The sequence below is a fragment of the Amblyomma maculatum genome, chromosome 1 (genome assembly GCF_055883805.1).
Source record: "Amblyomma maculatum isolate TAMU_Amacu chromosome 1, ASM5588380v1, whole genome shotgun sequence".
Taxonomy (NCBI): domain Eukaryota; kingdom Metazoa; phylum Arthropoda; class Arachnida; order Ixodida; family Ixodidae; genus Amblyomma; species Amblyomma maculatum.
Genome location: NC_139344.1, coordinates 454822717 through 454894805, shown reverse-complemented (window position 1 = coordinate 454894805; position 72089 = coordinate 454822717). Strand labels below are relative to the sequence as shown.

At 48.5% G+C, this 72089-nt stretch overlaps 1 protein-coding gene, 1 non-coding gene and 1 pseudogene across 2 annotated transcripts; all 3 read right to left on the bottom strand.

Annotated features, from left to right (window-relative positions):
• Positions 1-37375: 37375 nt before the first annotated feature.
• On the bottom strand, positions 37376-38503 carry LOC146209696 (uncharacterized; annotated as a pseudogene).
• Positions 38504-44952: 6449 nt separating this feature from the next.
• On the bottom strand, positions 44953-45023 carry TRNAG-GCC (transfer RNA glycine (anticodon GCC)). The gene has a single exon. It is a non-coding gene; the product is annotated as a tRNA-Gly (tRNA).
• A 3581-nt stretch (positions 45024-48604) lies between these two features.
• On the bottom strand, positions 48605-49794 carry LOC146209694 (uncharacterized). The gene has a single exon (XM_084603032.1). It carries the CDS (start codon positions 49700-49702, stop codon positions 48635-48637), a length of 1068 nt encoding a protein of 355 aa, XP_084459158.1. The 5' UTR covers positions 49703-49794; the 3' UTR covers positions 48605-48634.
• Positions 49795-72089: the final 22295 nt, after the last annotated feature.

Below are 72089 nucleotides of genomic sequence, written 5' to 3'. Positions count from 1 at the left end.
ACATGACCACTGTGCCCCGGACCCATAGTGTTTTCTAGAAAATAAAAATGCGTCGGCCGGAATCGAACCCGGGCCACCCGCGTGGCAGGCGAGTATTCTACCACTGAACCACCGACGCGCATTAAGCAGCGGAATAGCCGGTTAACAATGGAACCAAAAGGAGACTTGAGGATTGCTGGAAAAAATCCAAGGGAGTAGTGTTGACTGTGCAGAGAAAATAATTAATGTAAAACAAATATTGAGCACTCGATGCCTGGGGAGCTAGGTGACACTTCTCACCAACTCATTTAAAATGGAAAACTAATAATTATATATTCCTATAGTTTATTTTACTACATGACCACTGTGCCCCGGACCCATAGTGTTTTCTAGAAAATAAAAATGCGTCGGCCGGAATCGAACCCGGGCCACCCGCGTGGCAGGGGAGTATTCTACCACTGAACCACCGACGCGAATTAAGCAGCGGAATAGCCGGTTAACGATGGAAGCAAGAGGAGACTTGAGGATTGCTGGAAAAAATCCAAGGGAGTAGTGTTGACTGTGCAGAGAAAATAATTATTGTAAAACAAATATTGAGCACTCGATGCATGGGGAGCTAGGTGACACTTCTCACCAACTCATTTAAAATGGGAAACTAATGATTATATATTCTGTAGTAATCCCGATCGCCATCAGCTCGCGCGCCAACCCGAAGAGGCAGACGAAGTGGAGCCGGAGCCTTGTTGGCACTGCCCTGTTGATTAGAACGCTACCCCCGTCGCTTTGGTTTGCGGACGTTGCTTGCGGTCTTGGTGCTCCAATAAACCCCTTACACTTGGTGGAGGTTTGGTCGTCGTCGCAGTCCTCCTCGCAAATTTCACCCTGGAACTTCGTAACCGCACGCTACCGCCTTCGGTCACTACCATGCAGGACGCTCCCAGCCAACCATCGACGCCCATTCCTGCCACTCCTGCCACCATCTTCTGTCCCGGGGCACAACGCCCCCGTGACCCACCTTTCTTCAGTGGTACCGACGACCACGACGTTGACGACTGGCTGGCCTCTTTCGAGCGCGTCAGCACTTACAACCGCTGGAACGATTCCATCAAACTGAGCAACGTCCTCTTCTACCTCACGGACGTGGCGAATCTGTGGTTTCGAAACCACGAAGCCGATCTTCCGACGTGGTCTGTCTTCAAGAAGAACTTCGCGGATGTCTTCGGCCGTCCTGCGGTACGTAAACTCCGCGCCGAACAACGCCTCCATGCACGGCTTCAACGTCCCGAAGAAACGTTTACTAGCTACATTGAGGACGTGGTTGACCTCTGCAAGCGGGTCAATCCGTCCATGCCCGAGCCCGAAAGAGTCACACATGTTCTAAAAGGCCTCACTGATGATGCGTACTATATGATGTCGGTTAGAGACCCTACTTCCGTATCCGACATTATAACACTGTGCCAGAGGTTTGACGAGCTACGAAAGCAACGCGCTTCTACGCGGCGGGCTGCCACACCTGCCGGCATTGCTGGCTTGGCACTGGCTACGCCGTCTGCGGAACAGTCTCAATTTATTCAGAATATCAAAGACTTCATCCGCGAAGAAGTTGCACGCCAGCTGTCCCTCCTCCACCCAGTTCAGCCGACCGTCTGCACTTCGCAATTAGCGCCGGCCAACGCGCCATCCATCTCGCCGGCTATCCGCCAAGTTATCGAGGAGAAAGTCGCCGAAGCGCTGCCTTCTAGTGTTCCCATCGCTCCTGTGCAAGCACCACTCACTTACGCTCAAGTAACCGCTAGAACGCGCGGTCCGCTACCAACATCGTCGTACCAGAACGGCCCTACATTTTATGCTCCACATCGTTTCATGGCCCCTCAGTCTCAGATCCCTCGACCGCGACGCCGCATTACGAACCCATGGCGAACCGCCGACAATCGCCCAATTTGCTATGCTTGCGGGCTCCCGGGTCACGTCGCTCGCCTTTGCCGTCAGCGCCCGCTTCATCCTGAGAACACAGTCCGTCAGTACCACTACGATCCCGAGCCGCCCTTGAGCAACGTCTCTTCTGGATCGTCTCCACCTCGGGCTCAGTACTCGACACGCCGTTCGCCTTCGCCTCGCCGACGTTCCATTTCGCCAATGGTCCGGCGACAGGGCCCTACGCAAGGAGAAAACTGAATGCCGCAGTTCCGGAGGCAAGAACTGCGCGTTTGACGAACTCGTTAAGTCCTCCGCCTTCTCCCGCCAACGTCATTGAAGTGTTCGTAGAAGGTTTTCCCGTTCTTGCGCTGGTGGATACAGGTGCTGCCGTTACCGTAATAAGTGATGCCCTTCGCCGCAAAATTCGCAAGGTCACGACGCCGCTTTCTGCCTTTTCGCTTCGTACGGCCAGTTCAGAGCGCATCACCCCTGTGGCAGCGTGCACGGTACGAGTTTGCATCAAAGACATTACGTATCTCGTCGAGATGGTGGTGCTTTACGACTGCTCCCACGACATCATCCTCGGCTACGACTTTCTGTCAACTCACAGTGCTGTGATTAATTGTGCCCGTTCTGAAGTTGAGCTTTCCCCTGTGTGTAATGTTTCCCTGTGTGACCCGCCTGTGCGCCCTGCTAAACTCCTTGTAGCTGCAGACACCGACATTCCTCCCTTTTCTTCTGTTCTCGTTCCCCTTATTTCGACATCTGCCCTCCCTAGTCCTGTTCTCTTTACGCCCAAACTCGCCTCCGCCCACCATAACCGCCTCCTTCTTCCTTTCGCCGTTCTAACAATTTCTGATGGCAGCTGTGTCATCTATGCTTCCAACCCTTTTCCCTGCCCGACGGCTGTTCTTCGCGGGGAGTGCCTCGGCTACATTGAAGAGCTGGACCCTGATCGCACTTACATGTTCTCCGAACCTGAAGTTTTTCCTCAAGTCGCTGCCCTGACGTCTTGTGCTGCTACGAGTGATGAGCTTCCTGTCGACGCCCTTCATCTTATAGGACTTATAGGACGGCAAGACGCTACAGACTGAAGCTTAACTGGGTCATCTGTTCTCGGGATTAGTACAACATGTGACATTCGAAAAGACGGAGGAGGTACGTTCTTTTGGTAGCATTCACTGATAACTCTTTCCAGTAAAACAGCCATTTCAGTTGGAAAGGCCTTGTATATGGCAGCACCAAGACCACCTGGTCCGGGTGACTTATTGGAATTCAATTCCCCGATAACGGCCTCAATTTCCTCGGAAGTAATACTTGCTTCAAGTGTCTGCGCCACTTCGTCTTCTACTCTTGGCATCTGCGACAGAAAGTCTTTTCTGAAGCGTTCAATGTCCGGTGTTTTCAGGCTATACAATTCCCTGTAAAATTCTACAAACGCCCGTTCAATCGTTTTTTTTTTCCGAGGTAACTACGAGCTGTTAGCAGATTTTTTTTATCTCTTTTGACACTGCGTACCTTTTTTCGTCACTAAGTGCCCTTTTCGTGGGCGTCTCTCCGAGCCACAATTTTTCGCTTCGTGCCCTTATCACCGCACCGCGATACTTCTCTTCGTCTATCACCTCAAGTTTGGTCTTTATCTCTTTTATATCTTGGGCTAACAAGCCACGCTTAACGCTCTCCATACTAAGCATGCATTGAAGTGTGCTACGAAACTCTTTTTCTTGTTCTCTTTCTTTACGTCGAAGAGTGCATGCTCGGTCAATAGCAGCTATCTTTACATCGCACTTAAACGGCTCCCATGCTTGTATAAAATTAGAGTCATTTTGTAACATATGCGTAATATATTCTTTCACTTTAGTGATAAACTCTTCATCCAGCAGCAGTTTTTCATTAAATATTCCATAGCTCCCAACTGAACTTTGTTGCCTTACATTTCATGCCTAGAGTAATCATTACAAGGGAGGGGTCACTAAAGCTCATGGGAAGTGTTTGATATTCCGAGCACAAGGGCACACAATATATGGGAACATATATTCGGTCCAACCTTGCATGACAGCTACCTTGAAAGTGCGTGAACATTGCTTGGCCTTCATGCGTCAGTATACAGACATCTCTGCCTCATTAACAATGTCATTAAGTAACTCTGCACTCTTGTTACGAAGGACCCGGTTTGTTGTTCTATCTTCCGGTCTACAGACACAGTTGAAGTCGCCAAGCAGGAGAACACGCCTCTCATTTATTAGGAAGTATTTCATATATTGAAAAAACTCTTCGCGCTCAAACGTTCTAGTCGGCGCATAAACGCAGATCACTCTCCAGTGCAATCCAGAAAAACTGAAATCACATATCAATAGCCGTCCACATTCACACAAGAACACAGACTGTACACACTCTATGCAATTTCGGATTAAAATGACACATCCCCCCGATCTTCCAACCGCATGACACACGCAAACACTATATCTAGAACGATATATTTCAGCCATTTTCTCTGTTTCTTGTTCGCTTTCCATTTTGCTCTCTTGAACTGCTAGCACATCAATTTCATTTTCCAGCAGAAGGCGGTTCAGCTGTGTTGTATCCGACGCGTTGACAGCCCTCTCACATTTACCGCGGCTATGCGCAAGCTACTGGATAAATTGGTCGCCATCTCAAGAAATTATAAATAGCGAAACATTTCACTCACATCTCTTCTGCAGTAAGACAGCATCGCGGTTGATCTGTTGCACGGGATGACCATTCTTCCGTTTTGGCGGGTCCGTCCGTCGTTCCAAGCGCTGCTCCCGATCACGGACCGGGCTTGTAACGTCTCGACCGAAAAGGGTACCCCCGCTATGGCGGAGGCACAGGTGATACAGTTCTGCGGTCTGAAGGCACGTTTGGCCTTGGCTTGAAGGCCGACCGGCGAAGGGGGGCCGCCTTCAGTGGAGGCTGACCGTTTCCCGCTCCTCCTTGCGTTGATCCTTCGTTGAAACTGTCTTCGTGCACACGCTTCACAGGCAAGGTAGAAGCAGCTGGCATCTCAGCTTCAGTGTCTCTCTGTTCCTCACAGTGTTGTGTAGTCGAAGCTAGGCTTGCAGCACTGGCATTGCTGTCTTCTTTCGTTGGTGTCTCGGTCTCAGTAACATTTGACAACGGAACTATCAAATCCAATTCACATAGTTCTTTCAGATAAGGGGTCTTCTCAAAGGATTGTTCTTTCTGTTCTGCATCCTCAGTGATTCCACTACTAGCTTCCTCGGCGTCCACTGCGTCCATCAAGTGCTCGCCTGCCACCTCCCTCGGCACGGGGCCTGCAACGTTGGCATACGTGCGCACACACTGGGACTCGTTATGGCCGCAGCGACGACACAGCCCGCAGCGCGGCACACGACACGCACGACGTATATGACCATTCCCGTGGCACCGGAGGCAAAGCGGGGCTCTGCTTGGGACGTGGACGAGTGCGACGTCCTCGGTGACCCGAAGCTGATGCGGCAGGTCCTCAATGGACCTGAAGTGCCATTGCCAGCCAATGGCAGCCAGAAGTGTCAGTGTAGGCTGGACGTGAATCGCAGTCTTTGAGGATTTGCACGTTCCCCTTTGCACGCACTGCTCAGAGTATGGTCATGGGCTGAGCCGCTGCCCGCATGCGGACGACCTCTCAAAAGCTGTCTGCACACGCTGTACTGGACCTCACCGTGTCACATCTTGCAGTGTCTTGCAGCCCGCCAAATTTCGAACCATCCTGCTGGCCACGGAACGTGCTCAGTTTTAAAGGATAAGGTAGCCCGTGTTCGCGCCCGAACTAATTATGGCGGGACACCTTAAGCACAAACGACAGCCAAAAGTGCACCGCCGGCTTCTACAATGGTTGCATGGCAGTTGAATTCCAGAGGCTTTCGTCAGAAAAAGGAAGGTCTGCAGAAACTCGTAGAGTCTTGCGGACGCAAACCAGATGTTATCGCCCTCCAAGAAACGAACTGCACACCAACACTCACAGCATATTCAACATTCACGCTACAAATATTGGATCCCTACTAAACACCACGCGTAGCCATTTTGGTTAACAATGATATGACCGCAATTGATTGCTCTATGACACAACACTCACACATTTCACACGTTTTGCTCGAGCTCCTGCCTAGAGAAAGAGGCCATGGCAGTGTATTTGTGTTGAATGTTTACAGTCCTCCCAAAAAGGGCAAGAGGGACGTATTTGAAGAGCTCTTTCATGATGCCCTCAAGATTGTGAAGCCACGTGAGAACTCTTTACTAATTATGGGTGATTTCAACACGTCCCATCCTTCGTGGGGCTACAAAACCGAAACTACCAAGGGCCGTAAGTTGGCCCTAGCTATTGCCCGCACCCAACTGACTCTTTTGACTGAAACCGACCATCCCAACCGTATGGGCAACAGCGTGAACCGGGACACTAGCCCGGACCTGACACTAGTTCGCACGCAACATCCGTGCACGTGGACCAACCTAGAAGATCTCTGGGCAGTGACCATTTTATCCTTGAGACGGCGATGCAAGTGCGAGTGGGCAGGGTGTCTGGTCGTCAGCTGCGCCTCACGGGCTGGGACGCCTTCCGAAAACAAAGACTTGCTTTGAAAAAAGGCGAGCGACTCTCTTTGGCTGAATGGGTGAGACAGCTTCAGATGGATTTAAAGAACGCCACCTCCGTAGTGAAGGCCACAGAAAAGGCACCTGAGATCAACCCGCACCTCCTCCATCTGTAGGAAGCTCGAAGAGGACTTGTCCGAAGATGGCGGAAGCAGCGACACAATCACAAGCTACGGAAACGTATAGTGGAACTTACAATTTCGGCAGAGCGCAAGAGCTCACGAGTTCCAACTGGCACAGGCTCTGCACAAGGCTGCAGGGAACACTCGGAACGGCCAAAACGTGGTCACTCCTCCGAGGCCTTCTCGACCCATCCAAGACCAGAGAGGAAACCTCTAAAGCGGTTTCCAAACTCCTCCATAAGGGTGCGAAAGATAGCACTGCACTGCTGCATGCCCTGGAGGCGCGCTATATACTGACGGGTCCCAGACCGCAATATAGAGACTATCCCCATAAAAATGAGTATTCTCCCCTGGATGAGGACATCACGGAATCAGAGGTTCGAGCAGTACTCGCGAGCCTGACAAGGAGCACTGCCCCTGGAACGGACGATATATCATAAGGTGCTCCAGAACTTTGACGACGAATCAATAACTGCCTTGACCAGTTATTATAATGACGTATAGAAGACCGGTACACTCCCGCAAAAATGGCGTCATGCTGACATAAATTTAATTCCGAAACCAGGCAAGCAGCTCGCCCTCCAGAATCTGCGGCCCATATCCTTGACGTCGTGTGTTGGGAAACTGATGGAGCATGTAGTGCTCCGGCGGCTGCACCCACACTTGGAAACCAACATCTTCTTCCCTGGCACCATGTTCGGGTTCCGACCGCATCTCTCTACTCAGGATGTTCACCTTCAGCTTAAAGAGGAAGTGATAAATCATCCCAGCAGGACCCAGGCCCGTGCTGTCCTGGCCTTAGACCTGAAGGGGGCCTTTGACAACGTGTCGCACGATGCCATCTTGGAGGGCCTAGCGAGTTCACATTGTGGTCAACGAACTTATGATTACGTTAGGACTTTCCTCATGGATCGAACTGCTACCCTGGGTATCGGAGACGTATGCTCTGAACCAATACATCTCACTGGTCGAGGCACCCCACAGGGTTCGTGTTGTCGCCCACATTGTTCAACGTGGCGATGGCAGGACTTCCTCCGCTGCTGTCAAGAATTCCTGATCTGCATCATGCGCCTATGCTGACAACATCACGTTATGGACCACCAATAGCTCTGACGGCCACATCCAAGATAGCCTTCAAGAAGCAATTGAGATGACACAGCAGTACGCAACTGAGCGTGGGCTTACATGCGCGCCTGAGAAATCAGCACTGCTTGTAATTCGTGCACGAGCGAGGACCCAAGTAGTCGACCGGGAAATCGACTTGCATCTCGAAGGAATTCCAATCCCTAGAGTTGATCGACTAAGGGTACTGGCCTGTATCTGCAGAGCAACGGCAGAGCGACCTACACTATACAGCTGCTGAAGCAGCAGTTCGCGCAGGTGGCGCACTTGATCCGCTGTATTTCCAACAAACGTGGGGGGCTCAAGGAAAGGGATACCATGCGAATCGTGCAGGCGCTATTAATCAGCCGTATGGCGTTTCACGCCCCTTATCACAAGTTCAATCGAACTGAACTCAATCATCTGAACATCTTTCTACGATCGGCAGTAAAGACAGCCCTCGGACTTCACCCGTGCACCTCGACGCATCTCCTGCTTCAGCTTGGCCTCCACAACACCGCAGAAGAGCTGATAGAAGCCCAAAGGAATGGCCAACTGACGCGCCTTTGAGACACTAGAGTGGGCCGGACTGTTCTCCGTAGACTAGGCTACCCGGAGCCGACAACACCGCGGCAACAGAGGTACCATGCCATCTCGCCCAAACTGGCAGCTAAGATCAAAGTCGCGCCAGTCCCAAAGAATATGGACCCCGCACTCCACACTGGTCGTAGGACCGCTAGAGTCAAGGCACTCCTGCGCCAGTACAGAGGTGTCCAAACTGTTTTATATGTCGACGCGGCGAGATATCCATCGGGCACAGACGCTATGGCACTAGCTGTTACGGACGCCAACGGCTCAATTAAGATTACGGGCTCCGTTCGTGGTAGGAACTCGAGCACGACGGCTGAGGAGACTGCCATAGCGGTAGCACTCGCCTTCATACACCACATGGACACATGTTACAAACATCCCACCAGTCCGACATACACAATAATCACAGATTCACAAGCTGCGTGTCGCGCCTTCGCGAAGAATACATTATCTTTCGAGGCTTTACGCGTGCTCTCACCTATAAACTATGATACCTTTCCGATTGTTAAAATTGTTTGGACTCCTGGTCACTCCTCGCTTCCTGGCAACGAGAGTGCGCACGCTCTCGCCCGAGCAGCAACCTTCCGGGCGCTGTCGACGGAAGTGGAGGGGGAAGTAGACACAGAGGACGCCAGCACAGTTCTACAGTCTTACAACCACATTATAATATATTACCGTACACAAAGAAGAACTCTGCCACCGCCGCACCCAACACTCACCAAGGCCGAAGCTGTGGCATGGCGACAACTGCAGACTCACACATATACAAATTTGTACCACAAACATTTGTTCTTCCCCACCCGCTACCGAGATAAATGCCCCACCTGCCAACAACACCGACCTACACTATATCATTCTGTTTGGGCCTGCCCAAAGCCACCCGGCGGCATTCCACCTGTACCTCACCCCACCCTCTCATATTGGGAAGATGCCTTGTCCCGCACGGAGCTGACCGAACAACGCCAGCTAATCGAGCGGGCCGAGAGAATTGCCGTGGCCCATGGGCTTATGGACTGATTTGTATTTATTCTTTGAGACCGTTTTATTCGCAACAACCCGCAAGACCAGCGACAACTGTTCTGGCGGGCCTGCAGGACTGAGGCGGCACATGGAGCCCTGGACTGAGGGCTCCACTCAGGAAGAAAAGGAAGTTTATATAATAAATGTTTTTCCTCCTCCTCCTCCTCAACGGTAACGCCCACTTTGAGCTTCAGCGTGACCGTTGAAGCCGAGTCGTTGAAGCCTTGTCGACACACCCTTGCACTCTCCACTCGCCTCTTGATATTTCAGTCACTTTTCCAAAAGCCACCAACGCCGCTCGCACATCATCGTCGTGCACACCGTGAAGCAGCCAGAAAAGTTTTAACCTGGTGCCTTGGTTACAGGGGTCAATGACCACGCATCGGTGCTCCTTCACTTCAAAAGCTTCGGCTTGCCGAATCTTCGCTTTCGCCTCTTCACCTTTAAACCTTACCGCCCACACGTGATTCATTTTATATGCTCCGAGGGTAACCACTTCCGGCAGCAGTGAAAGACGAGCGAGGGAGTCTCGAAAGTGCTCCACCCGGTACAGCCTGGCTTGTATGTCGCCATGCAAAAAAAACAGTATGCAAAACACTCGAACCTGTAGGCAGATGCGGTAGAACCAGTCCATAATCCTTGCCAGGCCTTTCCGTAAGCCTGATGCGACGGCCCAGCTGGGCCACTGAATCCGCTCCTTGGGAGCCCATGATTAACACTTCCGCCACGCTCGGTGGCCGGAAGTGGAGACTCACTCAACCACCGACGCGCTTATGACTATGTGATGTGAAAGAAGGCCAGGTCGAGATGCCAAAGTCGTCACGGCAATGCAAGGTACGCCGTGTCAGCGTTTTAATCTGATGGAGAACCCAGGCGCGTGCTGGAGCCGGCGCCGCGGGACGATGACGATGGTATGTACAAAATAAAGAAGACGATTATGGTATGTACAAATGAAAGAAAATCCGTGGAAGGCTCACACAATCATCCCGGGGGGTCGGAAGCGGCCAGCCTGGCCGCTCCTAACTGACCGATGCACCGCTGCGCACAAACGGCTTCAAGCGGGAGACATGAACAATTTCAGTTCCACGGTGGCGTCGATCGGCTGGGGGATCAACAGGTGTGACTTGGTAGTTCACGGGGGAAGTTTGGTTTATGATCTTGTAGGGACCAAGATGGCGACGCTGAAATTTATCACTAAGGCCCGGGGCGCGCAGTGGTGTGTAAAGCAGGACTTCGTCACCGGGACGAAAAGAGACCGCACGATGCGTAGAATCGTAGCGACTCTTGCGGTCTTCCTGGCGCGCTTCTGTGTTGAGGCGGGCAATATGACGGCATCTGGCCACACGGGATAAGAACTGGGCTGGTACTGATGAGGAATAGTCGGGCGTAGAGAAGAAGAAAGTGTCGAGCATTGTAGTGCAAGGACGGCCAAAAACGAGGAAAAACGGAGAGTAACCGGTAGTCCGCTGTACTGCTGTATTGTAGGCGAATGTGACGAATGGTAGAATAGTGTCCCAATTTCGGTGATCCGGTGTGATGTACATGGATATCATATCGGATAGAGTGCGATGAAATCGCTCAGTAAGACCGTTAGTCTGGGGATGGTAGCTTGAGGTTGTCTTATGAAGAGTGGATGACGCATGAAGAACTTCGGCAACGACTGTCGATAAGAAGGCCGTCCCGCGGTCACTTAGAAGCACCCGAGGAGCGCCATGACGCAGGACAATTGATCGCAAAAAAAAATTAGCTACCTCTTCGGCAGAACCAGTCGGTACAGGGGCTGTTTCAGCGCAGCGTGTAAGATGGTCAACGGCTGTTATAATCCAATGGTTACCCCCATCGGAGAGAGGTAGGGGACCATATAAGTCGATGCCGACTACGTCGAATGGCGTGGCGGGACATGGAAGAGGCTGTAAGAGGCCAGCGGGCGAAGAAGTAGGGCGCTTGCGGCGTTGGCACAGATGGCAGGAAGCGACTTATTTAGCTACGGTAGAAGATAGGCCAGGCCAAAAGAATCCTCTTTTCACGCGGTCATATGTTTTGTCAAAACCAAGGTGACCTGCAGTAGCGTCATCGTGAAAAGCCGCCAGTATACGTGGGCGAAGCGCACGCGGCACGACAGGGAGCCAACGAGTTCCATCAGGGCAATACACGTAGCGGCGTAGTATGCCATCTTCGAGTTTGAAATTGCGAAGCAGTCGGCGAAGCCTAGCATTGGGCGGGTTCGAAGCGCCGTTAAGGCGGTCGATGATGGGCCGACAGTAGGCATCAGCTAATTGCTGCGAGCGGAGTGCGTGTTTGTGCTCAGAATCGTCAAAAGAAACTGTTGTGATATGCGTCGGGGGAAGAGATGGTCGGCTGTGGTCAGAGGTTGAAATTCGTTGCGAAGAAAAACAGCAGGCTGATTCCGTAAGTGGGCAGCGAGAAAGAGCGTCGGCGTCTTGGTGTTGGCGACCCGATTTGTAAACGACGTCGAAATTATATTCTTCCAGGCGTAGAATCCAGCGGCCAAGTCGGCCTGTTAAATTTTTCAGTGAAGACAACCAGCAAAGAGCAAGGTGATCGGTCACAACTGTGAAGTGCCGACCATAGAGGTAGGGGCGAAACTTTTGAACAGCCCAGACGACGGCAAGACATACCTGCTCAATAATGGTGTAGTTTTTCTCAGCTGGAGTCAAGGTCCGACTGGCAAAGGCAATCACTTTCTCACGCGATGTTGCATCACGCTGCAGAAGGACAGCGCCAAGACCGTGACCACTGGCATCAGTGTGCAGGATGGTAGGAGCGCTGTCGCTGAAGTGGCCAAGGACGGGATCTGATGTGAGGGCGTGCTTTAGGTCGGTAAAAGCAGTGTTGCACTGTTCAGTCTACACGAAAGAACTGCGCGCTTTAAGTAGTTCATGAAGTGGCGCAGCAATAGTTGCAAAATGCCTTATGAAATGCCGGAAATATGACGCCACGCCGAGGAAACTGCGCAAATCTGCAGTCCGTTGCGGACGAGGAAAGTTCAAGACCACGCTGATTTTATCTGGGTCTGGACGAATGCCTTCACTGCTAACCAGATGTCCCAATATTTTAATTTCCTTTTGTGCAAAGTGGCACTTCTTGGTGTTGAGCTGAAGGCCCGCTGACGAAAGGCACGTCAGGACTTCATTCAGGCGCTTGAGATGGTCGTTAAAAGTTGCCGAAAAGATAACAATGTCGTCCAAGTACCATAAACAGGTTCTCCATTTTAGGCCACGAAGTACCGTATCAATCATTCTTTCAAATGTCGCTGGTGCTTTACACAGGCCAAAGGGCATAACATTAAACTCGTAATATCCATCGGTAGTTGCGAAAGCGGTTTTCTCTTTGTCGCCTTCATGCATTGGTATTTGCCAATAACCTGAGCGGAGATCCAAGGTCGAGAAATATTCGGCGCCTTGGAGAGAGTCAAGGGCGTCATCTATTCGCGGCATCGGGTAGACATCTTTACGGGTAATTTTGTTTAGTGCGCGATAATCAACACAAAATCGTACCGATCCGTCCTTTTTTTTAACTAACACTACTGGGGAAGACCATGGGCTTGTTGATGGACGAATAATATCGCGACGGAGCATGTCATTCACATTTTCTTCGATTACTTTTCGTTCCGAGAGAGAAACCCGATAAGGTCGTCGGCGTACAATCGAGTTACCTTCAGTAATGATGCGGTGGTGTGCAACACTAGTCCGTCCCAGTGGAGGGGAAGTGGCATCGAAAATGGCTTGATGAGCTTGAAGCAATTTCAGCAATTCTTTGCGTTGGTGCGGCGTGAGGTCCGGACTGATTGTCTTCGACAGCATCGGAAGAGAGACGTGCGATGAATCACGTTGCTGAGGTAGAGGGGCGGTGAGCACCATAATGGACTTAGGGTGAGCATCCACTATGCATGGCAGGGAAGTTCCTTCAGTCAGGACGATGGATTCACGGGATGTGTTCGTGGCAGCTACTATCGCTGAGCCGCTGCGGAATCGTACAAGACTTGATGGGAAGGCGATTCCACGTGCAAGATGACGATGAGATGGTGCGATAAGTACATCCCCGTCAGTGATGTGTTCCGAGACAACGGTAACAAGTTTTTCACACTGTGGAGGCAATACAGTGTCAACTTCGGCAATGAGGGAATGACGTCCTTCAGACATGTCAGATGAAAAATCACTGTCTGTCATATGAATGACACGGTCGCCACAAGAAATTAACGCTGACGCGGTCGACAAAAAATCCCAACCAAAAATCATCTGATGCGCACACGGTGAAAGCACAGCAAACTGCACATGGTGGCGGACGCCGTCTGTAACAATTCGAACTGTACACTTTGCTGAAGGATGTAGAGGGACGTCATTTGCTCCACGAAGTTCAGGTCCATCATATGGTGTCGTTACTTTCCGCAAACGGTGGCAAAAATCAGCGCGAATAACAGAAATTGCAGCCCCTATGTCAATCAAAGCTTCGACCGGTAATCCTTCAGCTAAAACGGAAATCATATTGTACGGGAGATGAGGAGGACTTTTGGTAAGTTCGCAGAGTGCAGTTTCACCTCCGGAAACTGCATCGCTTAGTTGCTGGTCGAAGCTGCTGGTCGTTGCTGGTCGAAGTGGAGAAACAGAGCGGCGGTATGGGGAAACGGACCGGCGTCGGGAAACATGGGCGCCACTTGGTTCAGACGACGATACCGGTGGTGGAGAGGATCGACGAGGTGAGCTGTGAATAGATCGTCGCTGATAATATGCGGGTACGTCATTTTCGAAGGCGTCGTAACCACGCCGCTCGTTCTGAATGCGTCGACGACAGAAGCGGGAAATATGTCCTCTGATTCCACAGTAGTAGCACACTGGGCGAGAAGGGCGCCAAGGTGCGTAATAGGGCGGCGTAGGCTGCGCCGTCGTCACGGCATTGATGTGGTTGTAGGGTGGTGCTTGTCGTGGGGGGGGGGGGGACCAAAAGGAGGAGGGGATGCAGCAACGTGAGCATACGTCGGCGCTGTACGAGGTGCAGGAGGGTCAGGTGCGACAGGGTGGGTAATAGTTGCCAATTCTTCTTTAATGATGGTGCGGAGGCTGGCGTCATTAGAAGAAGATCACACCCGTGCCGTAAGAAAGGGCTCAAGGCTTGGAGCTCTTCGCGGATTATCGCTCGAATTAGGTTTCGTCGATCGAAGTCAGTAGAGGGGGGGCCAGTAGAGAAGTCTGGCTGCAATCGGGAGGACTGCAGCTGTTCGAGTCGTTGACAGGTCGTAATAATGGAATCAACACTTGATGGATTCTGGGCGAGTAGGGTGTTATAAGCCACAGAATTGATTCATTTCATGACATGGTGCACGCGTTCAGGTTCAGGCATGGTGGGGCTAATACGCCGGCAGAGTGCAAGTATGGCCTCTATGTAAGAGGCATACGACTCATCGGGACCTTGACGACGGGAAGCGAGCTTGTTCCTCGCGATCTCAGTCCGAACTGCGGGGTCGGCGAAGTATTGGCGGAACTGCTGTTTGAAGGTGGGCCAGTTAGTGGTGTGGGGCTCGCGGTTGATAAACCAATTCCTGGCGACCTCAATCAGGTAGAAGGAAACGTTGAGGAATTTTAAAGCGTCATCCCACCGGTTGTAGGCACTGCAGCGTTCATAAGTGTCAAGCCAGTCATCCACGTCCTCGTCGCGACGACCGGCGAACAGCGGCGGGTCGCGTTGTCGTGTGGGCACAGTGGGCACAGTGGGAGGCGGCGGTGTAGCCGAGGTAGAGGGTCCGGCCGGGTCGGTACTGCTCTCGGTTGACATAACGATGGTGGTTGTTGCCAAACGGCGACCGGAACGTAGCTCCAGCGAAAGGCAGGGCACAAGGCAGTAAGGGGATCAAATTTCACCTCCACCACGTGTGAAAGAAGGCCAGGTCGAGACGCCAAAGTCGTGACGGCAAGGCAATTGGGTACGCCGTGTCAGCGTTTTAATCTGATGGAGAACCCAGGCGCGTGCTGGAGCCGGCGCCGCGGGACGATGACGATGGTATGTACAAAAGAAAGAAGATTATGGTATGTACAAATGAAAGAAGATCCGTGGAAGGCTCACAGTGACTAAGTGGCGATCTTTGTGACTGTCCAGCGTGGTATGAGTTTCTGGGCAAAGCAGAGGTGCGGAGAAACAAGACAGTGTAGAATTGGTGACTGCCATGCTTGGACAATGTTTATGTTCTGCGAGGAAGAAAGTGCCAATATCCCCTTGGCAAAGAAGAGGAAGATGAGAAGTTGTGCTTAAGTGTAGAAGAAGAGGATTGGTGAAGAGGAAGTGTTTTCAGATCGTTATTACAGTTTGCTAGTGTGCGCGTGTATTGTTTCCCTTCTTTTGTGTTTGTGTTGCGCCACATTTCTGAATAGTAGACTCCTTCCTAATTTTCTTGTCAATTCGTGTCTCAATGTAGGTAGTACAGTAAGAGGGTACTTGCGAGAAGTGGTGCTCGCGTACAAATTGCTGCATGTGCGCTTTTCCATGGAGTATTTGTGCAATGTTATGTGGAAAAAATTGTATGCGGACCTAGTGGACACAATGCTTCCTGTACCGATATACCGCTTGTCGCACTGCCCAGGCCCAAGAGATGATGTATTCAAGGGAGTTACGAAGATGCCATTATCACCGCCAGTAAAATCATTTTTCTTTAAACTCCACACTAGCACATTATCAGTCAAAACATGGATGCACGCTAAAGGCCTTTTCGTCCCTTGGTCAACAAACTGTTTCTTATTTAAGAGACCTGAGACGATAGAACACGTGATTTTGGACTGTTGGGATGCCATTTTTTTGGAATGTGCTTCAGGGAAATTTAAAAAAAGAGCTACCTCTAGATGTATATGGCATACAATTTTTACCTTTCCTTAATACAGATGAGTTTTCCTTTGACACAATAATGCTCCTGGGCCTCCACAGCTTGTGGAAAACCAGAATGCAGTTCAATAATGCAGATATACAAGTCAATCCTGTACGAGAAAATCCTCGCGTTCCATGTACCCTCGTGGCCAAAACGATGTCTTCCTCAGAACAGTTATCCAATTTCAAGCTTGCCTTAAAAATAAATGCGCCAGACCAAGCCCTCCTTTTTGTACGGAGAGAAACAAATTTGTTGGGCTCGTCCTTTCCCAGGTCGACGCCCAAATGAAAACGCCAAAAACACGGTGAAGTTTTTGTATGTTTACCCTCGAAGCACTCAGCATATTAATCACGTACCACACTTTAGCAGTAAAGGCACAGATTACATATAGTGGCACGCGAAAACATTGATAACTGCCTTCCTTGCCACGCATCACTTTTTTCCTTGGCCCTCGATGCTTGGTCACGCCAGTACGGATCTGGGTCCCGGTAAGAATCAAGAGGCACTCCTAGATACAATGCTGGAGTGGTCGACCAGTGTATCCGAGAATAGTGTTCCGGTGTGACCTCCCAGCTACCACGCCAGAAACCGCAGCTTTTTTCCAGTTTATCTGGGCACCTGTGCAGCTGCAAAATTTCTGTACTACATTCGTCACCTCACAAATACTTTCTCTATTTGCACAAAAGACAGCGATGTCGTCGGCATAAGCCAGGATTTTCACATGCACTGATTGTAACGTGAAGCCCGTTATGCATTCATTATTCCGGATGGCCAAAAAAGCGATTCAAGGTAGGCTGCGAATAACAATGGCGACAGTGGACAACCCTGCCTCACAGAAGATCGCACTTGGAGGCTTTCAGTGAGTTCTCCATTCACAACAATCCGTGTGGTACAGTTTTCGTATGACATTCTAACGCCATATTATATTATTTAGCCGACATTTGCATGATCTAATACGGCAAACAGAACATCGTGAGAAACGCGGTCAAAGGCTAGGCTTTTGCCAGGTCTAGTTGTATCATCGCCACTCGGTCATCAAATGAGTCGCAGAATTCTAGTATTGATCATGCCACGTGTAAGTTAGTGGCGATACTTCGCCCTTTTATGCCGCATGTTTGGTGCGTGCCTACGAGCGTTGTTATAACACCCTGCAATCTTTTCGCTAGCACCTTCATAAAAAGTTTGTAGTCGACGTTGGTGAGGCTTATCGGGCGATAAGACCCCACTAACAGGCGCATATGAGGGTCATCGTTTTTAGGAATAAGCGCTATGGGGGATGTTGTGAAAGACAGCGGAACACGTTTTTTCTCATAGCTTTCATCAACAACCTTCAGCAGAGCCTGGGCTATTGCAGGTTTGAACACTTTGTAGAAAGCTGCACACAGTCCGTCAGAGCCAGCGGCTTTACCTGCTGGCAGGGAATCCATTGCATCCTCAATTTCTTTCACGGAAATCGGCCGCTCAAGCCGTGTTTTAACTTCTTCCTCAAGTTTCGGCATAAGTGGAAGGAATTCACTATAGAAGCCCAGTTCAGTTTTTCGCGACTGACCCAGCATATCTACGAAATGATCACAGATTGCGTTCTTGATTAAACTACTGTCCGCCGAAATACCTGTGCTAGTTCTTATTTCTGGTATTTCCTTTCGGCACGCGTATCGTTTCTCGTCTGATAACGCAGGCTTTGTTGGTGTTTCCCCCGCCCACAGCTGTTCCGTCCGCGCCCGAATAACTGCCGCACTATACTTATCTACGTCCATTTTTTTTCAAGCTGGGCTTTGACACCCCTGATTTCATTAAAGTATGCGCCTGGTTGGGAGTTTTCTATACACGTCAGAAATTCGAGCTGTTTACGAAGCTCTGCTTCTTTTTACTTCTCTGCGTATCTCAATTTTGTGCTTTTTTCAATCGCTCTCATTTTTACCCCCTGCTTAAAATCCTCCCATTTTGCAGCGAAGCTCAACGGTTTCGCTGTAAGTGATATATTTATATCTTGATCTGTTTCGTTAAAAAAGCTCTCATCCTCCAACAACTTATTATTAAGTTTCCATAAATGCCAATTAAACCGATTTTTGCTTTGTTTTCTTCCAAAGGTTGCAATCACTAAGGCATGATCACGGAAAGCCAGAGGTCTAACTTCGTACAATGTGCAAAGTGGTACAAGTTCAGCTGCGACATACAATCTGTCCAACCGAGCATGGCTGTTGCCCTGAAAATGGGTATACTGCGTATAATTGCCAGTAGTAAATAAACTTCCAATATCTTCTAAATCATTGTCATGGTCGATTTCATTCAAAACATCAGCACTTTTATCACGTACAAATGACTTTTTGGCGCGATCTGAAGCTTGGCAAACGCAATTGAAATCACCCAGTAGAAATAACACCCTGTCACTGTTTAAGTATGACTCCAATCCTTCAAAAAATAATTTTCGCTCAGTCTCTGCGTTTGGTGCATACACACAAATAACTCGGAAATCAAGGCCGTAGTGCAAAAAATCATCGACAAGGATACGGCCGCTTTGACACGAGAAAACCGACTGTACCATAATACCAAGATTATTGCGAAGAAAAAGTACACAACCACCAGAGGCACCTACAAAATGACAGACATATGTATCAAAATGCGTACGGAAAGCGGACACCATTCGGTCTGTAGCAACTTGACTCAATTTTCGATTCTTGCACGGCGACTACATGTAGATCGTTATCTAGAAGAAGGCGACTAAGCTGACACTGTCGCCTTCTTCCTCCAAGGCCTTTCACGTTAATAGTTGCTACATGCAGTGCTTCACTTATTGTGATCGCCATATCGAAAAGAAAAAAAACCGCCTTATAAAATGGTGTCTGCCCTCGCGCCACACCCCAATACCCTTAGCCTAAAATGACACTTTGCACAAGAAACTATGGAGGCAGTTTCCCCGCCTGCCTTGCATCGACCGAAATGATCGGCCGCGGTTTCAGGGTACACCGCCTCAAACCTGGTGTTTTGGGCGGCGGTCCGTCTCCCCCGTTGTGGTCCTGTTGAAGCGTTCCGCTGTCAACGGCGTCGTGGGGGCGCTTTCCGGCAACCAAGGTAGCCGCACCGGGAAGAATGTCCATGCCCTCAGAATCTGGAGGAATGCAAGGAGCCTCAGTATCGACTGAAGATTTCGCCTCGCCCTCCGACTTGGGCCCGACGTCCTTGTGAGGCGCTGGTTCACGTGCGGTGACATCCGCCTCAACCACGGTTTTCTCCTGCTGCCGCACCCCCAGGATAGTTTTCCCCTCACCCGCAGCTGTCTCAGTCGTAGCGGAAGATGTCTCTTCCATATCCGCCTCGTCCATGAACAAGGCGGATGCGTCCTGAGCGTTCACGGGCCCGGTCACTTTAGCGTAGGTCCGCTCGCACAGGAACTCCTCGTGACCGAACCGTCGACAGGCACCACATCTTGGTATACGGCCCTCCCGGCGAATGTGGCCGGTGCCGCGGCAGCGTAGGCAGAGCGGAGCTCTCCCTGGCACGACCACAAGGGCCAGCTCACCGGCGACGCTCACCTGGTGGGGGATGTCGTCGAGCTTAACTCCCGGCTTCAGATTCAGGGTCACATGCCATGTAGTCGACCCTTTGTCCACCATGCCCTGCACGCGCCACCACTCGCGGGCAACGTCGGTGACCTTGCCAAATGATGCAAATGCGAGCTTCACGTCTTCGTACGGAACACTGTGTAAAAGCCAGTGTACTTTCATGCGTACATCCTGGTTAGCTGGGTCGATGACAAGACACCGACACTTTTTCACTGCCAGCTTATCGGAACTGACAATTTTTTTTTCACGGAGTCTTCATCCTTGAAAATAACCGCCCACACATGGCTCATCCTGTAGGCTCCACTGGCGATGACTTCCGGTAGGAGCGATAATTCCGCGAGCGCATCGCGGAAATCTTCCACCCGGTAAGTGCGGGCCCTGATATCACAGTGCAAAAAACTGTGTTCACAACGAAACGCCCTGTGGGCAAACTCAGTAAAACTACCTGGTATTCACACCCTGCTGAAGAAACAGCGGCAGAAGACCTGTTACCGCGGCCCTGCTGGGCCGCTGAAGCCGCTCCGACGGAGCCCATTACACACACGTCCGCTCGCTAGCGAAGCCGGAAATGCACCCTACCACTGAACCACAGACGCGCTTATACACAGCGGAATAGCCGGTTAACAGAGGAAGCAAGAGGAGACTTGAGGACTGATGGAAAAAGCCAAGGGTGTAGTGTTGGCTGTGCAGAGAAAACAATCAATGTAGAACAAATATTGAGCACTCGATGCATGAGGAGCTAGGTGACACTTCTCACCAACTCATTAAAAATGGGGTACTAATAATTATATATTCATATAGCTTATTTCAATACATGACCACCCTGCTTCGGACGCAGTGTTTTCTAGAAAATAAATATGCGTCGGCCGAGAATCGAACCCGGGCCACCCGCGAGGCAGGCGAGTATTCTACCACTGAACCACCGACGCGCTTGTTTTCTTTTTTTTTATTGCCTGCTAAGACACATCGCTACACAACAAAAGTGAAAGAACACTTGAGAAGAATGTACATAGCGTCGGTATGGGCTAAAACTTCCAGCCAAACCTTGACTGATGTAAAGGGGCTAAAAACTCTTCATGTGCGTAAGGGGCTCAATTCTCGATACCCATTCGGGCACCGGGTACACATTCTTGTGGGTTGCCACGAACGCCGCAACGGATTCGCAGAAGTACTGGCCTTGCATCAATGTCGGCGTGTCGCGCTGTCATGCAGGCCTTCCATATACAGTGCAATCCCATCAGCATTACTGCGTCGAAAGGGACGCCTTCATCATTTTCCACAGCTAGGAAACGAATTCCTCGGGGGTCTAGTGGCAGGCCACCAAAACACTCCAAGAAGACGTGCTCGACGGTTTCGGGCTTTTGCCATAAAAAAACAATGCACACCCCAGGGAACGTACAGTCTCTTTTCCTCCATCCAGGTTTTTACCTCTAAGGCTCCGGTGTGGAGCTTAAAGGAAAAGGACTTTGCGCCTGGAGCCACATGCATTCTCTTTACGCGCTTTAAAACGTCGCTACCGAGATTGGCACTGTACATGGTGCGATACAGAGGTACAGGGTACAGTGCGGAAAAACCGGTGAATAAGTGTCGGTGTGGAGACTTGCGTAACCTGTCTACGGCCAGTGCGTACATGCGTCCGGCAACAGCTGCTGCTGAGGGCGGCTTCGGGTCGCTGTCACGGCACAGGTGTTTTTACTAGAAACAGAAGCTTTTATATGCTGGAGTCGCTTTTGTTCTGCTGCTCTTGTCCACTTTTGAATATCGCTTTTTTTTTATAATACTGTTCGAGCTTAAGGCACACACTATCTTTCTTCTGTTGTTAGCTGGCAATCTATAGCTAGGCGTTATACTATTATCTTTCACCTATTTAGATGTATTGATATATTCGCAAGAAGTTGCTGTATTTTATAGCGGTATGTAAATCTCACTGACGGTCTGCAGCTGAGAATTTACGGTGAGTTGCGAAAAGTGTGCCAAGTAGCCCAGAGTGAGCACTGGCTGGAAATTTCTGTGGAGCATTTATTAAGGCAAACTGCTCATAATGCTCATGGGATGCGAAACAAGTCACCGGAAGTAGGGATATCAAAAGTGACGTGTGGGACGCGTTGGCATAAGCGAAACGTTTATTGTGTAGTGAATAAGATTAAAGCAGATGCGGGTGTAGTATATCGCAACGGGAACTGATAAGATAACCACGCTCCACGGTCGTCATGACTCGTTCTAGTCAGTTTCCAAAGCTTCGCATCTCAGTTGACATTTAAACTGTAATTCAGACGTTGTCATACCACATGAGCGGTGAGTGGGACATGCACAACAGATTCTCCTGTGACAGGCCCGTTCCCCCTTCGTTTATTTTATTTCTGGCGCACAATTTATTCGCAAGGCATCACTGACGGACCTACACGTGGCGTCATCTTCGTCTTTTTTCAATCAAATTTGTAACTCAACCATTCTTCACCCTTCGTTGTGGTGTCACACCATTTCCTTGCCCCTGACTGACCTGCATCTGCTAGTCTACTTAGCGGTAGTGATTAGAAACGACGGATGTGTAGAGGTGCGGTCAGAAGTAAATGGAGGGTGATATTTTGCGGAAACATTTATTTAATTCCATTTTGCGAAATTTATCCAGTTTTAAACATGAGGATCGTGGTGGGGGCTGATTATTTCATTGTTTATTTTTGCGAAAGGTTAACACAGCGTTTTCAAGCAATGACACGAGAAGAAAAGATACAAGACAGGACAGGCGCTTTCTACCAACTTTTTTTTGTGTCGTAAGAACAAGCCCAAATTATACATTTTACAATGCACCACGTGATACTGTCAGCCATATAGCACATAGGGGGAACACCTCATAAAAACGTTTAGCAATCACTGCAAATTGAAAAATATATGATGTTCCGTGCAATCACAATCTGGCAAAAACAACCAAAGAAAAGGAAAAAAGGCAGGATAAAGTCCGTTTTTACCATAAATACCTGTGCCTTCGTTCTGTCGCCATAACCTTACACTGTCTAGAGGGATAACACACAAACACTGTCAGCTTCAGGCCCTTGTGTGACCTCTCCGCCCTCCCCCTCGTATCATTGCAATAGCTACTGACGTCCGCAAAGTTCAATAAAATGACTGGAAATATGTCACTGCGTCTAGAACACCACCACTGATCGAAGAAATATTAATTTCGCGTTTCTCGAACATAACAGAGCGGATTAAGTAAGAAAACCAGATAGCGCAAAGAATGCACGAAAAAATTACCCATGATTACGTTACTTCCTAATGCGAAATTTGAGCATTCCTTTCCTCCTCTTTCTGCATGGCGGTGACGGTGTTCTACGCAGTCACGTTGTCTTGACTCGCTAGCGGCGTAAGCGGCATCCGTCAGTCGCTGCTAGCGCTGTCTACGGCGACACCCCCCCCCCCCCCTTCATTCCTTCCCTCGTGTTCTCCGGTTGCTGCGCGCGCTCCTGCCCTCATTGTTCGCCGCTGAGTGTATCGCTCCCGCTCGTCCTGCGAGTCTCCGGTTGCCGAAGCGCCGGCTCGAACTGGGGGGATAAAAGTGAGATGGAGCTGGTTACGAGGCCAGCCGACGCCAACGGAGACACGAAACTCAGCAACAGGCGCCAAAGAGCTGCGCTCTAAAAACAGAATTCGATGAGAGCCCAATATTTTAAAACCTAAAAGGCGCAAAATGACAACCCGCTCATCACAATTGTAGAAGCTTGAAAAATTGCCGACGATTACGCTACTTGACAATGTGACATTCGAACGCAGCTCATCAGCTGTTTCACCTTTTCTACAGACTGAGGCAAAGATTTTTAGCAAGGCACGCATGTAAAATGCAGACAACTTCTTTTAATTTTTCACACGTATTCCTTGAAGAAACACTCCACTAACAGTTCTTGGCTGTCATGCAAGAAGCTTTGTGGTCAGAGAAATGAAGAGAGCAACTAAATTATCGAGAGGTTGCGGGAGGCAGCGCGTGGGCTCATAGGAACATTGCGCGGCGAAGGATAGGCAGCGACTGACTAATGCCGCTGACGCCACTAGCGAGTCAAGTCGACGTGGCTCTGCGTGGGATGCACGCAACGTGAACCGCTGATGCCAAGCCGGCGCTTCGGCAACCGGAAAACACCGTCGCCGCCACGCAGGAAGGGGAGGAGGCTACACCATCGAAAGGTCACCCGATTATTTAACTTAAAAAGAAAATTACGTAAGCCAAAAACAATTTACCTAAAACAGCAATTAAGAGACTAGTCCCAAACGCCATCAGCAACATTTTGTTGAATCACGCGACATCTATGATGTCAACCGCTAGCTTAAATAATTGTATAATCAGGTGCGCATAAGTATACAGTTATATATAAAATTTATTATAATATAATAACTCATACACTTCGAACTGAGTGGGACCCTGGGGTGTTGCATTTATACACGATGAATACAGCAGCATAGCTAGGTGCACTAGTGTTAAAAAATTTCGGAGCTGTAGTCTGATCAATTATATTTCGTTACGACGCTGTTGTGCAAATTCCAAATTTAATTGTAACAGTGTTTTATTGTATTTATTAATTATTTCTGTATTTATTAAGCTATTTATTTAGTTATTCATTTATCTATTTGTTTATTTAGAGGCACTGTCAGTCTTATTATCAGGCCTTAGGCAGGAGTGGAAAATTGAAATCGACGAAATTAAAAACAGAAAAGATAGTGTACACATAGAAGGATAAATCAGAACAAAGCACTGAAGAATATTTACATGATGAAGGTAATTTGTATGCGAGAGGCACATTTAACATATTATTTATGCGAAAGTGCGTAGAGGAATGAGGAAATCGTTGGCCAGTCAGCAGAGTCGGTGGGTAACGCATTCCATTCACAAATAGTACGCGGGAAAAAAAAGGAATCTTTAAAAACATAGGACCGACCACCTGCCCGAAATGTTCTACACTGGCGGCAGAGGTGGATTTTCGCCACCTGCTGTGGACTTGTGTAGGGTGGAGGGCGTCAAGGACACGGATTCTTCATAAAGTAGGACTGTCGGGGACGAGGGAGAAGGATTTCCCCAAGTGGCTAATGGACAACTCTAAAAGCAAAATTCCCCAGTTTCTGGCAGAAAACGGTTTGCATGACTTTATTTAGTATGCCTTATGGCAAGTTAGCAAAATAAAAAAGTGTTAGACCTGCACAAATAATCTACAACCTTTTTGCTGTGACACAAGCGCATGGAGTCGCGGTTAGCTGGTTGAATGTATAAATGTTTATCAATTTCCAACTGGCTATTATAAAGTATATAGAAACATTTCAACCTATCGCGGTAACGCCTCAGTGCAAGACTTTCCAGTTCTGCAGCTTCTATAAGAAGTGATGGCATATAGTTTCTTACACTCTTACCTAGAGGGAAAGCTGAGGGGGCTGCACTTCAGCCACCATGGGCGCACTAAGAGTCATGGGCCGGTGTCCTACATGGTGCAGGACAGTCACAATTTACTAAAATGTCTCTTTTTCATCATCATCATCATCATCATCATCGCCATCATCATCTCGAAGGACGAACGTAGACCGCAAGAGCCATATAGCGAAGGCGCAAAATAAGACGACGCCAATAAACGGTTAAAATGCCACTAAAAAACTTCCTACAGTGATTGGGCAACCATAATTATTTCCAAAATGTTTTTTTTTCTTTTAAGGTGTGCCTATTAAATGAGAAATATGGGTATCTGTGCTGCTCAAAGCTTAGCCAATATGAGAAAGAGCCATCGCTTATATTAGACAAATGTTGGACTCGCATGCTGTTTTGCCCTTACTTTGCAATTTATAATCACCATATTGAATGCTGGGACCTTTTTACTGTAAAATAACGTTTATCTTTGCTATATTTTGGCCGAAAGTTGTAGTACTGCACTCGGAAGTTTATCCGTCCCATGATTATTTGGGTGCCCACAGTGGCTGTACTGGTCGTCAGGAAACTCCATGTAAACTCGCATAGATGGCGGCGCAGCTTTCCCTCTAGGTAAGAGTAAGAAACTCTATGGTGATGGGGACGTGCACTAGCTGTAAGAGTTATAAATGAATCTAGCTGGTTTTCTTTGTACTTTTTCACGTTTGGCGATACTAGATTGTTTATGTGGATCCCACGCAATCGCAGCGTACAGGATAGATCGGAGAAACGTCTTGAAGGCCAAAAGTTTAATTTCAGGTAAAGCGTTCCCTAACGTACTCCTTAAAAAGCAGTTTTTTCATTGCCTTGCTGTAAATGGGTGTTACATGTTCATTCCATCTAAGATCAGAAGTGATTATTACTGCCAAATACTTGTAGCTGGAAACTACAGGTAAACACTGGTTGCTAATGCTATATGAAAATGTAAAGGAATTCTTTATGCATGTGATCGTCATTGCAACGGCCTTTTTAGGATCATTAGTCATCTGCCATTTGGAGCACCAAATTTTTAGTTTAGAGAGGTGTTTAAAACTTCCTGGTCCATTGTATTGCGTATTTCATGATAAAGAGCGCAGTCTTTTGCGAAAAGCCTGATCTTGACGCGTATGTCACACACGATATCATTCATGAATATCAGGAGAGCGGGCCTAATACTTATCCTTGTTGAATGCCTGAATGTACATTTGCGGAGGTAGAAGCTGCATCATTTACTTGAACGCACTGCTTTCGTAAATACAGGTAACCTTGAATCCAGTTAATTAAGGTGTTGTTCTAAAGAATAGGATTTATTTTCATTAATAATTTGCAGTGAGAGACGCGGTCAAATGCTTTTTCGATATTGGGAAATATTACGTCAATTTGGCTTTCTCTATCTAAAGCTGCTGCTAAATCATGAACTGTTTCCACTGTAACTCAGCTTATTAGCGGAGTTACAGCTTATTAGCTGAGTTACCGTGGAAAACCTCCGCCTAAGCGCAATTTGTCTTGCATAAACTAATACGTTGTCATTCAGAAAGACGGATATGTGTTTGAATATTATGTGTTCAAGCAATTTAGCGTATTTGCAAAGGAAAGAAATTGGCCTGTATGATGTGAGAAGGGGCGGAGTTTTTGTTTTTGCTATGGAATGACATCTGCGTTCTTCCATTCGGTTGGGAGTTCTACGTTTCACAGTGACTTCTTGAAAATAATTTTAAGTATGTTGAACACCATTCGGCGTGCCGGAAAACAAATGCGTTCGGCATTTGATCAGCTTTGGTGTCTAGATTGCGTAAAAGCACTAACACACCTTCCTGAGTTATCGTCACGTCAGCATGGCGGAATCCGTTGATAGCCTGGGATGTGTGGGCTGATACCGCCATCATGCGTAAACACCGAGTTGAAGTACTGGATGAGCGCATCTGCATTGTCAGTGATAAAGGTATCATTCATTCAACATTCATTTTTGGCGATAAGTGCTGCCAGAAATTCCCCGGGTAAGAGCTGATGAAGTTTTTAGCGTTGTTTTCTGAAAGTTTTCTTTGGTTTCTTTATTTTCACAGCTGATAATACATGTAAGCTGAGCAGCCTGTTACTCATGCATATATTATGTTTACAATCCATGGTAACGCAGACAACTAACATCGCTATTTTAAAGATTACAACTGCATATCGTAATTGCAGATATGCCTCGATGCCGTAGAGGTAGAACATACGTCTCGCGTGCAAGAGGACCATGGTTCGAATCCCGGTGCTGCGCAATTCCACCACCGGATTAATAAAATAAAAATATATCCTCGAGGCGATGAAATTGCATAAACAGGTTTGGGATGCGACCTCCCCGGAGAACACTTCCGGAAAACGCTCTCCCTCACCAGAACAGGATTAGGCCCCCCTGGTGTAGTAACTGGCCACAACCTCCTACGAATACTCTAACAAATCCCCGTGGGGCGAGAGGGACCCTCGACCACATAATTTGGGAGTGCCCACAATCTCCAGGGATAGGGCAAAATATTACAAGTAGAGAAGGCTGGGATACCCTGCTGCGAAGCGCGGACCCTGCGATCCAGCACCGCACCGTCCATCTGGCGGAAGAGGCCGCAAGAAGCCAAGGGCTACCTGCCAGCCTCTAATCCGCGGGCGCACGACTCCCCGTTTCCGATGGAAATAAAAGTTGTACAACCAACCGGCCCTCAGTAACCAGCGGCTGCGCAGCAAGTGACCACGGTGGCGGTCAGAACTGCAACGCAGCAAAGGGTGCTAAGAATCTCCGACTCCGTACAGGCCACCATTGGAAAGTGACCCTGGCACCAATTAACGCTAGAATTCTAGCTAGTGATTGTAGTTCAGCAGTACAGTTAGATGAATTAGAGGGCATGAAATGGGATGTGATAGGTGATAGTGAGGTTAGGAGGACAAATGAGACATATGCAATACTGAAGGGTGGGCATGTACTGTGTTATCGAGGTTTACTGGAGATGAAGATATAGCTGGTAACATCGAGGTATTCTATAGCAGTAATAAGCGTGTGGTAGGCATTGTAATTAAGTTTAATAAGCGGTATTAGCCTACGCGCCGACATGTAGTGATGAAGATCAGGCAGTCGAAAGCTTCTACGAAGGTGTAGAATCGGCAATGGGAAAATAAAGACGCAGTATGCTGTACTAATGGGTGGCTTCAATGCCAAGGTAGGGAAAAAGCAGGCAGGAGACCAGGCAGTAGGTGACTATGGCATTGGTTCTAGGAATAGCAGGTGGGAGTTACTAGTTGAGTTTGCAGAGCGTAATAAGTTAAGATTCATGAATACCTTCTTCAGCAAACGGAAGAACCAGAAATGGACATGGAAAGTCCGAACCGGGAGACTAAAAATGAAATTGACTTCATACTTTGTTCTAACCCCATCCGCCTTATGGAAGATGTAGAGTTGACCGAAGGTGCGTTGCAGTGACCACAGGGTGATACAATCTCGTATTAACCTGGATGTGAAGAGGGAGCGGAACAGATTAGTGAGGAAGACGTCCATCAGCGAATTAGCGGTGAGGGGGGGGGGGGGGGGGGTGAGGAATCAGGAGGACCGTAGCCTAGAAGCAATGAACAATAATTTCAGAGATATATTACTGAGTGCTCGATAAACGTAGGCGGTTGAATAATTTAGAGAAAATACTGGTAAACTGTCTAAAGAGACGAAAGCTTTGATAAAGAAACGCCAATGTATGAAAGCTTCGAACCCTAGAGACAGGATAGAACTGACAGAGATATCAAAGCTAACGAATAAGCGTAAAGTGGCCGACATAAGAAAGTATAGCATGGGGTAAATTGAGCATGCTCTGAAGAATGAGGGCTGCTCTCTGACGGCGAAGAGGAAATTGGGCACATAGATGCTTTAAGGGGCAAGAGGACCATGGCATGGCGAATATGGACAACATAGTCACACTAGCTGAGGATTTCTATACAGATATATGCAATAGCCAAAGTAGTCAGGGAAATGATGAGATTGGCAGTAGTGAAAAGCAGTCAGACGTTCCTCCAGTGACGAAAAATGAGGTTAAGAAAATTTAGAAACTATGAGAAGCAGGAAAGCAGGCTCAATACAGCAGCATGGAAACTTATTCAAGCCATTATAATGACGACAGAAATTTCTTCTACAAGCAAAGCTTCAAGACCTATCATGTACAGCTTAACTACTGGTATATGAACATTTCGCGTTATAAAACGCCGCTGTAACCCTTAAACCACGGAGGGTTGCCATAATCATTCGCCGAAAAAGGCCAGTCACCGATTGATTGAAAATATTTATTCGCTGCAAAAAAAAAGTACCCCAAAAGTTAATCTCAATTAACCAAGTCAGCCCAAGAAAGCATTTCCTCCAGGCTCTGGAATTCCTTTCATCTCCCTTGACGGCAAGGCACGCGCCGGTGTTAGTAAAATAAATCTTTCCCACGTGGCATAGAACCTCCCGGGCTGACGTATATTCAGCAGTCGTTTGATGAGGTTAAGAAGTTCGCAGGGGTCAAGTGGATGCAGCTAGCACAGAACCGGAATAATTGGAGAAATATGGGGAGGCATTCGCCCTGCAGTGGTTATAGTCAGGCTGATAATGATGATTATGATGATGAACAAACAAATAGCAGAAAGTAAAATTACTGCCCTTTAGCGCACGAAATAAGGCTTCAGGCACACCACATTGAGGATTTCTGAACCTGTCGGGCGCCGCTGGGATGTGGTCGTGCCGTTGGGGATGACATCGTTATCAAGTTGTGCTATGCGCCGAAGGACTTTTTATGGCCAGAATTATCGGCGTAGCAACTTTTCACTTAGGCCACGACGGCGAATTGTAGTCCAAGCCCACACTTGGTATTCTGGCTTGTACACTGCGTGGTGTCGTCATAAGTTATATAATAGGGTGCCGATGCGCTGTTGGTCTTTATTACGTAGCCGTGCGAGTCGTCGGGCTTCCTCTTCCCGCTGCAGGTAGGCGGCGACGTCGAGGCTTTCTTCTTCTGTTACGTGCGGCAGCATAGCATCAAGCGTTGTTTCGGGCTCCCTGCCGTAAACAAGCCTGAACGGGGTCGCTCTCGTTGTCTCTTGGATGGCCGTGTTATACGCGAAGATCACGTACGGCAAGATGACGTCCCAGATCTTGTGTTAGGCGTCGACGTACATGGCGAGCAGGCTTATTCGGACGTTCCGTGAGTCCGTTCTTCTGCGGGTGGTAGGCAGTCGTCCTCCGGTGACTTGTCTGGCTGTAGTTGAAGATGGTTTGAGTGAGCTCCGCAGTAAATGCTGTTCCCCTGTTTGGGATGAGCACTTCAGGGGCGCGTGTCCGAGGAGAATGTGCTTAATGAAAAACTATGCTACTTCTTCTGCGGTACCATTAGGCAGTTCCTTTGCTTTAGTGTAACGGTTAAGGTAATCGGTGGCCACGATGACCCACTTGTTACCGGTAGATGAATTCGGTAAGGGGCCGAGGAGATCCATTCCAATTTTTTGAAACGGCTTGGTCCGGGGTGGTATGCTTATCAGTAGCCCAAACAAGTCTGCCTGGAGGCGTCTTCCATCGCTGACACTCACGGCACGTATTCACGTAACGTGCGACGTCGGTAGCTTACCGCGGCCAATACTACTTTTCTTAGACTCGGTGCAGGGTGCGTGCTATTGCTAGATGTCCTGTTGTCGGCCCATCGTGAAAAGCTTGCAAAATTAATTTTCGTGTGTCCTTTGGCACGACAAGGAAATGTTTTGTTCTGTTGGATGCGAAGTTCGTCTTCCCTACGACGTCGTTGTGCGGCGCAAAGGACGACAACTGACGCCTGAACACAGTCGGAGGAGAAGCAGTTCTGCCGTTTAGGTAATCAGCTAGGGCTTTCAAGTCAGTGTCAAAGCGCTGCTGTTGTGCAAAACTGCTGGCGCTTACCGGTCCCAATAAGGCATCTTCGTCGTCTTTTTTCAGCGGCGCGTCAACGGGGGCTAGTGGTAAGCAGTCTCCGTCGGAATGCTTGCGGCCAGACATATAGACGGCTGTGATGTCGAATGCTTGCAGACGGAGGCTTCATGGCGCAAGGAGGTTGTAGGAGGGATCTTTTAAGTTGGCGAGACAGCACAGAGCATGGAGGTCTCTCACAACTCTGAACGGCCGTCAGTACAAATAGGGTCAAAATTTGGATGTGGCCCAAATGATGGCAACGCATTCTTTCTCCGTCGTAAAATAGTTGGTTTCAGCTTATAACATTGTCCTGTGGGTCAATTTTCTGAACAACTACAGTGCTTAGGCCAACGCTGCTTGCATCGGTAGAAATTTCTGTCTTCGCATTTTCATTGAAGTTCCCGATCACAGGAGGGGGCTGCAAGCAGCGCTTGAGTTCCTTGAAAGTATCACATTGCGGTGATTCCAATTTAAAAGATACGTCAGCCTTTGTAAGCTGCGTCAACGGTTCGGCGCTTCGCGAAAACGTCCTGACAAATCGCCAATAGCAAGCGCACAGCCCAAGTAACCTGAGTACAGCTTTCTTGTCGGCTGGCTGTGCAAACTGTGCGATCTCAGCTGTTCTCTCTGGGTCAGGGCGGACATAGTCCTTGCTAATGATGTGATCTAGGGTCCGTAGTTTCTCGGAGGCGAAGAGGCATTTCTCTGGTTTAAACGTTAGGCCTGATATTGCCGCGACACCTTCAAAACTGTATTTGTTGTTTTTTAACAGCCGCCGCCATACGGCCTTATCACTCTGATTCTGGATCGCGTATTCTTTGTTTGTTAATGCTCGACGTCGCGAGTCACACCTTTATCAGTTTCGTTGTAGCGCAGATGCACCGAGATCTGTCTCAAAGATTCCGGCCACTCGTGTGTCTTTCTACAATGTTCCACCTTGTGCTGGTAGCTGTTTGCGACGTTATCTAGATTGTTCTGAGTAGCCTTTTAATTGAGCGTCGACGAGTGTGACGGGCATTCTTTGTCCGACGACCGACGAGCACGTTTGTTGCTATCGCCGCCCCCAAGTTGCTTAGTTCTTTTGCGGGAGCACGTCAGCCCCAATAAAGAGTTATTTCAGTACCATCACGCCTGTGTCTTCTTTTGGCGCGTACGGCCTTGTCGCCACTACGTGACAATATTCTTCATAGCTTCGAGCACTGTCCGAAGCCTTTTCATATGGTCTTCAAACCCTGCGTTGTAAACAGCGACATCATCCAAGTATGGCATACAAATCTGCCACTTCAAGCCCGCCAGAACTGTGTCCTATAACCGTTGAAAATTGCTGGTGCGGAGCAGAGACCGAAATGGCATCACCTTCAACTCAAATAGTCCGACAGGTGGGATGAATGCAGTTTTCTCTCAATCTGAAAATAGCCGCTCTTCAATTCATCGATGTGAAGTACTCAGCATTGCATAACCGCGCGGTCTAGTGTGTCATCTATGCGGGTGAGGTGGTAGACGTCTTTTTTCGTTGTGCTATTCAAGCGCCGGTAGTAGACGCGGAAGCGAAGTGTGCCGTCTTTCATCTTTTAACAAATCCACTGGCGCTGCCCACGAGCTTCTTGACGGCTGGATAAAGTCGTCCCGAAGCATTTCTTCTACTTGATTACGGATAGTCTGGCGTTCTCGCGAGGCTACACGGTAGGAGCCTTGACGCAGAGGTTTGGCGTGTGCATCCGTGACGATGCGGTGTTTAATCGAAGGAGTTTCCCGCAGTTTCAACGCTGACGAAAAACGCTGTAGCTTTTAAGAAGAGTGCTAATTGCTGTGGTGTTGTCTGCACCTGGGTGGTGCTGGGTTAACGTCAAAAGTGGACAGATTTTTTGGGTAGGTGCATCGTCTGCTGGCTGGCCAGGCAGAGCTAAGGCATCTCGGGTGTCTGCGGTGCCTTTCTTAAGGTGCCGTTATTCTTCCTTGAAGTTCGTCACCGGCACCTCAGCTTACCCTCACTGTAAATTAGCGATGCCTCATGCGATTCAGAGACCTGGTTCCAAGAGCACCTGGGTGTTTCCTTCGATGACGCCTTTGGCGGATTGGATGTCTGCACTACCCACGCAGACTATCACGCTTGATCGGTCGGCACGGTCAATTGTTCGTCGAGAACGTTTAGAGCGACAGGTTACGTAGAAGTTGCAGTAGTATGTATGACGTTGTCCGTCGAAAGCTTGATGAGCTTTGATCGAAGGTCGATGATCAACCGATGTGCAGTGAGAAAATCCATACCCAGGATAACGTCTCGCGAGCAGGTATGTAGGACCACTAAGCCCGTAGGATAAGTGCGCGCATTCATTGCCACTCTTGCAGTGCATCGCCCGGATGGTGGTGTAATAAGGTTGCCACCAGCGGTGCGGATTAGCGGGCCATGCCATGTGGTCTTCACTTTCTTGAGCTGGGCAGCGAACGCTCCACTGACGACAGAATAGTTCTTGTGTCCACTAAGCGATAACCGTGCAACCGTCGATATCAACTTCAAGGTTACTTTTTCGTGTCTTTGCATTGAGAGTGGGCCTTGGCGTCCAATCTTGGCTCTTTCGTGTACTGAGGTCGCAGCCGGAGCACACCGTTGTCGCTTGCCTGGGCGGTGATGACCGCTTGGAGTACGGTCGCGTCGTCGTCGATGCCGTCATCGTGCCTAACGGCGGTCTCATTTTCAAGTATGGGCGTGTCCAATACGTCTTCATAAGGAGCGTCAGCATAGCGGAGTCTTCGTTACTCGTCGTCGGCGGCGGAGGATCTTTGTTAGTTTGCTGTGAAGGAACCTCACCTCCAAAGGTTGCAGTTAAACAATTCGGGCGAAGGCGTGGGGAATCGATGGGCTTCCCTGTACAGCAGGTGTTTCTTGATGCTTCTTCTACTGCCTTCGTTCGTGCCGAGTGGTGTTGGTGACCACCGCTCCGTGCGTGGCTCAGCGACACATTGCGGTGCGGAGATGAAAGCTTCCTTTCTCGGACTGTACACGTTTATTTACACTTTTTACATCGGCGTATTTACAATAATGTTGTCGGATGCTACATCAAACATAGAGGGTTAACTGCAGCTGGATGCACGATCGGAGGTCAGAGGCTAGCAGAATCAGGCCTTGACATTCTGCTACACTTTATGCCGGAGTCCCTTGAGACCTCCGTCAGCCTAGCCTCCCTCCTCGAACAACCCGTCTGCCCTCGACTCTTATCCGAGCCCAACTCTCTTCCAAGCCCAACCGTCCCAACGCTCCTTCCTTAGCGCTCAAAATTTCAGTCTCGTCCGTTGACCAATCAACGACTATTCACTCTGTGGCCAATAACGTGCAGTACTTCAAAATGGACTGGCCAATCATTGTGCCACACATACCCCTCTCCTATGCATGTTAAGTAATACAAACACAAAGCACGCACTAAGCGGCAAGTGGTTGCGCACACAAACACATATATCTGCGATTTCTCCCTCTCTAAAATCCTCCCACGCAAGAGGCGCCAAGCAGTCGAAAAGACAAACGGCGTCGACGGTTACACTTACGAAAACACACAAACACACACGCGCAAACCTCAGGCCCAAACATTCCGATCCCTGCTCTTGGTCGGTTGCGCGCGGGCGGAGGATTCAAAGGGACGTACAGGCGTCTTCCCGGGAAGACATGCCAACAGCGGCTCTCTCTGCCGCGCCTTCTCCCCAGGCCGGTGTTACGCCGTGTTTAGGGGTTTATGGCCTCCGCGCCCTCTCCACTCGAACCGGGAGACATAGCAGTTAGCGCCGAACCCACAACCACTGCGCTTACGCTGCGCCTTCTACTTGCACTGCTCTGCCTCCCTCGCGGCACGGGACGGACAGGGCCGGAAGCGTCGCCCGCTGCCATGTGTTCTGGGCTCACTTCCGAGAAGCGGTCGCCTGCGCGACCACCATAAATCCGCCCGCGTCAAGCAGCCCCTTGACCATGGTCGCCCCTACGGAATCTCGCTTTGGGCGAGGCCCGCAAACTTAACTGTTGCTACCTTTAGATTCCCCTACGGGAGCTTGGGAACTTTCCTTGCACACTATTATCGTAGTTGCGGCCTGGCGACCCGACGGGCGACGGGGACCTGAACCGAAGGCTTGATGGCGCAAGCTCACTGCTATGCAGATAGTTCTCGATTTCTCGCGGTCGTTGACCGTGGCGGATTCTTGGGGCGTTGACTGCAAATCCACGCAGTTAAAGTCATCGGTACGGGCAGTGGCGTAGAGTGTGGCTGGTCTCACCGCAGTGGAAGCATAATGGCCGATTCGCAGTCCTCCACGCGTCGTACTTCCTCGGGCTTGGAGGTCGTTGGTATGTTTGGCGGGCGCCGGCCAAGGCGTGTCGTTCAAGAGCTGCTTGTTTGCGTCGAGGGGGGTTTGGAGCGTTTCGTTGGAAAGCAGGTCGTCGTAACGCAGCAGCATAGTTAATTGCAGTTTGTTCTTCGTCATCGTTGTTCTGCTGTCATCGTTGACATTAAAAACGGTGACTATTAAACCAAGGCGTGGTGTTAGTGTGAACTATAGAGATAACAGGTATGAATCGGTCTATAAGCGCAACAAGCAGCGTTTCTGAAATGTTGCGAGTTGTCGTGAATTGAACGTGTGGAAAAATTCAGAAGAAAGTGCTCAGCAAAAACGGACAACACAGCGTTTATTTCTTCGAAGTTTCCTTGGTTGCTGCACCTGATTTGCTTCTTGGAAGTTGTTTCTGTATGGAGCGTGAAAATTGCGCTTTCCGGTGATTACAAAATGAACCGAGAGGCCTTCCAAGATCCCAATATTAGAGCAAAGATATGCGTTATTGTTGAAGACAATATCCAGAACATTTGCAGAAGTGGTGGAACAACGCGTGGGTTCAGAAATAAGTTACTGCATTGAGAAGTCAAGGAAAAAGTGATGACCAGTTAATTGCCGGAAAAAAATGAAATCGCCTAGAAACAGGAAGCTTGAATTCGGAAACCGAAAGCAAGTGCGCTTAAGATTCGACCACATTCACTTGATAATAAATTGTTCATGTCAGGAGTCCGATAAATTACACCGACAACGATATCAGAAGGGTCACATTTCAAACAGACCCATACTGACTCCAGGCACGTTGCGACTTCAACAAGCACAGCAGTGATCGCTTTCTTAATAGCAAGAAGTACGCCACCACAGCTACGGCCCACGCGATCACAGCGAAATATGTTAAATTCGGAATCGCAGACGAAAAGGACATTGCCAGAGAACAAGTCAATTAGCCAAGTCTCCTATCGGTAAGCGCAATGATTGACGAACAGCACGAATCTATTAGAGAATAATGCGCCACGTTTTCAGAAAGAAGACTTCTTGTGTTAGTGTAAAGGCAGTTACTACCCAAATAGCGCAGCACAGTGCGAGTGACATTGAAGGTGGTTGAACTGTCAATTTATGAGGAGTGGAAGGTCTGCGTCGCTCGTCGGTCACCCGCACAGCGCGGTTGGCTTCGACATTCAACAAATAGGACTCACTATTAATATCATCATCATCATAATCATCATCAGCTTGACTATACCCACTGCAGGGCGAAGGCCTCTCCCATATTTCTCCAATTAGCCCTGTTCTGTGTTAGCTGCATCCACTTGACCCCGGTGAACGTCTTAACCTCATACGCCCACCTAACATTCTGCCGCCCCCTGCAACGCTTTCCTTGACTTGGAATCCAGTTTGTTACCCTAAGTGACGATCGGTTATCCTCTCTTCGCACATGCCCTGTCCATGCCCATTTCTTCTTCTTGATTTCCACTAGAATGTAAGTAACTTGAGTTGTTTCGCCTCTCATCTGAATTAGTGTGCGCGTAAATACAGATAATGCGCCGCTTCAAACCAGCTAATGTGATGTCACAGATAATCCAACGGCCGCTATCAGTGGTCACAACGCTTTCCACAACCGCACTCAACGATTGGCGAATCAAAAGCATACAACATGCCGAAGTCCCTACCGCATGACACACGTAAACATCATATCGACTGCTGAAAGGGCGCACCATACTGTCGGTCTGGTCTTGACTCTCAATTTTGGTCTCCTGCACCGCTACAATATCTAGTTCCTGCTCTGTAACTAGTCGCAACAGTTGGTTTTGCCTCATTCTGGAGGACGGACCCCTGATATTGAGCGTTGCTACTAGAATGCTCCTTTCAAACGACGCTATCGCTTAGTAAGACCAGGACGCCAGTATGGAGCTTACCCTTGTGCGCACAGCGCCGCGCCATGTAGTGCCGTCGCGCCATTGTTTAGGATTCTGGATTGTCGCCACGAGGAAGCGACGACGATCGTATCCCTCTCGCGACGCGCCGGCTCTTCACATCGGCGACGTACCACTGACGTTCTAGACGCCGCAGTCGCTGCTTCTGGCTCTCTCTAGTAACCTCATCATGACGTCGTTTAGCCGTCGCAGAGTCAATGTCCATAGCTGTCATGCTGTCTTTTCCAGTGGAGTTCAGGGCAACTTGCGGCGAAACAGTAGTACTGCTCGTGGTATCCGACTCTGGTGGACTAAGATCTTCAGCGCATCCCTCTCCATTGCTCTGCACTGCGTCCGTTTGTTTATCAACCACTGCGTTCGAGGCTGCCTTCTCCGCTTCCTCCTCACCCATGTGCAGATCGCTGTTATTGCCGAACGCTCCTCTTCCAGCAGCTCGGGCATACGATCCCATGCATTACGCCTCTCCGTGCCCAAAAGCGTGGCACTCATTGCATTTGGGTACCCTGCAGTCACGCCGGATGCGGCCAGTCTTGTGGCGGCGAAGGCATATTGGCGCCCGCCCTGGGACGACGACTAAAATGGTGGCGTTCCCTATACGCATCTGATGTGGTATCTGATCCAGGCTATCACCTTCACGAAGTATCAGACGAACAACTAAGGTGGTCGAGTGACCGTTTTGAAAACCACCGGTCTTCCATTTGTCGCCAGATACTTCTTTCACTTCGCCGTATACAGCCAACGCGCGTTTTAATGTAACGTTGCTGACGTTTGAACGCGCACCAGTGCACTTTAAATCTTGCTTCTTGCCTTTCGGGTCAAAAAGCACATACTTTTTTCCTTTAACAAGGATGTGCCCTATGCCAAGTAACTTTTTCTTTGCCTCTTCGGTTCGAAAGTTGACTAACTAGACATGAGACATCTGGTATGCGCCGATACCCCCTACCTGTTCGATGACACCGGCGTCTTTCATCGGTTGGCAGAAATCTTCTATCCTGTAAGACCGTTCATTGATGTCGCAGTGAATAACAAGCATTGTTTTTAGTCCTTCCCCGGTAGGCAAAGGTGGCAGTAGAATCCTGTATTCCTGAAGTCCTTCCAAAAGCGATGTTCCACGGCCATCATTGGCCGTTACCACGGCTCGCGAGGAGCCAGCCATCCGGCGTCTTCACACAAAGGTGTCCAGAAGCGGAAATTCTGGCAATGAACCACCGACACTTTTTTTTTATTGCCTAATTTATTATCAAGTAATGTTCTTTATGTGTGAAACACTGAACCGGCGACGCGCTTTTTGTTTTATTGCCTGGTCTTGACACATTGCATTTCATGAGAACAAAATGAACAAAAATCACTCAAATGCTATTTACATTATGCCATTTACAAATGACACTAAAGCTCATTCATACACAGCAAAGGCTCAAGCCCTGAGAGCCACTCGGGAGGTGCTACTGCAACTTTTTGGTTTGCCAAAAAGCTGTCCACGCCTTCCCGAAAATAAATTCTGGCAGGCCGTGCATCTTTATCGCTATAGTAGCCCGCCATTCTTGAGCTCCATATACAGTGGAGGCCCATGAGCATAATTAAATCAAACGGTACCCCATCCTCACTTTCTACGCATAAGTACCGAAAGTCATGCGGGTCTAGCGGAAAATCTGTACACAGAGGAGAACTCTGTAAACAATGGAACCAAGAGGAGGCTTGAGGATTCATGGAAAAGGTCAAGGGAGTATTGTTCGACTATGCAGAAGAAATAATTATTTATGTAAAAACCCATTGAGCACTCAACGTATTAGGAGCTAGGTGGCAGTTCTCACCATGGCATTCCCATAAATAAAGGTGTTAGGCAATAAGGCACAATCTCCCCAGTACTATTCACAGCTTGAACCCGACCTCTGCGGCTGCGTTTCGATGGAGGTGAAACGAAGAGGCGTCCGTGTGCTGTGCGATGTCAGCGCACGTTAAATATCCCCAGGTGGTCGAAATTTCCGGAGTCCTCCACTACAGCGTCTCTCATAGCCCCAGTCGCTTTGGGACGTTAAACCACACAAACCAAACCCACCTATTCACAGCTTGCTTAGAGGAAGTATTCAGAGACTTAGAATGGGAGCATTTAGGGATAAGGGTAGATGGAGAAAACCTCAGTAATCTGCGATTTGCTGATGACATTGACTTGCTAAGCAACTCAGGGGAGGAACTGCAAGTAATGATTGATGACCTAGGCAGGAAAAGTAGAAAGGAAGGATTGAAAATCAAAATGCACAAGACTAAGATAATGTTCAACAGCCTCGGGAAGGAACAGCAGTTTACATTAGGTAGCAAGGTACTGGAAGTAGTAGGCGAATATATCTACTTAGGACAGGTAGTAACCGCAGATCCGGACAATGAAAGGGAAATAACAAGAAGAATAAGATTGGGATGGAGCGCATTTGGCAAGCCGTCGCAGATTATGACTAGCAGCTTACCGGTATCTCTGAAGAGGAAAGTATATAACAGTTGCATCTTATCTGTACTCACCTAAGGGGCTGAATAGTGGAGGCTAACAAAGAGGGTTCTACTTACGTTAAGGACAACCCAGAGGGCTATGGAACGAAAAATGGTAGGGGTAACATTAATAGATAGGAAGCATGCAGAGTGGGTCAGAGAAATACCTCAGGTTACCGACATTCTAGTGGAAATTAAGAAGAAATGGGCATGGGCAAGGCATGTCGAGCGAAGAGAGAATAACCGATGGTCGCTTAGGGTAACAAACTGGATTCCAAGGGAAGGAAAGCGTAGCAGGGGGCGGCAGAAAGTTAGGTAGGCGGATGAGGTTAAGAAGTTCGCAGGGGTCAAGTGGATGCAGCTAGCACAGAACCGGGTTACGTGGAGAAATATGGGAGAGGCCTTCGCCTGCAGTGGGTATAATCAGGCTGATGATAATGATGATGATAATGATAATGTTCTTCTACTTGATTAACAAATGTTTCATCATCTATTAATTTATCATTAAACTTCCACAGTTTCCAATTGAATTTGTTGGTTTTCTCCTTTCCGCCAAATGTGATCATAACTAAAGAATGGTCACTAAAACTGTCATGCTCACACTTGTAACTGAAATACATTGGGACAGTCACAACAGGTACGTAAATGCGATCTAGTCTAGCATGCGAAGTACCTTGAAAGTGCGTATAATTAGCTTGGCATTCAGTTATGAGCACATTGCCAACGTCCTCTAACTCATTCTCCTTAACTATTCTCAAAAGTAACTCTGCGCTAGTGTCACGCACAACGTTTTTGGTTGACTTATCCTCTGGTCTGCATACACAGTTGAAGTCACCAAGCAATCATATACGCCTCTCACAAGTCAGGTACGATTCAACGTATTCAAAAAAACACTCACGATCCGCACGCGTATTCGGAGCGTAAACAGACACTGCTCTCCATAAAGTTTCGTCAAAAAACAAATCACACACTACTAATCTACCCGTTTGACACGTTATCACAGCTTCAACTTGGCTGACACCCTGCGGATTAAAATAATACATCCGGCAGATTTTTGAACCGCATGGCTTACACATACGTTGTATCTGCTGCGACAAACTTCGACCATTCGATCTGTTTGCTCTTCACTTTCAATTTTTGTTTTTTGTATTGCAAGTAAGTCGATATCGTTATCTAGCATTAGCCTATTTTACTGTTGTTGCCGTATGCGCGCTGAGAGGCCCCTCACATTAAGCGTTGCGATGCGTAGGCAAGTTTGAAAAGGACGAGCCATTTTAAAGAAAGAAGAAGCCAATCATTCTACTCACACTAATAATGGAGAGCGATAGTGATACACAAAAATTTCGTGTCGTGAAGCGATGCCAGTTGCAGTGTACAGCACAGGTCTCAAACGGTCTTTAGTCCCGATCACCGACCGGAACATCACAACTGCTTTGCAAAACTCGCCCCCGCTAAGGCGGAGGCGTTGATGACGAAGTCTTCCGGTCTGGGGGGATGTTTGGCCTCGGTTTGAAGCTCTGACGACGTACCAGGTTGGCCTTCGTCGGTGGCTCCCCGTTGCCATTCGCATTCCTGCCAGCTTCACACTCATTGACGTCCTCATGTGCCCGCTTTGCAGGCATGCTGGAAGCCGCAGCCATGTCCACGTCTCGAGGTTCGCTCATGGAAGCCTCCTGTAGAGTTACTGGTGTGTCTAAGGCAAGAGGTTTGTCTCCCTTCGCCTCTCCCTCAGGTGTTGCGCCCGCAGCAGTTGGCGTTGCTTCTACAGTCTTATCTGGAAGCTCCTCCGCCGCCGCGGATTTTTTTAGGGGCGTTTCCTCACACTTGGTCTCTTCACTGCTTTCCAGCGTCGTTTCCACGGCATCGGCTACATCCATCAAGTGGTCCGCCACATCATATTTGCGAGCCGGGCCCGCAACACTCGCTTATGTACGCACACACTGGGTCTCCTCGTGTCCAGAGCGGTGACAGAACCCGCAACGTGAAATGTGGCACTCTCGGCGTATATGCCAATTCCGCGACACCGGAGGCAAAGCGGGGCCCTGCCCGGGACGTAGATGAGGGCAACGTCCTCATAAACGCGTAGCTGGTGCGGCAAATCTTAAACGGTGATGCCTACGTGTAACTTCAGCGTTACGGAGCGATTCGTGGACGCCTTGTCAACGCAGCCAATCACCCGCCACTTGTCTCTGGTTAGTTCCGTTACTTTTCCGAACGGAGACAGGGCCACTCGCACGTCTTCGTCGCGCACGCCGTGTATAAGCCAGTACAGTTTCAGACGCACGGCCTGATTGCACGGGTCATTCACGACACACCATCGCTCCTTCACGTCGAGTGCTTGAACCTGAAGAATCTTCTTTTTTCCTTTTTCATCTTTGAAGGTTACCGCCCACAGGTGGTTCATGTGATAGGCCACAAGCACGAAACCTTCCGGCAGCAGTGACACACGTTCGAGTGCATCTCGAAAATGTTCCACACAATAAGGCCTAGCTGAGACATCCCCATGCAAAAAAAAAACTGTGTAGAACAATCGAACCTGATGGCAGATGTGGCAGAACCATTTGGTAATCCTTGGCAGCGTTGCTCGCACTCCTGATACCGCGGCCCAACTGGGCCGCTCAATCCGCTCCTTGGGAGCCCATGATGTCAATGTCCGTCACGCTCGGTGGCCGGAAGTCGAATCCTGAACCACAGACCTTTTTTCTTTCTTTATTGCCTGAGAAGGTCATGGGTCGAGTGACGAGTCAGCGCAACTTCTAATGGACGTGGTGGAGGCCGATGAAGCGACGAAAGATGCCGAGGAGTTCGGGAAGACGACAGAGGAGACACCATCTGTAGTGAGCAAGGACACGTCTGCCAGCGGAGAGAGGGCACCTGAAGCGGCACTACCTCTCCAGAAAGACGGTGGAAAGACTAGCGAACAAATAAGCTCTACGGACGTCAACGCTGACATTTCGTTGAGATGGGAAGTGCACCAGATTAATACCGGCGGCCACAACATCAGCGTGACGGCTCCGGCTAAGCGACCACACGCCCAGACCAACACTGAGATCAACAATGCATTAGCCTGCTGCGTTGGAGAGCCGCCAGTAAAAACGCCTAAGGCCCGGCACTCAATGTTCAAGCCGCGGCGGTCGGGAAGGCGGGCCGTCGACAAGGTCTTACGGCAGCAGGCTGAGGCCCTCCCACCGGATGACTCCGGTGTCATGAATGACGTCTCCAGAACGCTAGACGCGAAAGGTAAGCACCATGGTCTCGGCCTCCTCACACTTCGCGAAAATGGCTCATGCACCCCCGTTGAAAGTGGCCACACTTAATGTCAGTTGTCTGGCAGGAAAAGAAAGCAGAGCCAGGTGCACCGACTTTTAACTGAGAAGGAGATCGATCTCTTGGCTGTACAGGAAACGAAAATAGAGGATGGAGAGACCGGCAACATGGTGCGGCGTTTCTCATCTGGATTTTATCTGTAGTGAGTCACGCAATAGGAATTTATACAGGATGTGTCCTTTTTGTTATAAAGCTGCCAGGTATTGCGGTGAAGGCCTATTTCTCATGTTTGTCGGGTAGGTGTGTTTTTGTTGATTTCACTTTCGACAATGCTGAGTGGCGCATTGTATGTTTGTATGCACCAAATCATACAGAGGAAAGGGCAGCGTTTTTTGAAAGCATTGAACAACATCTCAGTTTGCAAGAAGATCTCATTCTTATGGGCAACTTCAATTGTGTCCTTATTAGTCGCGATAAGACCAGTGTGCGCGGATTCAGAGACGTAAGCACTGAGGTACTGTCTCAACTTGTGGGGGTGTGGAACCTTGAGGATGTGGCGGAATTTCTTGACGGCGCGTGCGGTGTAAATACACATAGTTTCAGCGTGCAATACACGCTCGTCTTGACCGCATCTAGGTTTCGCTTGATGTGATTCCAAAATGTAGTAGCTACTATGTTGTTCCTGTGTCTTTTTCTGACCGCTGTTTAGTAATATGTGCGATAGGGTCACAAAAATGGGGCAGTGCTTTTAATTGGGATCAGTGGAAATTAAATGACAAGCTAATTAAAGATGAAAATTTTAGAGATGCAGTAACGGAAGAAATAGGCAAAATAGACCTAAATAGTACACTGAGAACATAGCAGCAATGGAAGCTTTGTAAGGAACAGCTTAAAATAATAGCAATTAGTAGATGTAGTGTCCCAATTGCCCTCGAACAGAAACATATTGAACGCAACTTAAGGTCCCTGCTTGGAAAAATGCTTGAAAATGAATGTGCAGCCCCTCTGAAATGGACAGAAGATATAAGGAAGATTAAATAAAAAATCGAACTGATAGAGCAAGGACGTAATCGCGGAGCGCTTGTACGTGCGTAAGCGGAAGAGACAGCTGCAGGGGAGGCACCGTCGAGACGAGCGCTAGGAATTGAAAAGGCGCACGCACACAGAAATTGCATCAGAAATATAGAATGGGGCGGCGTGTTATCGAATGACAATGACATTCAGCGAGCATTCTTCCAATACTACCAGACACTGCTTGCATTGCACAACTTTGATATGAGAACGTTTAGGGACAGGTATCTCGGGGCACTACCAAGACTAAATGAAGAAAGGAAACAAAGATTAGAGCTGCCAATAACTGAATCAGAGGTCGAACTGGCGATAAACAATTTAAACTCGGGAAAATCACCCGGTCCAGACGGTTTAAGTGCCGAATTTTACATAGAATTTAAACTTAAAATAGCGCCAGTTCTGACTGTAGTGTTTAAGGAAACTTATGACGTAAACGAAAAGCCTCCTTTTTATCCCAAATCTCACACAGTCCCCATACCCAAAGCTGATGAAGCAGATAGATACCACTGAACCGCCGACGCGCTTGTAAACAACGGGAAAACCAGTGAACAGTGGAACCATGTAAAAGAAGACTTTAGGATTGGTGGAAAAGGTCAAGGGAGTAGTGTTGGACTGTGCAGAGGAAATAAATAATTAATGTAAAAAGAAATATTCAGCACTAAACGTATTAGGAGCTAGGTGGCACTTCTCCCGACGTGCCATTCAAAACGAGAAGTTAGTAATTATCTATCTATAGAGTTATTTTATAACCTCCTTGGTTCGAACGCAGTGTTTTCTATAAAACAAAAATGCGTCGGCCGGGAATCGAACCCGGGCCACCCGCGTGGCAGGCGAGTATTCTACCACTGAACCACCGACGCTTTTTTTTTTTCTTTATTTCCTGACCGAGGACGTACACAAAACAGACACATGTGACATCAATAACATGACAAAATAAAAGATCAAGCATTGACTTAAAGCTTCGGCCTTCCTTAGCTGAAGTTGTCGGATTAAAAATCCCTCATCTAAGACAACCCTTCAAAACTAACCAACCATTCTGACTCTAGTTTTAAAGCTTTCTGTTCATCCACATATGCCCGCATGCTCTCTCTAAAGAGCTGTCTCGCTGAACGTGCATCGACGTCACCATGCTCTACAGCCATTCTGCTTTTCCATATGCTGTGGAGAGCCAGTAGCATCAAAAGATCCAACGGTGTATCATTGTTTGCTTCTACTGGCAAGAATCGAATACCATGTGGGCTTATGGGTAGTTCCTTTTTAAGCGTCCTCTGGAGCACGTCCCATAAAAATACGGCATCCCAGCATTCGAGAAACACGTGTTCAATCGTCTCCTCTTTCCTGCATATTATGCAGTGGACACCCCAGGGTACAAAAAGCCCTTTCTGTTCCTTCCATTTCTTTACCTCCAATGTTCCAGTGTGCAGCTTAAAAAAGAACGTTTTCACCCCTGCCGGCACCATCATCCTCTTCACTCTTTTAAGAGCATTTTTGCCCCCGGTAGACGAGTACACAGCTCTGTACAACGGTTCTGGAAGCACCACATCGCACTAGTCTTTATACAGTTTTTTCCGGTTTACACTCCACAAATAGTCTAAAGTAAACCGCACCATCAAGAACCTGTACGCCAAGACCACTTCCCTTAGATACCCGTGGACACCTCCTGACATGCGGTCAGAAGAAACGACAATTCCCGGGAGAGCTTGACCCAGGCGTAACTGACAGACCGTACGAAGAAATGGATTTTTCACATTCCTCAAAAACATGAAACGATTGACTAACTGGCGCAGAAACAGATGTGCCAAACCAAGCCCGCCGTCCTTCACCCGGCGGAAGAGATTTGTCCGACTTGTCCGTTCCCACGAAGACCCCCACACAAAGACGGCAAAGATACGATGCATCTTTTGCACATTAGCTCTTGAACAATATAACACTTGAAGCACATACCAAACTTTTGTCACTAAAAACAAATTACAAATCGTGGCCTTAGCAAACACCGACCACTGCCATCCATTCCATTTGTCCACTCTATCTTTCAATTTACCGACTTGGTTTTTCCAGTATGGGTCACTGTCCCGATACGATTCAAGAGGGGCACCAAGGTAGCTGACAGGGTTGGTAACAAATTTCATGTTAGCAAAAATGCCTGGGGTCGCTGGCCAGTCACCGTGCCAGAAGCCCAGGCACTTGCCCCAGTTAACAGCACTGCCGCTTACAGCGCAAAAATCTTTTACAGTTTTCACAACTTCTACGATGCTTTCGTAGTCTACACAAAACATCGCGACATCATCGGCATAAGCCAAAAGCTTCACTTCTGCTTGATGCAGCTTGAAGCCTCGCATTTTCTCATGCTTGATAATGCTTAAACATAAGGGTTCAAGATAAATACAAAAGAGAAGAGGTGAAAGGGGGCAACCTTGACGACCTGAGCGTTGGACAGCAATACTGTCACCGACAGATTTGTTCACTATTAGTCTAGTTGTACAAGCACTGTAAGCCATAGCCACTCCTTCTCTGATGACGCATCCGACCTTGACATAGTCTAATATACACAAAAGCAAGTCGTGGGGCACTCTATCAAAAGCCTTTTCAAGATCTATTTGGAGCATTGCTACTCCAAGTCCACCAGCATCGCAACATTCAAGAATGGCCCTCGCGATGTGAATGTTCGTAAAAATGGACCTGTCTTTAATACCGCATGTTTGGTGGTCTCCAACAATATCTTTAATAACTGTTTGCAGTCTTTTAGCTAGTATTTTCATAAAAATTTTATAGTCGACATTGGTTAAACTAATCGGCCGGTAAGAGGTAACACTGCGTAATTGACCTCGGTCCTCCGTTTTGGGAATTAGCACAGTATGAGAAGATGCAAAGGACGGCGGCAGCACATTAAGGTCATATGCTTCATTATACACTTTTTCCAGTACCGGCGAGAGAAAATCCTGGAAAGCTTTATAAAATGCGGCGCTAAGTCCATCAGGGCCAGGCGATTTGCCGGGGTTCAAATTCCCAATAGCGCATTTCACTTCGTCCTCCGTGATGGGGGTCTCTAGCACACGTGTCGTCTTTTCGTCGAGTTGTGGCATTAAAGGCAAATAAACTCTCTTGAAACTCTCGATATCAACTGCACATCGTGCGAACTGCTGACGATAATGCTCGAAGAAAGCTTGCTGGATTCCTTTCTTTTCATTGGTAATGGTCCCTTGGTATTCAATTTCATCTATCTGATTCCTTCGAGCGTGCCACTTTTCTGTGCCTAACGCGCTTTTTGTCGGACCTTCCCCCCTTATCAGCCGTTCGGCTCTAGCTCTGACAAGGGCACCGCGATATCGGTCAGCGTCGAGTAGTTCAAGCTTGCCCTTAAGGGCTCGTATGTCGTCTATGAACAAACCGGGGTTATTGCTTTCCACATCGATTAGACGCTGTAGATTCACGCGAAGGGACCTTTCTTCGGCCCTTTCTTGTCTGGCTATAGCGCTCGATCTTTCCAATGCTGTCATTTTGACATTCTGTTTAAAAACCTCCCATTTAGCCCCTAACTTTGTTACGCCTTTGTCATTCATATTTGCTATATGCCTTTCAACGTCGGCTTGGAAACTGTCATCAGATAATAATTTTGAATTTAACTTCCACATTTGCCAGTCAAATCCTTGACTTTTAGTTTTGTTCCCAGCGATAGTGACGGTGACCAAGCAGTGATCGCTGAACGATACTGGCTTAACGTGGTATTCGTGGCATACAGGCACCAGATCAAGAGATATGTACATCCTATCGAGTCGAGCGTGGCTAGAAGCCTGGAAATGAGTGAACTGTGCAGCTCGTCCACCCTCCAGACACCCAGCCACATCAACAAGGTTAAACTCATTTACCAATTCTGCGAGAACACAGGTGCTGGCATCACTATGCGGCCTTCTACTCGTTTTATCTGATGCGGAGAGTACACAATTGAAGTCTCCCATTATCACAGTTAGCCTTTCAGAGTTGCAATACTGACGAATACCTTCAAAGAAATCGCGCCTTTCGCCCACGCTGTTCGGTGCATAAACACAAATGATGCGCCATTCGAATGAATACAGCACGAGATCGCAAACAACGAAGCGGCCATACGCACAAGTCGTGACAGCTTGAATTGTGACACCAAGGCACTGACGCACAAACAGCACACAACCAGCCGCTGCTCCAACTGAATGACTTACAACGGCATTGTATCTTGAAGTAAAAAGGCTAACCATTCTCCCGGTTTCTTCTTCACCATCAACTTTAGTTTCCTGAATCGCGATGACGTCTAGCTCCAGCTCGCTAACCAAACGAAACAGTTGATTTTGCTTGCGCCTTGCTGCGAGCCCTCGAACATTAATAGTCGCGAATTTAATGGCTTTGTCTAGACAAATCATTGGTGATGAACGAATACCCGGGAGCATGGTCATACCTTTAGTGATGTCTGTGGCCGAGCACCCCTCCATGGTGGCAGGTGTTAAGTCTGAGGTGGGAGCGATGCAGCCCCCCCTCTTTTCTCTAACAAGTTCGACCTAGTCCGATAGGACGCCCGCCGTACCGCCGTGGAAGTCTTTGTCGGCGGTCCTTCGACGTCTGCATTCTCGTGACCTGGTGTTCGGTCCTCCGTGTCGTCGTGTGTCCGCTTCGCTACCGCTGCCGAGTTCGCTGCCTCAGATTCGACCATGCTGTCTGTCTCATGAATGAATACTGTGCTGTGACTGACCTCCGTGTCCCCAGTTGAGTTGCTGCTGCTGGCCACCTTAGCGTCCGCGACGCCGACGGAACACGCTTGCAAATTCTTGACACCCTGTTCCTTGACCTCGTCCGCGTTTGGGGAGGGGGGAGTGACCGTTGTTTCTGCTGAGCTGGTGCCTGACTCCTTAGCTGCTTCTTCCGCATCCGCCTCGTCCATGAGGTGTTCCGACATGTCGTCGTTCCTCACGGGCCCTGCGACGTTTGCATACGTCTTTACACACTGCGGTTCGTCGTGGCCGAAACGACGACAACGAGCGCAGCGCGGAACCTGGCACTCCTTCCGGATGTGACCCGTCGTCTTGCAGCGAAGGCACAGGGGAGCCCTGCCCGGAACGACGACGAGCGCTGGCTCACCGGCAACTCGCAGCTGGTGTGGGATGTCGTCAATTTTCACCCCTGTCTTCAGCTTTAGGGACACGGTGCGCGTAGTTGACCCTTTGTCGGTGACGCCTTGTGCGCGCCACCTTTCCCTTGCGATGTCAGACACCGTCCCATACGGCAACAGTGCGGCTCGCACGTCTTCGTCAGGAACGCCATGCAACAGCCAGTGAATCTTTAACCGGACGCCCTGGTCGTTGGGGTCGACGATTACACAGCGATGGTCCTTCACTTTCACATCACTGACAGCGAGCAGCTTACGTGTGGCCTCGGCGTCTTTAAACGTCACTGCCCAAACGTGGTTCATTTGGTACGCCCCCAGGGCGACCACCTCTGGGAGCAATCCAAGACGAACCAACGCGTCCCTGAAGTCTTCAACTCGGTATGGTCGAGCCTTCACATCACCATGCATGAAAACAGTATTAAGCACAATGCGCCCGGTACAATGCCGCGCTTGTATACAGCGGAAAAACCGGTGAACAAACGTCCGTGCGGAGACTTACGTAACTTGTTTTCTGCCAATGCGTGCATGCGTCCGGCAGCAGCTGCTTCTGAGTCCGGCGTCAGGTTATGGTGGCTAGAAGGGGGAGGTGGCGCCAGCGCCGGCGTATCCGCCGAGAAAGAGCGATCCTCTGGTTCAAGCGCTGCCGCGAAGGCCGCGGTGGCGCTGCGGTCAGCTTGGCGATCGCACACACACACCTGCACACACGCGATCGCGCGCGTGTGCAGGTTCGCGCGCGGTGTATGGACGGTGCGGCAGCGTTCCTGTCTGTTCGCGGCTGCCAGCGTGATCTCTCGTTTATGACCAGATGTGTTGCGCTGCTGACATGTTAATGTGAGGGCCTAACTTCGCCGAACAGATGAACTCCAGCGCAAAAAAAAAAAAAAAAAAGATTCACAGTATGTCCCTCCCAAGCAAAATTATCCAATTTTATGTTCTTACCAGGCAGCACTTCTATGTTAAGGCCCAGAACTGTAAGCGCAACGCTAAGCAGGGAAGAATGAAAGTGCTGAAACTTAGGAGGGTGCTCTAAGTTGCATATTTATTCAAGGTCGAATGTAATATTTTTTTTTATTTAGCGGGAAGTGATATCCTTGCCTCCCCATTTCTTAGTGCCAAGCGATGTATGCAGTGTTGATAATCAATGTTTAATGTTTTTTTTTCGTTCTAATTACACAGAAGCATGTGTAAATGTATCTGTTATTTTGAATTACCCTGAATGTTATGATGTGCAGTACATTGCTATTACTACGATGTGCAATAAATTTTTGCTATGCTTCGTTTTGCTTGTTTGGATCTCCAATCACATTTTTTAGGAGTAATGCTGATGCTTCATATTCTTGAAACTGAAGGAGGTGGAAAACATCGACCAAAGAACAGCCAACCTTTTTTTTCTTTCATTTATTACCCCTTTTAATTTTCTTCTTACATATTATTTTATGCCTTGGGGCAAACAACGTTGTGGGGAAAAAATGCGACCGCACGGAGCCGAAACATCCTTCCATCCTCATTCTCTTAAAATAGTGTGTTGTTGGGCGAGTCGGTCAGACATATCTTCAAGGTATACTGCGCGCACACAAAACAAGGCGAAAGGTACACAACAAGCTCTACACCTGCGCTTGTTGTGCACCTTTCTCGTCCTTGTGTTTTGTGTGCGCATTATACCTTGAAGACTCATTATCTTGGTCTGTCTTCTACTTTCGACATGCACTATCTCGATCCGACGGGACTCATTCAAGACCCTCCAATTCCTGGAACTGAAAGGATAGATACGCCCGTATTCTACGCACAAAAAGTATTGGAGTACCAACCGATCAATTTTAATTGTTTTGTTTGTTAGGTTTCATGTGCCAAAATTACTCGGGCTATGAGAGACACCGTAGTGGAGGACTCCGGAATTTTGACCACCTGGAGTTCTTTAACTTGTACTAACATCGCACAGGACACGAGCGCCTTGCTTTTCGCCTCCAGTGAAAAGCGGTCGCCGCGGCCGGGATGCGATCCCTCATCCTTGGGCACAACAGTCGAATGCCCTAACCACTGCACCACCACGGCTTAAAATTGAATTCTGTCAGCCGTATTCAGGTTCCATTAGAGTTTAATGAGCTAAACCATTACCTGCAACAACATCACTGAAAGGCCGACGCGTTGCACAAGTACCGCGGCTGAAGGCGAGCGGCGAGTACCATGCATCGCACTACGGCCAACAGCGCCGCCTACACCCGGCTTGAAAGAGAGGAGCGGCTTCCGTCCGCCGTTGGCGTCACCTCCCCCTTCTAGCCACCATAGTCAGGTCGATTAACGGCGCAGGTGGTTTTGCTAGAAAGAGAAACTTATTATATGATGGAGTCGCTTTTGTGTCGCTCCTCGCGGGCGCTACTGAATATTGTCTTTTTGTAGTACAAATGTTTGTGCCCAAAGCACATGCTGGTTATTCTTTTGTTGTTAACTGGAAACGGAATTCCGTGACAACTGTAAAAGACGGAATTACTAATGCGCACCACTTCACCTAATATATACCGTTATATGCATTTATGGGGTTCATCCCCTCACAGGCTATGAGAGAAGCCGAATTACAGGACTCCGGTTTTTAACCACCTGGAGTTCTTTAACATGCACTGACGTCGTACCGCACGCGGGCGCGTTACTTTATATATATATGGCGCGACGGAGAGACAAATTACATAGGTGAGCAGGACACCAGTGGATATCTCGCACGTAATCAACGTGGAGGAAAACGGCAGCGGGCATTCAAAAAAGGACTGGGACGTGGACGAAGAATGAAGGCGAAGCAGCTGTGGGTCATTTCGTTGTGCGGCTGCTAACTCCTCTATATATACGGTGTGGGTTTAGCCGGGGCCCATACTGAGGGGTGGCAAATCCCCGGGGAGGCCTCAGCGTACTTTCTTGGCATTGCGAGCATTCCATGCACACGTAAGCCCGTTGCCGGAAGCAGAGGTAGTGGGTCTGGGCGCGGCGAGTATAATCTGGAAAAATTGAGTCTAGTGTTCGAGTAGGTCGGCAGGCCAAGGAAACACCCCGCCCGCTGCCAATGGAACAGAGGCGTAGCTACGGAGTACGCAAGGAAACGCGGCTAGCGTACTTCTGATGCTGGGATATTTTTCAGTATCCCGGTTGATCAGCAGGCCGAGGGAAAGCCCTAGCTGTTGCCAAGGGAAAGGCAGCGTAGCTGAGGTACACGGTTAGGAAACGCAGTTAGCTATCCGCGGATGCTGGACAAAAACGGTTAGTGAACGCAGCTAGCTAACTCCATGTTGGATTGAAAATTCTTCTCGTGCCTAAAGGTATTACCCAGCCGCAAACGCGTTGGTTTCCGTTGCCGAAGGAAACAGTGCCTTGACGGAAGCCTGACAGCTGGGGCGAACCAAGCTTGGGCTCTCGAGAACTCATCTTTGGCCTGAGAGAGAGAAAAACACGGTGGATAATAGCTAAAGGCTAGTAAAACCGAAACATGGGAAAAGATTGGTGGAAAACAGTTGAAAAGCCTAGTACGAGGAGGGAGTAGGGGCACAGAACAGTGTTCAAGCCCTCAGTAATGCTCTGAAAGCGACCGGCACAAGTAGAGGTGCAGGAATGACTGGACACTGACCTCGAAAATGGTTTTAGCCAGGCGAACAATTCACCAAGTGCTCACGTGGGAAGCAAGCTTGTCCAGAGGAACATCAGCCGCAGCCGCGAGGACGAAGTACGATGTTCTGGGGAAGTCGCTGGAGAAATAACTCACGCAGTAAACTGTCTGGCCCCGAGAGGGAGTCGCCAAGCAGCTGTCGCATGCAACGAAGGAGCTTCTAAGGACGGCTATCACCGAGTTCCGCAGCAGTGAGGAGATGCTGGGGTTGACTGCGCTCTGACGCTGGTTTGCGGTCAACGAAAGCCGCCTTCAACATGTCAAAAGGTCGTGCCATGTGTGGCGAGGCGATGATGTCCGCTAATTCCTCGGCGACGTCAGGAGGCACGGAGGACACGAGATGGAGGAACTTGGTCTCCTGGCCGGTGATACGCCGCAAGTGGAAATGAGGGTTGTAGGGTCAAAATGGTGGCAGGTTGACAGATTTAAACGCGACCAACGAAGCGCCGTTATGACGAGTGTCCTGGCACGGCCGCTCGATGGAAGCGCACTGGGTGCGGCCTGCTGCGTCGCGCCGCCGTCAATGGGCAAGCGCGTCCTTGGGGATTTCACAGTTGCGCCCGCTATTTCTGCTGAGGGCGCCACAGTTCAGGGACACGTCGCCGCCGGGGTCGCCGGCTCTGAGCGCGCGGTTTGCTTTCCTTCTGGGCGCGTTCGCCTCGCGCCTGCGTGGTAAACGCAAACTTTTTTTGTGTGAGCGCGTGTGTAACCACGTTAACGTTGAGACGGGAGAGGAGCAGCGGACAGCCTCCAGGGGACGAAGCTCTTCCAGGCGGAGGAGCCAATCCAGGGGACTGTCAAGCTCGAGAGCCACGACCCCCAGTCGAGACCGAGACGAACCAACAACCGAGAATGGTGAGAGCAAAGGCGTGAGCTTCGCAGGCAAGGTTACCCAGGGCCGAAATATTAAGAAGGACAAAAAAGACGAGGAAATAGAAAAATTAACAAGCATTATTAAGAGCATGAATGCAACGATCCTTAGTTTAAATGAGGAAATACAAAATTTAAAAACAGCGCAATACAGTGGCGACTAAATCGCAAACAAAAGCAGGCGGATCTGAAATAGGGGCGCCCAACAAAATCGAAGGCCAACATCTTACAGCTCAAGTCGACAACAAGGGAGCGGAGAATAATATGCTGGTCGAGGATACCTCTCCACCCACATCTAAACGCAAAGTTAGGGAGGATAACAGCTCAGACCTAACAGTGGATGAAAAGCTAGAAAAAGTAAATGCGAAACTGGACAGACGTCTTAAGAATTTCGCTAAGGAAAGAGACAGTAAACTTGAGGACTTAACCAAGCAGATTCAACATATGCAGATACAGATGCAAAATCACTTTCACCTCATGACGGAGGCGCTCCAGCAATTAAAGGGGGAAACCGCCAACCTAAATGCGAGAGTGACTATGCTTGAGGACAACAAAACAAAGTTGAATAATGGACAGACCGCCCAATAACATCCAAATTTGGCAGTGGAACTGTCGCGGGTATCGACGCAAGCGACCGGTATTGCAGAGCACGCTGTCGATCCGCGAATCAGCCCCCCTTGCTATAGCGTTGCAGGAGACCGGCGGCCCGGCCAAATTGCAAGGGTATCGCGCCTTCCACAGTGGGAAAGGGGACAAATCGAGAGTTACAACACTAGTGCAGAGAAACATAGCAACAATCCAACACGAATTAGAAGACAACGTCATAGAACACGTCTTTGTAGAAATTCTAACAGGAAAAAAGGAGGAATCAAACACTTTCCTACTCAATATCTACAGCCCACCGAGACAACGGAAGGTCCGCTTCAGGGCGATAATGAACAAGGCACTTAAGATAGCAGGGCACCAGCCGCTAATTATAGCGGGGGACTTTAACGCCCATCATCCGGAGGGGGGGTACACTAAGGAAGACGCAAAGGGGAGACAGTTGTGGGAGGACACGCATAACCTGGGGATAACATTGCTGACTGACCCATTACACCCCACGCGGGCGGGGAACAGCGTTACCGCCGATACCTCACCGGACCTGACCCTGATTAAAAACGTAGAAACAACGCAATGGCTAAATACGGAACTCAACCTGGGGAGCGACCACTCAATAGTGAAAACCACGGTTGAAATCAGGAGTAAAGTCAAAGGAAAAAAGTGCTTCCGGATGAAAATCACAGACTGGGACCGATTTAGAGAGATTAGAGGGAACAGAGATCTAACAGAGATAGGAAATATAGAGGACTGGTGCGAAGCGGTAAAGAAAGACACCAGGAAAACAACTAAGACGCTAGAAGGGGAAAAAGCTGCGGAAATAGCGGATGCCCGACTCCTACGCATGTGGGAGGCCAAACAGGGCATGGAACGTCGACTTAAAAGGCAAGGCAGAAACAACAAAAATCTCAGAAGAAGACTGGCGCGTCATAAGAAAGAAATAGAAGATTACGCCTTTAAACTATGTGAACAAAATTGGACTAACAAATGTGGCGACATGGAAAGGAATATGAACCTCCCGCAGGCGTGGAATATCCTAAGACATTTAATAGACCCTGAAACGTCCAAAACACAAGCACGAGTCAAAATGGCTAAGGTTAGACACGCATGCGAAGAGCAGGACGATGACATATTCATGAAGAAACTCGTCGAGACATACATAGGGGACACCGAAATTAGAGAGCTACCCGACTACCAGGGAATTCCAAATGAGAAGTTAGATGCGCCCATCACGAGAGCTGAAGTAAGGGCGGAGATAGCGAAACTCAAAACCAAGTCAGCTCCAGGGCCAGATGGAGTCACGAATAAGATGCTCAGGAATTTAGATGACAACTCGATAGAGGCCCTTACCAGCTACATGCAGAAATGCAGGGACAAAGGGGAGATCCCACCGCTGTGGAAAGAGGCTACCGTGATCCTGATACCAAAACCCGGGAAGCCGAAACTGGAAAATCTCCGGCCTATATCGCTCACGTCATGTGTAGGAAAGTTAATGGAACACATCATTCAGACCAGAATTTCAAATTATATGGAGGAAAAAGAGAAATGGCCAGACGAGATGTATGGCTTCAGGCCCCATCTGAGCACACAGGACGTCATGCTCCGGCTGCTGCAAGACATAATTAATTCCAGAACCAAAGATGCGAAAGTCATTATGGGACTGGACCTAAAAAGGGCCTTCGACAACGTCAAGCACGAAGCCATCTTGGAAGGGCTCTAGCAGGCAGGAATAGGGCTAAAAACTTATCGCTATGTCAGAAATTTCTTAACGGACCGCACGGCGGTTATAACTTTCCAGGAAATACAATCTGGGGTGATCAGGCTAGGTAACAGGGGGACACCTCAGGGATCGGTACTGTCACCCACCCTTTTCAACATGGCCATGATAGGGCTCCCGAAGGAATTACGGAAAATTGGGAATTACAACTTAAATTACAGCCTGTACGCGGACGACATCAATCTCTGGATCAACAGAGGGAGCGACGCAGAGATCAATGAAACGCTGCAGGCGGCAGCAGATGTCATCTCTAAGTACGCGGCGGACAGAGGACTTAAATGTGCGCCTGAAAAATCAGAAATCTTCGTGTATAATGACAAGGCACTCAGGAACAAACCTCCCTCTGACCCACAGGTGTACGTGGAAGGAAGGGAGATACCAAAAGTAGAGACAATACGAATATTGGGACTCCACTTACAAACACACAGAAGGAACACGATCACCATTAAAAAGTTGGAAAACCACGCGACCCAGACATTAAACCTCATCAGGAGGGTCTCACGTAACGGAGGCGGCCTCAAGGAAAAAAACCTCCTGAGATTGGTACAAGCCTTCGTCATTAGCAGAGTGGGCTACGCCACGCCATATCTGAACCTAAAGGCAGATGAGAGGAGAAAGATAGACGCGCTCATCAGAAAATGCGTTAAAAAGGCCCTAGGCCTCCCAACATGTACATCGACGGAGCAGCTACTGGCCCTAGGACTGCACAATACGATTTCAGAAATCACGGAAGCGGTTAAAACCTCGCAACTTGAAAGACTCAGCATGACGCGAGTGGGAAGAGCTACGCTAAGTAACCTTGGAATAGCCACAGACAGGGGGCAAAAGGAAAGGGTTGACATTGACAGGAAAATCAGGGCGCACCTAAGAATCCCTCCCCTACCCAAAAACATGCACCCCGAGTTTAATAGGGAAAGGCGACAGAAAAGGGCGGAAGCGATAGAAACAATATATCGGAGCAAACCCCAAATGAAGTTGCTTACGTAGATGCGGCAGGAAACAGACAGAGTCGATACATGACTATAGCGGCGGTAGATGGGGGAGGCACCCTCATCACGGTGGCTACCATACTAGGGAAAGAAACCGAGATAGCGGAGGAAGCCGCGATAGCGATCGCTTGCGTTGGCACCAAAGCTAGATATATTATTAGCGACAGTAAAACTGCAATTCAAAATTTCAGTAGGGGGAGGGTAAACCCCCCAACCACCAAAATTTTAACACAAGGAGTGATTGATAGGACGATCAACATCATCTGGACCCCGGCGCACGAATCTGTCAGCGGTAACGAGGCGGCCCACAGTGCAGCTCGAGATCTCTACCTCCGAGCTGCACAGGATGGCTCGGCTCAGGCAGAACATAATAGAGAAGGGCGATTAATCTCGTATCAAGACATTACAGAACACTACAGGCAATGCCGGAGGCGTTTCCCCCCACCAAACACGGCGTTAAATAGAGGTCAGGCAATTGCGTGGAGACGCCTGCAGACTGGAGTATACCCAAACCCAGTACTAAATAAACATATCCAATCGGACTGCGAGGACGATAAATGTAAAAAATGTGGGGCGAGAGGAACCCTCGACCATATAATTTGGGAGTGCGCTTACTCCCCAGGCAGGGTGCAAAACATTAGCAGTAGGGAAGCCTGGGAAACCTTATTGCGAAGCTCGGACCCTGAGCTCCAACTCACCGCCGTCCAACTGGCAGCAGAGGCCGCCGGCGAAACCAAACCGGCCAGCATCTAATGCGACCATCCCGTGCGGCTGGGCCGCTAAGTCCCCTCCCCCTTACAGGGGGGTGAGACAGAGCGGCCCAGGCGGTGTGGTCCTTCTCTGTTGGACAAAAAAAGTTTTCAACAACAACAACAACAACGAGAAGGGATACGTTTCTTTTTTAAGGCGAAAGCCGTTCTAGGCTCATGGAGCGAAAATCTGTGCGCAAAAGCTGTGCCTTTAATCTGTGGATCGCATCTGTGTACTGGTGTGTCAGTCGCAAAAGCTGACGTGCAAGGATGGAGATTCAGAATGAAAATAATTGATGGTGATAGGTAATCAGTAAAAGTTATAAATAAACATTGATAGAGGTAATGACTACTGCTAAGGACTAATAATGGTTAATAATGACTAAAATGATTTGTAATGACCAGTATATCAAACTACGACATGTAATGACCGCAATTTATTAGAAATGAGTAAAAGTGCTTAGCGATGTGGGGTAATGACTATAATAGCTACGCATGACTCATCATTACTGTTAATGACTACGAAATGACCAGTATGTGAAACGACGACATGTAATGACCACCGCTGATTCTAAATTAGTAACCTGCTTAGTTATGCGTGATAAGGGCTACAATGACTACGCAGGCAGACTCATCATGACAAGGAAACGACCAATATATCAAACGACGACTTGAAATTACGAACTGTGGCAAACGATGAGAGGCAAATGATAGGAGAAGGGTAGGCTTTCGCCATCCTCCGCTTAAGAGACATCTAAGAGGCCCTCTAATTTTATCATCTGATCTCGCTTCTGGCAAAGACAGCAGCGAGGAGTGGAAATGCACTCGCTTCCTCTGAAATGAAAGCGGCGCTGAGGCTAAAAGTCCTGATGCTGAAGCATAATGCGCTATCAGCTGCCATTGAATTTGCTACAAGGGACAGTAGATTGTACTTGTTGGTGATTATTTATATGTTAACCATGCAAACAACATGACGAGAACCCAGGAGAAGAAGACGTATGGCACAACCGCACTAGGTGTGTCGTCCTCTTTTCTGTGTTCCCTTCACGTTGTTTAACCTATTTAGTTACCAGGGAGCTGGCCAGCTAACTAGGATTTTTAAACGATGTGTTGTGAAGCAGATGAACACGATGAGGTAGCATCAAAAGCTTTTCTCGCAGGTTATGTTGTGAGGACATATCAGAAAAAGCTAAGAATTGTTTTTTGATATAAGCATGCAATTTCTTCTAAATTTTGCCGCGCTAGTCTGAGTGGCCTTGCAAGTAAAGGAATCTGTGCATACATTTGTTTATACTCTTGAGACTGTTTGAGCCGATGCGATAAAATGAAAAGCCACGTTCCACAGAAAATTCGGCGCCCGCTCTGCCGGCGGAAGGTCGGAAAAAAACCTCTCTGGTAAGAGGCACTTTAGTTGGTGATATGGCCAGACGCCTTTGGCGCAATGAGAACACATAACGTGTTCAATGTGGCAGGAGCTGACAAACCAGAGAGAGTCAATAAGATGTAAGGGTGAAATGGGAATTATTGAAAGCGGGACCCTTAGATCCCAAGTGATAGGGCACGCTCGTACGGCTTCGGGAAAGAGGGTCTTTATATAGCTATGTGTAGGGTGCTATTTCATACAATGCGGTGGCTTAAGGATACATTCCAATGATATGCGACAGAGGCAGCATTTACGGGATACGGTGAATAAGCAGGTAGCAAAGTACGGACACTCTAACGAGGCTCCTCAAGGAGACTTAAGAACCCCAAGTTTTGTTTATCACTACCAGGTTGTTGCTTAATTTATGCGATATTTGGTAATGGCTTTGAGGCGACATGTCAGTCATGCAAGAACCTGTTGCAGAAAATATGAGTCAACTGGACCAGTTGCAGGTTAATGAAAACCAAGGACAATAGAGGCTTGATGTACCCCACAAAGGAAGTAATCAAGCTTTGTCAGCTTACGAGCACCTTCTTTAACAGTATGATGAAGTCTGAAGAGGTCCGGCGAAGTAGCAAGCTGTGTAAACTTTTGATTTCATCATTGTTTTCTCACTATGCACAGTACCTGCAGCTAATCTATAAAAGCAATGATCGTGTCCATGCTCAGGCGCTATGCAAGATATCGTTAAGTTGCTGCCCCCACTGATAGCGAGCCGGGCTGGAAATGTCAACTCAACAGTGGAGCGGCGTTTATGGCTATGGCATAAACCTCTCTCAAGAAAGGTTTTCCGTCTACGATTGGTAATTTTATTTCTTTCTTTTGTGTGGCCATTAAATAAGCGTACTCGGCTGCTCGCTGAATCTCGGCTGCAGTTGCGCTCTAAGCGTGAACATTCTTGTGATCGCAGCTAAGAGTTTCACAACAAGAACACTCGATGCGCGTTCTTCCATTGAAAATTACGAACCAGCAAAATTGTATGGGTTTGCGAGCAGCCAATAAAAATAGCAATAAAAACTTTCGCCGCATATACGTAGCACCTTGAGGCAGACCGGCTCTATCAAGCGCGCTTACTTTGTCCGGTCATGCAAAATGCGGGAAGCCATGACGGATAGCGTTCTGGCGTGCAAAGTTTAAGGTCTCCAACTGAGTCGAAGATCCCAGGTTATCACCTAGGTTTAACCTAATAAACATCTTCATATTTACACCGTAGCATTTGTCAGAATTAGAAAGAAAGGTTGGTTACATGTCGCAATTTCACAGAGGTTGCTCATAGTAGGACATTTTTTTTATTGGATACCGCTGGCAGCTTAGAACAGCTTGGTATCAATTTGTGTATAAAAGCTGTATGCAGGAATGAGTAAATGGTATGAAAATGGCACACGGAATTCGTGACATAGTTAATTAGGTGGTTATGCATTATGCTACCATGGCAGCTGAACAGCTTCGAATTGTTCGCAGCCGGGTCACATTTTCATGTGGCAAACAACTGGATCCGAATGCAACATCACGGTAATGCTAGCTCTCCAATCGAGTGGCCTTGAACCACCGTCACTATAAGTTTTTCGGGATAAACTGCAGTGTACATCCTTGCCGAGCAAGCGCTAAGTGTTGACATGGTCCCACTAGACATGACAGCATATACTAATTCATGTTGCCAAATTGTGTGAAACGGAGCTCTCATATCCTTAAAATAAAAGGCTTCTACCACGCCGACGCCTCCCTCAAAGCGCAGCCAGGCGCAGCTCTCCGCGCGCGGCTGTCCCCGAACGGTGGCGCCGCGGCGGTGGCGACTGGAAGTAGGCGCCTCCCGCCGGTTACGGGCAACGTAGCAGGCCGCACCTAGTGCGCTTCCATCGAGCGGCCGTGGTCCTGGGGTGGGTCGCCGGCTGTAGGAGGGATGGAAAGAGCCGGCAGAATCTGTGTAGGAGGGCGGGGTTGCGTAGTAGTGCCGGTTCACCAAATATGTCGGAACTGGTTAATCAGCTCCGAGAGCGTTCGGGTTCGATGATGATGTTGGCCTCAGACAAAATGGCACATACCCACAGCGGGGGATTGGTCAGGGTGCATTGTAGACTGTAAATATATATGTTCAAGGAGTGGGGTATTCAGATAAATGTGGATGTTTAACTAGAATTCGGAAAAAATAAAAAGGAAAAGATAAAGTAATGAATTCATACCTAGCATAGGATTCTATGTGTTGAAATGATATAATCATAAATAGAATCGCACACTGGTTTTAGGCGTATCCCTTGACACTTGCCCCGAAGGAGAGAAGAACTGGAATGGTTAGTGGAAGGCGTAATCTCTAAAGGGGAGCCGCTAAGTAAATTTTTCAGAGAGGTGCGGACCTCCGGCAGAAGAGAAAAAAATGATCTATGGATTCAATTTCTTTGCAGGACTCACAGAGGTTAGTAGCGGATAGCGCCAAACGCCATAAATACAAATTTAGTTTCAGTAATCTGCAGCGCAATTAGAGAGTCAGACACTTCACATAGCCTTGAAACACACATGCGGGCACGCCAAGGTCATCTGAGGTGTTGTTAATCTTCTGCAGTAAGAAGAGGCTCGTTACTGAAGTGATGGAGACGTTGGAAATTTTGAAATCGTGCTAAAGTAAACGGTATTAGGTATGCAGGAAACAAGAGCTGCCTAAGAGCGGATTTTGCTAACAAATCTGCCCTTTCATTATAGTGTTACTTAGCTGTGTTCGCTGTTCGTGATGAGGATGAAGAAGTGCAACAGACACCGAAAAGACGACGACACTGAGTGTTGTGAAATCGGTGCCCTCATCAACGTTAGTTGTGCGGACAGCTTTGGGACTGTAAATCTTCCACGTAACATCTCTTGGTGAAGGTGCGCGGTATCGATACGGGAGGAGCTAACAGCCGTGTTCGGCAGCCGGTCGAAACGGTGAGATATGCGCCTCTGTTTCGCCTGCTCGAAACGTCGGCACACCTGCAGCACAGAGTCCACGGTGGAGCAATCCCTGCACAACAGAAGGTTGAAGGCATCGTCGGCAATGCCTTTTACTATATGGCCGACTTTATCCTGCTCAGGCATGCCTTAGTCGACTTTACGGCATAGAGACAGGACGTCTTGGATGTAAGTGAGATAAGACTCCAGTAATGTTCTCTTCTGTGTTTGGGTGTCCGCTCGTGGATGAGAGCGGCTTCCAACAAAGTACTCAGCAGACGGTGCCGTTCAAGATAGCACAACAGGCGTGTATTTGGTTGCCTTGGACATAATACAACACACACACACACAAAAGACTAACTGTTACGCAGTACGCCGCAACGTACAAGTAGTACCGCGCACGGTACACTCACGGCTCGCAAGCCGTTAAAACACGGGCCAGGCGCGCACGACTGCCCGTAAATACGCGGAGCCCTCGGGCGACCGCGGGAGCTTCAAACCACGCGACTGCTCACAGACGCGGCTCCGTTCTAACTCGAAGTCCCTCCCCGCCGGAGCGTATCCCCCCGACGCGCAGCGCTCCCTCTCTCTGTTTTACGAGCCGTGTCACTCGTGTACGCTTTACTTTCACGCGGCAGACAGCCGAGATCATCGCCTCTCCCCGCGGGGGCATTGCTCGCCGTTAGCAATGTTTAGTCTGGCGGTTTCTTCCGAGAAGTTCCGCTCTTTGCAGACACATGCGAAACCGGAGAGCAATGCATTCCTACCGTCCCGGTACTCTGTCTCCGGAGAAACACGGATGTTGTATATGGGGTTCGAGTGCGCGCATCGGGGCCCGCCCGGCGGGGGCGGGCCCCGATGCGCGCACCGATTGCCGACGTCGCTACAACTCCGTAGACGTTTGGGCGCGAGAAGCGAGCGCTTTTTTAGCGGCAATGTGGCGGCCAATAGGCTTTCCGAATAGGTCGTGGAGCTTCTGTTTGCAAATATCCCAAGATGTTAGCGCGTCTTCGTGGGTTTCAAACCGCACCCGCGCGGTCGCAGCCAAGTCAAATATTACATTCGCGAGCATGAGCGTGGCATCCCACTTGTTGTGCTTGCTCACGCGCTCGTATAGGGCTAGCCAGTCGTCTACGTCGACGTCGTTGGTCCCGCAGAAGGTTCCGGGGTCACGGAGGTGGGCCATTACAACAGCAGGTGCGGCTGCTGTAGAGTTAGAGGCGTCTGTAGTCATTGTGGTGGTTCCGATGTGGCGGCCGCTGCGGAGATCCAGCTTGTGACAGGGGATCGAATAGATTCACCTCCACAATTGGTTAATGCTTCAGGTGTTCAGCCTGACCCTGACAAGATACGTGCCGTCAGAGATTTTCCCACTCCGCGTTCATCCAGCGATGTCCGAAGCTTTATTGGCCTATGTTCCTATTTCCGACGATTCGTCCCGAACTTCCCAGTCCTTGCTCGTCCGCTCACCCAACTCCTCAAGAAAGACGTTTCATTCTATTGGGGGCCTGAACAAGTTGCAGCTTCTCAGAGCTTATTGCTGCTCTAACTACTCCCCCAGTCTTGGCCCACTTCAACCCTTTTGCCAATACTGAACTCCGTTACCGATGCAAGTGGCCATGGAATAGGAGCTATACTCGCTCGGCGACCACACAGCCGTACAAGGGTGATTGCGTATGCCAGCCGCCTCCTCTACACACCAGAACAAAATTATTCTATTACAGAGCGAGAGAGCCTGGCGCTTGTCTGGGCTATTACGAAATTCCGCCCTTATTTGTTTGGCCGCCATTCTACTGTGATAACAGACCATCATGCCTTGTGCTGGCTTTCCTCTCTCAAAGATCCTACTGGCCGTTTGGGGCGCTGGGCGCTACGATTACAAGAATACACCTTTTCCGTCGTCTACAAGTCCGGCCGGCTTCACCAAGATGCAGACTGTTTGTCACGTCATCCCGTCGACTCCCTAGTCCTACAGACTCTGACGATGATGCATGTCTCTTGTCTGTCTCCGCCTTTGCTAACATTACCAAGGAACAGCACTTAGATTCTTCTCTGCATTCCATTATCCTCCGTCTTATCTCCGACCACCCTGACCCATCTCTCGCCTTATTTGTGGTCCACGAGAACACCCTATACCGACGTAGTATGCGACCAGATGGCACAGACCTTTTGCTCGTCGTTCCACAACACCTGCGTTCCACCATCCTTGAACAGTTCCATGATGCTCCCACGGCTGGCCACTTGGGTGTCTCTCGCACATACGACAGCCTGCGCCGACGTTTCTACTGACCGGAACTTTACCGCTGTGTCCAGCAGTACATTGCCGTATGTGAACTGTGTCAGCGTCGGAAGAAGCCCAGAATTTCGCCTTGAGGTCATATGCAGCCGATACCGTACCAACTGCCCCGTTTTCCCGTATAGGCGTTGACCTCCTGGGCCCCTTTCCAGTTTCCCCCTCGGGGAACAAATGTTTCGCCGTAGCCACCGATTACGCTACTCGGTACGCTATTACCCGAGCCATCCCGACCAGCTGCGCCACAGACGTCGCTGACTTCCTTCTAGAAAACGTAATTCTTCATCATGGTGCTCCCCATGAACTACTAACTGACCGTGGCCGCTGTTTCCTGTCGCGAGGGGTTGACGAAATTCTCCGTTCGTGCTCCGTCCGCCACAAATTCACCACCGCATATCACCCCCAGACCAACGGCCTCACGGAACGTCTAAACGGTACCCTCACAGACATGCTGGCCATGTATGTGTCTGACGACCATCGAGATTGGGACGTTCCTCTCCCCTTTGTCACATTCGCCTACAATTCATCTGTCCATTCTACCACTGGATACTCCCCATTTTATTTATTACTTGGCCGACACCCGTTACTACCCTTCGACACCTCTCTACCCGCGGCAGACGCCACCAATACTTACACCAGTGATGCCGTCACCCGCACTCATGATGCCCGCCGGATAGCTCATGCCAGGCTCTCTGCATCCCAAGACTCCCAAAAGATCCGGTACGACAGCCACCACCGTGATGTCCACTACACTCCTGGATCTCTCGTTTTGCTGTGGCTCCCATGCCGTCGAGTGGGCTTGTGTGAAAATCTTTTGCCCCGTTAGACTGGCCCTTACCGTGTTTTGCGCCCCGTGACCGACGTCACCTACGAAGTTGAATCTATGGTTCCGAAGTCCCTGTCCACAGCTCCAACCTCAGAAATAGTGCATGTGTCCCGTCTAAAGCCCTATTATCAACGTTCTATTTCGCTAACATAGACCGCACCGGGACTGTGCTTTTCCCGCGGGGGGGTAGTGTTACTTAGCTGTATTCGCTGTTCGTGATGAGGATGAAGAAGTGCAACAGACTCCGAGAAGATGACGACGCTGAGCGTTGTGAAATCGGTGCCCTCATCAACGTTAGTTGTGCGGACAGCTTTGGGACTGTAAATCTTCCACGTAACAATATGTTATACCACAGTGGCCAGGAACCCATTGAAAACACAAATCTGAAATGTGAGGAGGAAGAAAAAAATAAAGGGAACGGCAAAGCAGTGTGTGCTTCAAATCTTCGAGCGATGACAGCACGAATAGGCTGTCAGAAAGAAAAATAACCTTAGAATTATTACTAGGCACTTTAGTCAAGGACAACTCAATGGTCAGAAACTCAGCAGCGAAAATTGGCGTATATTCTGGGACTCGACATGAATAACTCCAGTCAAGAGCCTGGGAGTATATGCCAATAGCTGCTTTTTCATCCTGCTGAGAGGAATCTGTAAAAATGGCAATATCGCTCGGAAAATTGTCTAGGTGATACTCTATAAGGACATTTATTACATTTGCAGACAAATGCTTATCATTCCATGGGAACGTGTCATCGAATGAGATTATAGTATCAGGCTGCCGGTGGTTAACGTCTACTAAACAGGTTATTGATACGAAAAGTTTCGACAGCAGGGAATTAGTAAACACAACCTGAGGGAGCTTATACCTAGGCCAAATGTTATCAAAGAAGTATGATGGGATCGAAGTAAATATGGGGTTAGCCACACCAGGGACAGGCTCCAAAGATCTTCAATATGCTCGCACAGTGAGAAGCTGAAACCGTGAGTTTAGATTAGGTATCCGAGCTTTCAAGTATACTTTCAAGTATAGCAAAGCATTGGCCACTGATTTGGGCAGACCTAAACAAAGGCGCAGAGCTCGTCGTTCCAAAACAAACATAGGTTCAAGCTTGTACCTTGGGCACCCAGAAAAGAGAATGGCACCGAATTCAAATATTGGTCGTACGTAGGTCTTATAAAGCAAGAGCAGAGTGTCCCGACGCATACCATATTTCTTATTGCTGATTCTTATTAACCGGCCAAGGGCACGTTCACCTTTAGGCAAAAGACTTCTAATTTGAGGCCTCCAGTCTAATCGTGGGTCGCATAATATACCCAAATAATTAATAGAATCAACCTCCGGGATTAGGACAGAATCATGAGACAAGGAAATGTTAACGGGGGTTGTCTGTGGGAATACTAGACGGCAAATTTGTTGACATTTAAAGTTAACCTTAGGCTGTCTAGCCAGACCTCCAGGGCATTTAGATAATCTTGCCACAAATATGGGTTGTGAATATTTGTGGCAGAAGCAAAAAAATGCAATATCGTCTGCATACACATAAACTTTCACAGCCGGATGAATAGGAATGTCACGCATTAGTATATTCAACAATAACCGCGAGAGGACTGCTCCGTGGGGTACACCTCTTGACTGGGTGTAAGTGTTGCAGTTTATTGCATCCTTTATGCAGAAGAATGATCTGTCCTTTAAACATTCCCTAATCCACGCAGATATATAACGGAGGATGTAGACAAGCTAGTTTATGAAGGAAAATTCTGCATTCGAAACAGTATTATTGCGCTGCTCGCGCTGGAGCTGCGAGTGCCAACCTCTTCTTTGTCCAGTGCCGTGCCGTGGCTCGCGATAAGAGCGCGGCGCGAGGGGCGCTACAAGCGGAACTGATGAAATTTCATAAAGACGACGACGGTCAATGCACAGTACAAATGTTCTGCCGTTGACACTTGATGAAAACGGCGATATTTGCGTCACAGCACGAAAGTGTGTTCTCTCGCGCTCTTTATGCCCGGGCACGATAATCAAGAGATCAAAGAGAAAAAAAATTATTAAAAAGAAAACAGGAGCGCGATTGCAGTCTGCATTTTAAGACCCCAGTAACCTGGACTGCTACACTTGCATGGGTTACCAGTCTACGCTGAATCACCAGGTCTGAGCATTGACTGACTGAAAAACTTTATTCAGCAGAGATAAGGGTTGGGAATGTGTAAAGGGGGGGGGGGGGGGGGGGGGGCTAGTCTGGGACTCCAGCGGCTGCTGCTGCTATCTGTGCGCGTGTCACGAGGGCCTGTTGGGTCTCTAGCTCAGAGCTGGATAATTGTGTGGGCAGGTCCACAGCATGTGGTCCAGGCCTGCCTTCTCGCCGCAATATTTACATTTGGGGTCACAGAACTCGGGGTGTATTGTGTTTAAACGGGCTCGTGTGTTATATGTACCTGTCTGTAGGCGTCGCCATCTAACTTCCTCCGCTTTGGAGCAGAATGCACTCCCACTGCGCCCTCGCGTGTTGCGTGTGTATATCTGCGAGTTTGGAGTCCGGGCACCCCCATGTGATGTAGAATTGGCTACGGGCCGCTCGTTACACTAGGGAAATATTATTCGTAGCGAAAGATGACGACGTTTGCTGCAGAGTGCGAGATGAAACATGCGGCGCAAGAATAAGTGGCGCATTCCGTGGAACGCATGACTTCGTACAAGTCACCGGAATAACGCTAACCTTCCAAATGAGCATAGTAAGCTAACGCTCTAAAGTTTGAGCATCACAAATCAAATATCTTAATATATATATATATATATATATATATATATATATATATATATATATATATATATATATATATATATATATATATATAATCATGTTTCTAGTTTCTTAACAGCATCAAGAACGCTCACGCTTTCGCGTAACAAATAATCGCACACTTTTTCTCACTTTAGTAAGCAGAGAGCACAATGCAATAATTTTTTTTTTTTCATTTTGAGTATGTGCTATTTTTTTTATGCAGTATTGCGAGATGCTTTCGCGCAAGACTCACTACTCAAAAAGCACTCAATTGAGCCACAAGACCAATCTGGAAGCTGGTGCACTGTTCTGTTGATAGATTGAGCAAGTGGCGACCAAGATTTACGCGAGATATTGACCACCCCGAGCCATGACTTGAGAATCCTTTCACCCGTATTTTAGTGCTGAAAAACATAATTCTGCATTTAGCTAATACAGTGGCTGATGAGTAAACTTTTTTGTTTCCTTATGGTGCAGATTCACACCAGCGCGTTGCTCTGCATAGCAACCACATTTAACTGCTGCATAGTAACGCGTTTTCAAGGCAACAACAAATCCTGCAGTATGGCACTACACTAGCTCAACCGATTAATAAAAGAAGGGGTTTAGTCGGTGAGAACCGTGTGCCTCATCTCAGCCAACAATACAAAGCTGGCGACAGAAGTGCAAAATCTGTGCAACGCCGTTCACACAATATTTGAATTTTAGCCAAAAGTTTCTCTATTTTGTCTTCGATAATTCTGGTTAATAGTCTAATACCGTGAAAACGTGATGTGCCACAACGCTTTCGCATAGTATTCGACTATATTAGCCAAAATTATCAGCATTTAACAGAATTACACTATCAGCCAATATTATCTGCACTTCTTCCCTTCGTTATTTCGAACAATTAAACCGACCCACAATATGGAAAGCTTTCAACTGATAACAAAGTATTCGACCAAATACAAAAGGAAAATCTGGATTAGTTATTGAAATATTCCTCGCTATACTACCACTCTGTCACGCATATTTCGACACCGGAATGCACCGGTACGCACCACAGTGAGGCATTTTTCACGTGTTCTGAATGAAAATTTTGTGTGGAATAATATGCAACCGTTCTTCTATACTAATCTCTCGCGTAAAGAGGCCTATCAGAGAAGTGTTTGTGATTGTGGCATATGTGTTTTCGACACGTCCTCGAAGAATACCACAGTTGACTATGACGTGAATTTGAAATGAATAAACGATCCTCGATCAAAAAGCGCGAAAAAACACCTCAAGCAGTGCGGTCAGTTTATTCATTGTCAGATTTTGTTTTTATTTACATCGCAAGAGAACTTGTGCAGGAGTATTAAGTGGTCACACAGACAGCCACCATAGAGACGTCCGTCAGCTCAGGAGCAAACATCCGTGCAGTGCGACAAGCAGGAGGAACAAGTGACCACTATCAAAACACAAATCCACAAACATTGACAGCATTTAATGCGCAAATCCTTCACATCTTCATTGTGACTACAATAATTCACGTTGGTGTCTAGGTGAAAAGCACTATGGGGAGCGTTGCTACCATTTGACGGGCCCTTCCTTCGCGTCGGGGTCCGTGGCTCAAGAAATCAGGGTCCCTGCATCAAAGTCAGGTAACACATATTGTACTGAAAAGGAAGGCTTCATTGCAGTCATTGTACGCATTTTAGGTATCTAGACACTCAGGATAACCTTAATTCAGATCAACATAAACGAAAAAAAATGTCTAATGCGAGAACGAGCACACTATTGTTGGTCTTGTAAGGAACATTCAGATAACCAAATTTCACTATTTTTGTAAGTTTGACATTAGTAGGCAACTCGTAAGTTATACACTTCATCACCGAAGGAATATAAATGTCGACATCTGAAGTGCAACTTGAGACTACTTGGAACCCCCTGCAAGACATTTTCAGCAGTCACTCACATAGAACAGCATAGGTGCAAAGAAATGTCCAACAGAGTAAGTGTAAGTGTTCGTTCAGACAGCATCCTATTAGTACACTGTACTATTAGTTTGAATTTCCTCGACATCTGTGCACTGGTGATTTATTTAGTTGTCCCCTGGAGAGTACCCACACAGTGTCTGCGTTACTCGCCACTGACGTTTGAGAAAAGTGCCATATTGGCCTTCCAAATTTATTGCACCTAAAGGGCCCTTAACTCAATAGGTCCCGCATAGGTCCCGAAACAAACCTAGAATGGATACACTGACCACAACTTTCGTGAAACAAAAGAAACGAAAACAAAATTAGGAAAACATTTAAGCAACGCCTTAAGAGTAACCGAGATAGTATCCTTACGTTGTCTTTTCATTCAGCGATTCTTTTGTGAATTTAGAGTCTGGAACATAGTTTGATAAAGTGCTAAATATGTTTAGTTGGTTTGCTTTTGGAGAAAAGTAAGGCGCCGTATCGGTCTCATTTCTCGGGGCACACTTACACTTGCAGTGAAGCGCGTACAATTGCAGGTGCATATGTCACCAGTTCGGATCACTATCGCCATCTAGAACCTAACTTGACAAGCAGGTGAATGCTGAATGGGAGGCGAAGTGATATGACACCCCCGTAAACGCCGCATAACGAACTGTTACGCACACTTTTAATAAAAAATGACAGGCGTATTTATCCTACACGTTTTTCTCAATTCCAGGTAATGTTGACGGCATAAGCAACGGCAGAGGCGACGCATTTTCGATCGAATGAGCTGTATACGCTATTACGTAAGACGGGTGCAGCGACGGAAACGGCTGTTTAGTGCAACGAGCTCAATACGCTTTCGCGTAAAGTGTACACTATCTAAGTTGTCACTTTGAATGATGGTCCCTTTTGCGCATCCTATTTCTTTGTCCGCTAAGTTGTCGCCTCTTTGACAGCTTTCAGGCTTTTACACTGAACCAGCAAGTAGACGCACGTGGTGACACTGACCATCTAAAGTGATTGCGAAGTAGCTGTTTTACTACGACAGTGTGCTTTGCAGCATATAGAAGAAAAGCACGTCCTGGGTTACCTGAACATGCAGTCATATAAAAGGCTGTTAAATAGAATAAAAAGTCGCTAATGGCAAAAAAAACATAGAAACAGGGGGGAGGTTATGACTATATGCAAACAGATATTCTCCGAGAGTTGCTGCGGTGATTTTGTTTCATGACAAATTGAAGTAAAGAGCTCGAAGCGGCACGCATATCCAGACAGGGAGCGGGACGTTGAGAGCTGTCTGAAGGCACGCACAGGGCAGCGTGCTCACCGGCGATGCAGGCCGTGAGGAAGCAGGCAATCGAGCCGGTGAAAAGAGCTCGAACAGCTACAGCGGCGCAGTCGCTCCTTCGTTCGGGCGCCACTGCGGCCAGGGCGCCCAGTGCGACTCCGATGGAGCCCACATTCGAGAAACCGCAGAGCGCATACGTGGTGATCACCACAGACCGCTCCTGCACCGGAAAGGAACCGTTGGACAACGACAGGCAATGGTCGTTTCCAAGGGCGATAAAGCACGATCATCGTTTTGCTCAACACATGGGGACAGCGCAAAGGAGCAGACGACACGAGCGCTACCCACTACATGTGTCGTACTCGAAGTGTATATTTGTGTCCGCAGGCATTTAATGTTCAGCATTCTCAGAAAAGAAACGAGCAAAAACTTTCTATGCACTCGAGCTCTTCTATATACCTGAGATAGCTTAGCCTGTGTTCCAAGGATTCGCACTTTGGGCCATGCATTTTAGTTGGTCATCATTAACGTTCTTTGTTTTTCATAATAAGGGGTGCAAAATGAAGAATTTTGTATAGTACACCTTGGCCCCCCGTCAATATTATACAGACCAAAAGGGACTTAGTACACAGACCAAATTGGAAGGACCGCGGGCAAGACGTGCTGCAGGGAGCTTCGCAAACCCCTTGGGATGTATACTCTAGGCAAAGA

Coding starts and splice junctions, on each gene's coding strand:
- LOC146209694 (XM_084603032.1), bottom strand. CDS start 49,702: ATGCATGGTGATGTGAAGGCTCGACCATACCGAGTTGAAGACTTCAGG.